At 42.6% G+C, this 72089-nt stretch overlaps 1 protein-coding gene across 3 annotated transcripts; it reads right to left on the minus strand.

Moving 5' to 3' along the window:
* Positions 1–5129: 5129 nt before the first annotated feature.
* On the minus strand, positions 5130–24214 carry LOC122934027 (cytochrome P450 3A29-like). Of its 3 annotated transcripts, XM_044289201.1 has the most exons (13): positions 24068–24214; positions 22941–23034; positions 18193–18245; positions 17595–17694; positions 16922–17035; positions 13562–13650; positions 12267–12415; positions 11739–11866; positions 9961–10039; positions 9290–9450; positions 7832–8058; positions 6761–6923; positions 5130–5408 (listed from the first exon to the last, which is right to left on the minus strand). In XM_044289201.1, exons 1-13 carry the CDS (start codon positions 24136–24138, stop codon positions 5313–5315), a joined length of 1524 nt encoding a protein of 507 aa, XP_044145136.1. In that variant the 5' UTR covers positions 24139–24214; the 3' UTR covers positions 5130–5312. The 3 variants fall into 3 exon arrangements, with proteins under 3 accessions (XP_044145136.1, XP_044145220.1, XP_044145301.1); XM_044289285.1 differs by lacking the exons at positions 17595–17694; positions 18193–18245 and having other exon boundaries at positions 5136–5408; positions 24068–24213; XM_044289366.1 differs by lacking the exons at positions 17595–17694; positions 22941–23034; positions 24068–24214 and having other exon boundaries at positions 5146–5408; positions 18193–18213.
* Positions 24215–72089: the final 47875 nt, after the last annotated feature.

Below are 72089 nucleotides of genomic sequence, written 5' to 3' on the forward strand. Positions count from 1 at the left end.
CATTACTGGGCGGCTTATACTTCTTCCTGGAGTGTGTGTGCATGCTGATCCTATTTCCCAGTCTTCTACTAAGTTAAGTGCTGTACATTTATCTGTTATTTTCTGTTTGCTGGATCCCAGGTGACCCTGACTCCCTCCGTGTCTGGTGTAGGGAGCCGGTGGTCGTGTCCCCTCACTATTGTAGGGTGTTCAGGTGTTATATAGTCGAGGTACTTGGATATGCAACCATCCACCTTTGGGATTTTTGCATAGGCTGAGCAGCCAGGGAAAGTGCCAGGTCTTGTGCAGGGGTCTCCCTTTTGGTTCCTTAGCTTTGGATCCAGTGAGTCATATATGCATGTTGCATTGTCTTGTTTCCTGTACACCGTCCTTGACATTATATGCATGTTGCATTGTCTTGTTTTCTGTACACCGTCCGTGACAGCTAACTTACGATTTGCAAGTTCAGAGTTCGGGTTAAGAATTCCATAATGGATTCCGTTACTACGGACCATAGCGGAATTCTATGACGGCATGCACCACGGAAGCCTATAGGAGGCATTCCGTTTATAATAGAAGTATTTGCTAGCCATATACTTCTATTATGATAGAATGCAATACAGAATTTTTGTTATAGGCTTCTGTGGTGCATGCCGTCATTGAATTTCGTTATGGTCCTTGGTAACAGAATCCATTACAGAATTCTTAGATAACCCAAACCTGAAGGCTGAACTGGAAAATCGCAAGTTTGCTTAGCACTAGTCTCAAATTACTTAGGTTACCTGAACCGATTCTGGTATCTAAGGTGGATACTACTCCTTTTGGCTGGAGGATTTATTGAGTATAAGACTCCACATTTGGTCATGAAGGTTGGTTCCATTCATTCTAAGAGGTTTACCTTAAACTCAGAGGAGCCTACAACTTGATTAGAATCCTGAAGGGGGACGAATGCAATTAAGCATTCAATACCCCGGAAGGGCATTTTGAATATCTTGTAATGCCTTTTGGGTTGTGTAAGGCCCCAGCAGTGTCTCAAAACCTCAATAATGACATTCTTCGTGAATTTCTGGGTCTCTTTTTGTTGTCTATCTTGACTATATTGACTGATTGGGCCTCACATGTTGTGCATGTAAGAAAGGTTTTGCAAAATTCAGTAAATTTGTCTTTGGTGTTAGAGAAGTCTCTTTACTGGGTTATATACGAACAACTCAAAATTTTTATATGGACCCTGTCAAGGTGCAAGCCGTTGTTGATTGGCCTAGTCCCACTTCCCTCAAGGTCCTACAGAGATTCCAGGGGTTTGCAATTTATTATAGAAAATGTATTAGAAACCAAACCATTGACAGATTTAACTAGGAAAGGGGCGGATCTATTGAACTGGTGCTCTGATGCATTGTCTGCTTTTGAAACTCCGAAAGAAAAATTATGACATTGGCAATCAGGACTTGCTGGCTATAAAATGGGCCTTCAAGGAATGGCGGCATTTCTTAGAAGGGACCTAACACCAGGTCATTGTACTTCCAGATCACAAGAACCTAGAGGCACATTTATTAAGACCGGCATCTAAAACTAATAAAGCCCTGCACTGGCGGTGGATCTGCTGAAGTTATGAATAGGAGCCGGCCTCTTCAAAACTTCGCCGGATCCACTGCTGCTTCTACATGTAGACAGCTTCCTTGCTTTCTTACATTTAGGGTCCATTTACACATCCATAGAATGGGTCCGCATCCGTTCAGCAATTTTGTAGAACAGATGTAGACCCATTAATTTCCAATGGGGACAGAAAAGATGCGGACAGCATAGAGTGTGCTGTCCGCATGCACATTTCCGGTCCGCGGCTCCGTACTTCCGGTCTGCCACTCCGGGAAAAAATAGAACATGTCCTATTCTTGTCCGCAGCTGTGGAAAAGAATAGGCATTCTCTATTGGGGCGCCAGCAATGTGCGGCGTCAGTGTTTTGCAATTTGCGGACCGTAAAACACTATGGACGTCTGAATGGAGCCTTAGACCATTTTTACGCCTAAAAAAGGCGTACAAAATGCTTAATGAGACGTGCCCACCGACACGTCCCCTTCCCTGTCCACGCAATGCCCTCTTTTTTAGACCTGGCGTCAGTGGGGAGAGGTCCTTTGTGTAGCAATCTGCACCAGAAATACACCTAATTTAAGCATATTTATGTTTAATAAATGACCTCCCTAGTGTAACTTGACACTGCTAGGAGCTTGAACCCCAAACAAGCACGCTGGGCCTTTTTCTTCACTCTTCACTTTAACTTTATTGTTATGTATCATTCTGGGTCTGATAATGTAAATGTGGATGCCTTGTCAGTTTTGGGACCTGTGAGTCTATTGATACTTAACCTGTTAACATTCTTCCTCCTGTTATTGTCATTGCTGTCGTTAATCCTGATCTTGCCTCTGAATATGACAGTGAAGGAATGGCTCCCCTGCTCGCTGCATGGTGGAGCCGTTCCTGACCTGGAAGTGTGTGCTTCTGGTTTTCAAGTATTTAGATGCCTTGGTCAAATTTTACCACGGCATCCAAAGGGTTTAATATTTGCAATTGGTGTTATCGCCAGTCGCAGACATTAGACCCAGGCATTTTCTGTTTCAAACAGAAGAGGCCGATGATTATGGAGTCCACTGCGGTTATTAGTAGGCACCATATTTAAAACCCCTCCTTCCGCCATATATGTACGCTGCTGGCACAGAAGGGATTAAAGTGCTTCTGTACTTTGGGAAATCTTTTGATATCACAGTGTGATTGGTGGAGGTACAAGCACTGAGACCCCACTGATCACTAGAACGAGGAGAGAGAAGCATTCATATATTGCACTCTCTCTCTTCACTGCAAGATATCCTTGTTTTAGTAATGGGCAGGGGTCTCATGGACCCCACGACTATGTTGCATAGTTTTCAGTTGTTTTACTAGGCATTAAAATAAATTATTGGGACTTGCATTGTTTTCATGTTTGTCTAGATATCTGCAATGGTTTTCTAGTTGAGCTTCCCAGCAGGTAAAACGCAGAACTTCTTATGCTAGAGTTGCTATGTCCATACAGTATAATTAGATGTCTTGTCCATACTATGTCCATACAGTATAATTAGATGTCTCTTTAAATACTATTTTTATTATGGGTGTCTTGTCTATAGCAGTGATTGTCTTTGTCACTGCCTATAAGGTTTAATTTGTACAACCTGTAGTGACTGTGACATCACAAGTGGGTTATATTCAGGTTAGTGGCTGTGACATCACAAGTGGGTTTCATTCTGGTGAATGACTGTGACATCACAAGTAGGTTATATTCAGGTTGGTGACTGTGACATCACAAGTGGGTTTCATTCTGGTGAATGACTGTGACATCACAAGTAGGTTATATTCAGGTTGGTGACTGTGACATCACAAGTGGGTTTCATTCTGGTGAGCAGCTGTGACATCACAACCATGTTTTAGTCATGTGAGCTGTTGTGACAAAACAAGTGTCTCTCTCTCTCAGGTATGCTACTGTGACATCACAGCTGTGATTCCTGATATATAAGTGTAAGGACGTCACAACATACATGTGACATCACAGCTGTTTCAGTGAATTACATTACTGTGACATCGCAATTGCGCCTCTGTCAGGCAAGCTGCTGTGATGTCACAAGTTCCTGTCAGATAATCGTCACTGACATCACAAGTTGGTTTCTGTCAGGTAAGATGCTGTGATATCACACCTGTATTTCGGTGAGGTAAGCTGCTGGGACATCACAAGTGGATTTCAGACATGTGAGCTTCTGTGTTATCACAGCTTGTTTCCTCAGATAAGATAGGGTGATGTCATATTGTAAGTGTTTCAGTCAAGTAACTAGGTGTGACATCACAGCTCACCTTCTGTCAGCTAAGCAGTTGTCAGACTATGGGGAGGGTCAGTAAGGTTATCTGCTGCTACATGACAACTAGTCTCCATCAGATAAGCTCAGGGGTGGACATGACATCAGATTACCACATGAACATCAAGGAGCCCGTATACTCTTGCACAGAGCCCCTCTGCTATATGTGTCTACTCCTGGCATGTGTGACTATATACATCCTCCTGATAGAAATCCTGCAAAAGGCAGTAGTAGAAACTGCCATATAGTCTGCATTTTAGGAAAAGTCTACCAAAAGGCTTGAAATGAGATGGGGCAACATATGACTGGTTGTTTTGGAAGGTCCTTTATAACGTGTCCTGAATATGTTTTCCATCAACATCACCATTTATTCAAGTGCAACACATTCATGTGCAGTCATCAGTCACTAAGAAAGAACCATTTCACACATGGCAGCTTGATGTTGTCTGTATTGGTTTCTTTTTGTTGCATTGTACGGCACAAGAAAACGTGTTTCCTGCCTATGCCCAGTCTCCACAGAGTATATTGACACTGTAAATGTATTGTCATCTGAGGGCAGTTAGTAGTATGTAGCTGGATAAGTACTAGAGGTCGGTGGCTGCAAAAAGCTATCCACAGACTGAACATACATTCTGCAGTTAGACATCTTGATCTTCTGGACAGTGGTAATGAAATAAATTTTCTGTGCAGTTTCCTTTGGTGCCATACAGAGACGGTGTATGCCCCAGACACTGCAGATATGGTTCAGATATCTGTCAGCAAAGAACCCCATGCTGAAGAAGACTACATGCAGACTTAGGGTACTTTCACACTTGCGGCAGAGGAGTCCGGCAGGCAAACGGACAATCTGGACACTAACGGATGCATTTGTGAGACGGATCCGGATGCAGATCCATCTCACAAATGCATTGCAATACCAGATCCGTCTTTCCGGTTGTCATTCGGAAAACGGATCCGGTATTTATTTATTTTCACTGATTTTATGGTCTGTGCATGCGCGAACGGAAAGAACGGATCTGTTTTGCCAGAACATTAATGCATTTCAATGGAACCTAATGCCGGAACCGGCATTCCGGCAAGTGTTCAGGATTTTGGGCTGGAGAGAAAACTGCAGCATGCTGCGGTATTTTCTCCTGCCAAAAAACGTAAGAGGGACTGAACTGATGCATCCTGAACGGAATGCTCTCCAATCAGAATGCATTAGGATAAAACTGATCAGTTTTTCCCGTATTGAGCCCCTAGGACGGAACTCAATACCGGAAAACAAAAACGCTAGTGTGAAAGTACCCTTACATCATTTTTACATGTAAACATCAGTTATTCTTTGGCATTTGAAGCATTTACATGAATGTTTCTAAAGTTTCGGCATACAGACTTTCAGAGTACAGTGTATGTACTGATGTCGTTCATACTCCATTTACGACAGAAATCATGGTGACCATCCACAGTGGTCTCAAGGATCTATTTTTCTGTCTTCTGAGCTTCTCTAGGCACAAGGTTCAGTATCACAGGTTTTGTTGTCTTTAGGAATCCTCGGGTGTCAATTTCCACTGGGATCTGTAACATTAGATTGAACAGATTAGGACTTGCATAAAATAGTCTGTACATTAAAGGTGGTATCCGGTGTCATGTTATTACAAGTTAACCTTTTTGCGACATATATGTTTGGTTGATGTTGAGTCTTTAAAGATGAAGTCCACTTAGCTCCATAGCTAGCAGGTATCTGCTGTTTTAAAGTGTGACCACAGCATCTGAGTGGTCCCAGGGTAAGATGCTTCTGGTGACTGAGTACCCACCAACCTTGCAACAAGATCGCAAGAGCGGTTCGTTTGATATGGCAGCCTTGAGCCTTCTGAAGGCTGCTAGACCTGTCATATTAAAGTCCCTATTGAGTCCCAACCTGTCCAGCAAACAGGACCTGCTGTCTTCCGCTCTGCTCACATTACAGGGCTCCCAGGCTGTCTGTACTAGACTTCTGGATCTCATCTGTCAACTTCTGCACGGACCAGTTCACATGTCTCTCTGCATCCCAAGCAACACATCCCTTGGTTATGTGCCACTTAGGAGCCATAGAGTCAGAAAATAGCGGCAGGTAAGCATAGATTTCTCCACAGGTCCCGCTTTCTGGGAAGGGGTGTGTGATTTCAATTTAGTTTTTTTAAACACAGAAAACTTCTTAAATAAAAATATATAGATTTTTACTATAGACTGCGATGGTAAACATATAGACTGCAATGAAAACAAAAACCATGAAACAATGGCAGAACTGTGTATTTTTTTCCATTTCCATCTTGTTGGAAGTGAATGGAAAAAAAAATGCTATGTCGGGAAAGGGTTAAAGGGTATGGCCCATCTCACATATTGTGAGGATATGCTAGGATATGCCACCATTGTCTGATATCTCTAGAACAGAGTCTGCAAAGTGAAGGAGAGTAGACTGCGCATGCGCGGCCCCCTCCCTCCCTACATTTCGAGGATGCCACTCAACTCTTTTTGGCAGTCACATAGAGATGAATGGAGCGTGGCCATGCATTCTCTGTCTGCTCTCCTTCACTTTGCAGATTCTGTTCTAGAGATAGGTGCGGGTCCCAGAGTTGGGTTCGGCACCTATTAGAAATTGGTGGGCTATTTTAGCGATATGCCACCAATGTGTGAGATGGGCCAGCCCCTTTAATGGTTCTATGATGAAAAATTACTTATATTCTTTATGTTCCAGTTTCTCACCATTTTATAGAATCAGGCATCTGTCATTCAGATGAAAGATGCTAATCAGCCGATGAATGTTTGATCGTTCATTGGCTGATCTCTTATAGGAGCCTATTATCGGGAACAAGTGTTCGTATTCCTGATAACTGGCCTGAAATCATGCAGTGTAATAGGGCCTTAAGAATCCATTAAATGTGACTTACTGGAGTATCTTTGCACGTTCGAAAAGAAAAGTTCTGCAGTAGCAGGGTGATCGCTGATTTCATATTGAGCAATGCAAATCTCATTCCTATGCAGTTCCTTGGTCCAGCTCCAAAGGGTAGGAAGGTGTAAGGGTCTTGTGTTTCTCTGTTCTCTTTACTAAATCTGTGCATGAAGAAGAAACAAAATTGTACAAAATGTAAGTGAATCAATAGTGTAAGTGAGGATAGTGGGGGTAAGTGGGTCCCTCTATGGATTCAAGATAAAATGTATCCAATTCTGAATTGATTTGTGCTACCACCAGATATAGTGTGTGTGTGTGTGTATGTGTATGTATGTATGTATATGTGTGCGTATATATATATATATATATATATATATATATATATATATGAAAGATGAGACTGCAACTCATTTGTCAGTGCATATTTTACATAGGACTTATCTGAATTTATATAATAAATATTGATTATATGCAACATTTCTGTTTTAACAGTCAACATAAATATGTAATAAAATACATATTTTAAACTTTCATAATTGGGGCAAATATCCTGCCAATTTCTTTGAAAAAAAATCAATTTTTTTTTTTATAACCAAGAGAAGTCTTAGTATTAAAATGTACAGGAGTTTACCAGAGCAATTCAAAGGGGTATTTTGGTTATTTTGAATTATGACCTATCCACAGGATAGGGTATAAGTATTTAATCAGTGGGGGTCCTACTGCTAGGATCCCCAAAAATCACAAGAACGAGGGTTAATCAGTGGGGGTCCTACTGCTAGGATGCCCAAAAATCACGAGAACAAGGGCCCTAAACACCACAGGGCCTCTCAAAATAAATGGAATGGCAGGTTAGGTGTGCATATTGGCTCACTATTCATCTCTATAGAAGTGGTACTCAGCTATCTCCAACAGTCCCACAGAGATGAACGTAGCGGCAGTGAGTACGCCTGACCTCCCAGAATACCCCTTTAATAAAGTGATGTTTTTCAGATGTAAATTCTTCCTATGAACAGGTAATTTGTCTTTATACTATTTTGTACTAATATACTAAATACTCCCATATGTATACCTTTCAGGTCTGAATTCGTCTGGTTCAGGCCAGAGCTCTGGGTCACGGTGCAGCACAAAGGCTGGGATCACAGTCACAACGCCCTTGGGGATAGTTACTCCATTGATCTCAGTTGTTGCCTTACATACACGTTCAATTCTGCCGGCTGCAGGGTAGAGCCGCAGGTTTTCGTAAAGCACCATATCAAGGTATTCCATCTGCATCAGAGCTTCGTATGTAGGAGGAGCCTGCAGACAATGAATGCATCGCTTGTTTATTGCCTGGGATTACCTTGTAATGTAAAGGCCTTCATACATTTCACCAAAAGTCCCCCATACCCACGTTAAAAGTGTCTTATTTAGCCAAACCAGTACCCTGTTCTACATTGATGAGGGGCAAAAACCCTAAAACAGCAGTCTGGACATGGGTCTTTTTTCTTCTGGAAAAGATTTAGCTCTTGACTTCATTGTTCCAAGGCCTATCGAAAGAGCCAGACACTGACATATAGGATAGTCATCCAATAGGTGGGGCCAGATTTTTGCTCCACTAGATACGAGCTAAGAGCTTATTTACATTTCCTTTTTCCCAAGGAGCTTTTCCTGGCCCATAAGACTCCGATGCCAACTTGGAGGTCTCCACAAGGAGAAACTTAATTCTTCCAGACCCAAGTCAAAGGCCTCTTAACGAGTACCCTCATCTGCACTGATGAAGGGCAACAACTCTGAACAGCTGTCTGTAAAGGGAGGTCTTTTTCTTATAGAAAAGATTCTGGTTTTATTTTTTATACAAAGTCATTGTTCTAAGGCCTATTTAAAGGGCCAGACATTGACCTATTATGTAGACAGCTTTTTGCCCTCCTAGATAAGAGTTTATTGAAATTCCATGTTCCCCAATGACATCACTTTTTAATTGTCAAAATTATATTCTGAGAGAGCTGTGGTAATCATTATGGAAGAATGGCAAATCTGCTTACTTCCATCTGAATATGGGAGCAGGGCATACATGTATTATAACCGCATATAACTAAGAATGTTTGATGGAAGACTAATACTTTGATTTTAAGTACGAAATACTACTTGCTGCTTGTACCTACAGTGCTACTGTTACAAGAGAACAGAGACGTGTTCCATCCTAAAGCATCAAACTGAAGGTGCTGTAAATATGTTTTTGCGTCATTCATAAGAACTTATTTTATAGAACATGCTCAACATTACTTCTCCATTCCGCGCTATTAGACTTTTTTATTTGTTGGGTAGGTATCTTTTACCTGAACTGTAAGTATAATGGTTGGTGCTGTATATTTGCTCCCATCGCACCTTTTTAGCTTTTCCATTTCATACTTTAACCTCGTACACCCAGGACAGTGTGCTGGATATGATATATCACCTGATATGATATACATACAATACCATGTACCGAGATACAGAATTAACAGGAGAGCACTAGTTACTGACAATTTATTTTACCTATTGGTGTTACCTTATTGGGGAGTAAGGTGTCAATCTCCTCTTGGAGTTTGGTTTGGACATCAGGGTGAATTGCCAAATGGTAAGCCAGAAACATAAGTGTAGTACTGGTGGTCTCATAACCAGCCATAATGAAGATAAGCCCCTGAGCCATGATTTCAGTGTCTGTCAGTTCTGTGAAATACATACAAGACAGAGTTGGTTCCAATCATCTTGAATTGCGCTGGGCATACAATGTGATATGAGAGGAAGTATTTATTTTTACATTTCATTTTTACATTTTTCACAAAAATTTATATTTGTTAACGTCATGCTTTAAGTTTAGAATAGATAGAATGCAATGGGAAAGAGTAGGTTATAATCACAGAAATGTAAATTCTGATTTCTTGTTAAAAAAGTCTTACTTTTATAAATTCTGGGATTCTGCTTCTTCAATCTCTGAAGAAGTGGTGTGCAAGAAGCCAAAGAGCAATGGTAGGGGCACAACAACGCAACTTCAATCAATACTCTTCTGAGGTAGTGAGCATCTACCCAATACTGATTTTCTAATACTTTTGCATTAAGTTGCAATGACATAATAATACTGCATATTCTTTCACTAACAATTTTCTAGTTTTCTGCACATCTGCTCAGTGTTTGGAGGCCTACAGACAGGATACAGATGCAGACAATGAGAGTTCATACCTTTATAGCCATGATTCGCTTCTCCATTGCTTTCATTAGCCTGAGCATCTACCATAAGTTGTAGGAAATCTACTCGATCCTAAAAGGTCAAAGAAACAATCAGAAAATGAAAGCCATATTGAAAATGATGCCCTCGTTCAAGGATTTCAGTATTTCTAATCCCTTCTATATTTGGACTACATTCCAGATACATAGCTTAGGGACCACCTTCACTGCTTCATTTATTAAACCCACCCTTTGTTTTTTTAACCCGTCCCTTTCTCGGTTGTCAGATAATTTAAAATCTCGGACAAGCCCCTGAACAGTCTAAAATAAAGAATGATGGTATAGTTACCGCTTTCTTTGCTGCCATTATTGAGCCAATGGTACTGTCCTCCTGCCAGTAAACACTCACCTAAAGAATTATTAGGAACACCATACTAATACGGTGTTGGACCCCCTTTTGCCTTCAGAACTGCCTTAATTCTACGTGGCATTGATTCAACAAGGTGCTGATAGCATTCTTTAGAAATGTTAGCCCATATTGATAGTAAGCATCTTGCAGTTGATGGAGATTTGAGGGATGCACATCCAGGGCACGAAGCTCCTGATCCACCACATCCCAAAGACATTTTAGTACAGTGAACTCATTGTCATGTTCAAGAAACCAATTTGAAATGATTCGAGCTTTGTGACATGGTGCATTATCCTGCTGGAAGTAGCCATCAGAGGATGGGTACATGGTGGTCATGAAGGGATGGACATGGTCAGAAACAATGCTCAGGTAGCCCATGGCATTTAAACGATGGTCAATTGGCACTAAGGGGCCTAAAGTGTGCCAAGAAAACATCCCCCACACCATTACACCACCACCACCAGCCTGCACAGTGGTAACAAGGCATGATGGATACATGTTCTCATTCTGTTTACGCCAAATTGGGACTCTACCATTTGAATGTCTCAACAGAAATCGAGACTCATCAGACCAGGCAACATTTTTCCAGTCTATAACAGTCCAATTTTGGTGAGCTCGTGCAAATTGTAGCCTCTTTTTCCTATTTGTAGTGGAGATGAGTGGTACCCGGTGGGGTCTTCTGCTGTTGTAGCCCATCCGCCTCAAGATTGTGCGTGTTGTGGCTTCACAAATGCTTTGCTGCATACCTCGGTTGTAACGAGTGGTTATTTCAGTCAACTTTGCTCTTGTATCAGCTTGAATCAGTCGGCCCATTCTCCTCTGACCTCTAGCATCAACAAGGCATTTTCGCCCACAGGACTGCCGCATACTGGATGTTTTTCCCTTTTCACACCATTCTTTGTAAACCCTAGAAATGGTTGTGCGTGAAAATCCCAGTAACTGAGCAGATTGTAAAATACTCAGACCGGCCCGTCTGGCACCAACAACCATGCCACGCTCAAAATTGCTTAAATCACATTTCTTTCCCATTCTGACATTCAGTTTGGAGTTCAGGAGATTGTCTTGACAAGGACCACAACCCTACATGCATCGAAGCAACTGCCATGTGATTGGTTGACTAGATAATCGCATTATTGAGACATAGAAGAGGTGTTCCTAATAATTCTTTAGGTGAGTGTACATGGCATATACTTGCATGTCACCACTGCAGTCCATAAACAAGCAGCGACAGGAGAACCGGACTGGTGGCTCAGAGAACACTACTGGCAAAAGAGTACATCATTTATTTATTTTTATTTTTTTTTTTTTTAGACCATTCGGGGGCTTGTCCAAGATTTAATTTTCCCGGACAACCACCACATATTAGAGTTAAACATTCACTTACTGTGTGGATTCCTTTCTGCCTGTTTTTTTTAATGCTCTTTATGGCATCTTGAAAAAAGTTGAGGACACTTATTGGAAGGAAGCAGAAGTTGAATTTGTCCAAAATAGGAATCAGGAATGGACACAGCACTGTAAGAAAAGTGAGGAGCATACAAACAAAAGATAAATCATGTCATAAGCACAGTGGTTATTATTTCCCTATTGTTTAGAAGCTACAAGCCGTCTCTGACTACTATGGGGACCGTAGTGGACAGGTTATGGCTGTACGTGCTCTAATGTCTACATTAGAGATGAGTGAATCAATTCATCTCATCAGCAAGGACGTTTCCACCTGTGAGGGGGTGCCCACCTGTTGCAAGATTGACAGGACTAGACATTTTGCCTCCTGGCCCTGACAATTTCCTGCCTGCACCAATTAGCAGAGCAAGGGCAAAGGCTGCTCCACTATATTGTGAGTTTGCACTACTGTTACTTACTGCTATTTATTGAAAAGCTCTTAATTGATCTCAGTAGATAGTCTCTAACTTACGTGTTGTTAAGAACAGAGGGTTTAAAAAGGAGAAGTTGAAAAGGTTTCTTCCGTTAATCACAAATGGATCATTGGGATTGTTCAGTGAATCGACATTCACACTGAAGGATGTACTCAGAACAATGTCCATGCTGTAGCTTCCAAAGATGCTGCAATTACAAAATAGGGATGTACTGTACTCATACCATAGCTAAAATATAATGATTGTGTCCTGTGTATGTATAATGAATTAGGGCTCTGTCATAAGTTTTTAGTTTGGTCAATAATATGATACAATATACTACCAATCAATAATATATTGCTTGGACAATTTCACCCGCTTGAAGGGCATCTGTCAGCAGATTTGTACCTATGAAACTGACTGACCTGTTACATGTGCGCTTGGCAGCTGAAGGCATCTGTGTTGGTCTCATATTCATATGTCTCACCCAAAACACAGAGCAAAAAGTCGCCCGGTATAGTGTGTACCCCAAACAACTAAAGAATAGGACAGCAGTTGTATGACAAAGTTGCAAATTTTATTAAACAAATAGTTTTTTTCTAAATTGAAATCACATGTTTATCAGCAGCATTACATTTCACAGAAAAAATATCCACAGGACTACCATTAGGGTCAATTCACACGTCCGTGTGTGTTTTGCAGATCAACGAATCCGTGGATCCGCAAAACATGGACATCGGCGATGTGCGTTCCGCATTTTGCAGACCACACATTGCCGGCACTTTTAAAAAAATGCCTATTCTTGTCCGCATTTTTTTTTAAAACAGTCTATTTAATAAAATTTGGAATTTTGTGTCATACAACTGCTGTCCTATTCTTTAGTCATGTTCATATGTGCCCACATTGCTGAGATTGAGGTTTATATATATGCAAATAAGCCTCTAGGAGCAATGTAGGCGCTGCCGTTACACCTGGAGGCTCTGCTCTTTCTGTAACTACTGTGCCATCTCCACTGTTTATTGACAGGGGCAGGCAGTGTAAACATCATCAGGCCTGGCCATGTCAATCAAAGTGGAGAGGGCACTGCAGTTGCAGAGAGAGATTAGCCTCTAGGAGTAACAGTAACGTCCCTAACGTTTCTCCTAGAGGTTGATTTGCATATATTAAAACTTAATTTTTCTCTGCAATGTGGGCACATATGAACATGGCCTTTAAGGATAGTAAAAAGAGCACCACGTATGCCAATGAATTTATGTGGCAGATCCCTCTTGTTTGTCCATCAGGAATCTGTCCTGAAAACATGCCAAGAGCCATGCTCTAGTTTATATAAACTGTAACAAAGATATGTACTTACTTCTTCATATCTATGAATTCTTTGTTATCTACTTTCTTCTGAATATTCTTCACTAAAAGGTCTCCATACTGTTTAACTATCGGGAACATCTGTAAGAGTGGCACCATTTAGTATTTCATATAATTTAGCAGGGAGCTGGAAAAAAATTCCAAATGGGGTGGAATAAATGAAAAAATGCAATTCCACTACAGTTTTATGTTTTGTTTAGTTTTTTTACAACATTCTGTATGCGGTAAAACTGACCTTCTTTCTCTGGGTCAGTACGATTACAACAATACCACATTTTTAAAGGTTTTTCTTTATATGTTACCATATTCTAACCTCTAACTTTTTTTTATATTTATGTCTATAGAGCTGTGTGAAGCCTCATTTTTTGCAGGGCGAACTGTACTTTTCACTGAATTTGGGGTGTGTGAGACTCTTTGATAACTTTTTTTTCAAATTTTTTGAGGAGGTGAAGTGATGAAAAAATGGCAATTTTTTATTGTTTTTCTGTTACACCATTTGTCGTATGGGATACATATTTTTATATTTTATTAGTACAAGCGTTTTCGGACGCGGTGAAGGCTTTTATTAATTATCTATTTTCTTTTTTGGGGAAGGGAGGGTGATTTGAACTTTTATTTTTTTTAGATTTTTAAAAACTTTTATTTGCTTTTAAGTTTATATCTAAGTCATCCTAGGTGACTATAACAGGCACTAGATTGCATCACAGTATTCAGTATATTCCAATACAGTGCTGCCTGTGTTAGAATATACCAGTGAGAGCCCGATCCCATCACAGGAACATAACAGCTTCCCCCATCTTGGCCGGCAGTATCAAGGACATTAGCCCAGGCCTCTGCTGTTTGAAACAGCAGCTACCCAGCGGCTATGCCACCTGCTGCGCTTGTGCGGGGGTGCCATCTTTAAAGTGACAATTACCACTGTACATGTAAGGTGGAGGTCGTCAAGGGGTTATCCGCTTGGTGCTACAAAAGAATTTTCATTTTTTTTGTTTTCATTTTTTACTCCCTGCCTTCCAAGACTCACTTAGGGTACTTTCACACTTGCGTTTTTCTTTTCCGGCATAGAGTTCCGTCACAGGGGCTCTATACCGGAAAATAACTGATCAGGCATATCCCCATGCATCCTGAATGGAGAGTAATCCGTTCAGTTTGCATCAGGATGTCTTCAGTTCAGTCGTTTTGACTGATCAGGCAAAAGAGAAAACCGTAGCATGCTACGGTTTTATCTCCGGCGAAAAAAACTGAAGACTTGACTGAATGCCGGATCCGGCATTTTTTTCCATAGGAATGTATTAGTGCCGGATCCGGCATTCAAAATACCGGAATGCCGGATCCGTCATTCCGGTCTGCGCATGCGCAGACCTTTAAAAATGAAAAAAAAAAAAAAAACGGATCCGTTTTGCCTGATGACACCGGAAAAACGGATCCGGTATTGCAATGCAATTTTCTGACTGATCAGGCATTTTTCTGACTGATCAGGATCCTGATCAGTCTGAAAAATGCCTGATCAGTCAGAAAAAATGACATCCGTTTGCATACAATTTGCCTGATCAGGCAGTCAGTTCAGGCAACGGAACTGCCTGCCGGAATCAAGCAACGCAAGTGTGAAAGTACCCTTAGCCGTATGAGGGCTTTTTTTTGTAGAACAAGTTGTACTTTCTCATAGCTCCATTTAAATTTCTATACAACGTGTTGGAAAGCTGTGCAAAGATTATTAATGGGTTGGAATTGGGGGGGGGGGGGGGGGGGAAGCATCACCTTTTTACATGTTTTTACAATATTTACTGTGCACTAAAAATGTATAAATGGCTAACCTGCTCGGTCCTGATAAAGGTTGAGCACAGCCAACAGGAGCGGAAGGGGCTTTGGAGAGCACCACAACCACTTTTTTATATTTTATTTTTGATGATTATGGGGTCCCATATTTTAGATCATAGTTTATAACAAGTTTAATGATCAAAATATAATATTATCTCATACCTTTTTATGACATATATATATATATATATATATATATATATAAAAAGAAAGACGTATATGTGTGTGTATGTATGTATATTCCGCGATCACTCAAAAATGCAACCATCGATTTCAACGAAACTTAGTATACACATCCCTTGCTACCTGGAAAGAAATCTTGTGGTGGTCACAGCTCTCTAGGACGTACCGTTCCTGAGATATTCCCAAAAAATGACCTGCATTAGCAAATACAAGCCTGCAAGTCTTTCTCTTCATATCACAACTGCCATACACTCTGTCACATGTCCCTTATCAGCCAATAGAAGCTCGCAGGCCCTTAGTCTCCACATACACACAGTTTTACTCCAGGTTTCCATAACAAACCAGACATTTTTCTTCACTGCTGTAGGTCAAATTTAGGCTAGGGCTACACGACAATATGAGTCGCGCAACAATAAGTTGCACGACACATAGGGCACAACCACACTGCTACATGTGTCACGCAATAGTGATGTCGCACAACAATCTTTATAATGATAGTCTATGGCAGGCATGGACAACCCGCGGCTCTCCAGCTGTTGTAAAACTACAACTCCCGCCATGCCCTGCCGTAGGCTGATAGCTGTAGGAATTGTAGTTTTGCCACAGCTGGAGAGCTTCAGGTTGTCCATCCCTGGTCTATGGTGTTGCACTGCGACATGTGACATACTGCGACAGTCGCAGAAAAATCCATGTTAGATGTATTTTTTGCGACAGTCGTGTCGCAGTATGTCACATGTCGCAGTGCGACACTATAGCCTATCATTCAAAAAATTGTTGACACAAAATGTCACGCAACACACGACGTTGTGTAGCCCTAGCATTAAAGGGGCAGGGCACTGTGAAGGTCACTGTTGAAGGGGCGGGCACTGTGGAGGTCACTGTTAAGGGGGCAGGCCGCTGTAGAGGTCACTGTCAAAGGGGCAGACACTGTGGAGGTCACTGTTAAGGGGGCAGGGGCCACCATTAAAGGGGCAACTACTGTTGAGGTCACTGTTAAGGCAGCGGGGTACTGTGGAGGTCACTGTTAAGGGGGAGAGCCCCTGAGGAGGTCACTGTCAAAGGAGTGGGGTGCTGTGAAACTCGCTGTTAAAGGGGCGGGCTGCTGTGAAGGTCAAAGTTAAGTGGATGGGCTGCTGTGAAGGTCCCATTTTAAAGTGGCGAGGCACTGTGGGGGGGTCAGTATTAAGGGGTGGGGGACTGTGTAGTTCACTGTTAAAGGGGCGGGGTGCTGTAGAGGTCACTGTTATGGGGATACTGTCTATCTTTTAACGACACACACAAAGATTAAATTAAATAGATGAAATATACCAGTGCGAAGCCAGGTCCTTCTGCTAGTGTCTATATAATTTACCTGCTTAAGTTTACCACTGGTGAATGTTGGTGACAACACTGCTCTTATCCTCTTCCACTGGTCATCTGCAGCAGTTGACACTGCAGACCTTAGAGGGCCATTAAGGCCAAAATTCTAAAAAAAAAGAAGCAAACATATTATTAATAAAAGTTTAGAGAAATAAAATCACCATAAGGCCTCATGCACACGACCGTTGTGTGCATCCGTGGCCGTTGTGCCGTTTTCCGTTTTTTTTCACGGACCCATTGACTTTCAATGGGTCCGTGGAAAAATCGGAAAATGCACCGTTTGGCAGCCGCATCAGTGATCCGTGTTTCCTGGCCGTGAAAAAAATATGACCTGTCCTATTTTTTTCACGGCCAACGGTTCACGGACCCATTCAAGTCAATGGGTCCGTGAAAAAAAACACGGATGCACACAAGATTGGCATCCGTGTCCGTGATCCGTGTCCGTTTTTTCCTATCATTTCAATGGCAAACTTGACTTAGATTTTTTTTTCATTTTACATGTCCGTGGATCCTCCAAAAAACAAGGAAGACCCACGGACGAAAAAACTGTCACGGATCACGGACCTACGGACCCCGTTTTTGCGGACCTTAAAAAAAAACGGTCATGTGCATGAGGCCTAAATAGCCAAAAGTAAATCAAAACTGGATTTGGTTGGAGGACTTACTCTTCTGTTTGTAAAAATAGTATAGCATTCCTTAACTAGAATGGCTTTAATGATAACTGGGTCCATAATGGCAAGTACCGGCTGTCTCCCATCATAGAACCTGGTAAAGAAAATATTGACGTTCATATGTGGCGATGACCACCACTATGGCACATGGTAAATGCTTTTATTCACCTAGTAAAAGTTGAACTGTCTGTGCCACATAAAAAAGTGTACCCTGCGAGTGCACACAGCACAGTACCTCAGTGAAGAAATGGTATTGTTAATTACCATATTTGTAATAGCAATTCATTCTAAAAGATTTTGGGGGTCACTTTCTAATCTTAAATACGCCTAAATTAGGCGTATTTCAGGCGCAGATGGCGGCGCAATGGTTAGTTGCACCACTATCTGCAACTTTTCCCAGCCCATGCCGCCCCCAAAAGTTTAGACCTGGCGTGAGCAGGCAAAAGTCGCAGGCACATCTAATTAATCATTTTCTACGCCTGTTTCAGGAATATTGGGCAGTGTAAATCCACTTAAATCAGGAAATGGAATGACTGCTACCATCTTATAGAAAATAGCGGTTTCATTAACACACATAATATTTTTTACTTACCCCCATATTTTTCCAAACTTTTTGAAACATTTCATGTCAAATTCAAAAATTCCCTGAAAAAAAGTATGCTTTACTAACAGTAATCCCAGATATAAGGAAGTTAGTAGATGTACGGTTTGGACATGAACATGGTTGGATGAAGCAAATTCTTACGAAACATAAAAAAAAAAAATATTAGGGAAGGCCATTCATTTATTAAAATTCATCTAAGGGTCCATTCACACATCCGTAATTTGGGTCCGCATTCGTTCCGCAATTTGCGGACCCATTCACTTTCAATGGGGCTGGAACGGATGCAAATCCACATTTCCTGGATCCGCATCCGCATTTTCGGGATCCCCATCCGTTTTTTCAGGATCCGTTTTTTCGGGATCCGCAATTTCATTCCTGAAAAAAATAGAACATGTCCTATTCTTGTCCGCAATTGCGGACCAGAAAAGGCATTTTCTATTATAGTGTCTGTGATGTGCGGTCTGCAAATTGTGGATCGCACATTGCAGGTGTCCGCGTTTTGCGGATCTGCAAAACACGTATGGACGTGTGAATGGACCCTTAAAATGATAACTTTTCTCAGCCTGTTTATTGTGGGTGATGACATAATTCTTCTACTCTATACAGATTCTCTAGGAATCAAAATTGCTGCAATGTTTCCGCATTGAAAGTTTAAGCTCCTTGTGCTGAGCATATCTAATTATCTATAGATCTGATATGAATGTAGACATACGTGAAAGCAACAGACCCATTAATAGATACATTCACACCATGCAGGTTCAGCGTCAGCACCAGGGCAGGTGCCAAAGCTCATGGGGCTGGGAAGTCCATGATAATTTGGACAAGCTTTTCATACTTATTGCATAAGGGACCACAGACGGCTTTATTGCTCTGCAACATGCTGCAAGCTCCCCAGGGCTGTAAATTAGATGGTTTCACAACAGGTAGTAGCAATTCCAGAATCCTGATAAACTACAGTTTTACAGGAATTCAAAACAGTGGTAATCAATATAATCTACTGCTGCTATACCGCCATGACCAGCTTTACCCTCACCTACTGTGTCCTTCCTCCATACCTTGTAGATTGTACCAGTCTGTAACTCGTCTTGTTCATGCTTATTGCACTTGTCTGTATTATGAATGTATATCACTTTTCATTTGTGGTCACGGCTACCTGTGTGAAGAAGGTAACTAGAGACGTGACCATCAACCTGCCTAACTAACTAGATCTAAGCAGCTTGAATTGTGCCATAACCGCTGCGTAGGAGGGACGCCTAAAAGAGGGCATACCCTGTAGGATGTAACATGAAAAAGAAGGGCGGGTTGGGAGGATACACGGCACCGACGTTGAGCCCGGAGAGGAACATCTGTGAGGTTAATGAAGGCTGCTGCCGCCCCTCCCACAAATACAGGCCAATAAATCGGCCTTCATACATGCACAGCTCCATGGAGTGAATGGCGCTTTAATAATGATACTGAGGCACAGAGCCTGATTTAAGGTCAAATCATGTATATGCTTTATTATATTCAGTGATGCTATATTCCTATATGGTGTCACCCAATAATACTACAATACAAGCATTGTGATGTAAATATACTCTGTTACTTCACTATATATATATATATATATATATATACAGACGTGGACAAAATTGTTGGTACCCTTTGGTCAATGAAAGAAAAAGTCACAATGGTCACAGAAATAACTTTAATCTGACAAAAGTAATAATAAATTAAAATTCTATAAATGTTAACCAATGAAAGTCAGACATTGTTTTTCAACCATGCTTCAACAGAATTATGTAAAAAAATAAACTCATGAAACAGGCATGGACAAAAATGATGGTACCCCTAGAAAACACAGAACATAATGTGACCAAAGGGACATGTTAATTCAAGGTGTGTCCACTAATTAGCATCACAGGTGTCTACAACCTTGTAATCAGCCATTGGGCCTATATATATGGCTCCAGGTAATCACTGTGTTGTTTGGTGATATGGTGTGTACCACACTCGACATGGACCAGAGGAAGCAAAGGAAAGAGCTGTCTCAAGAGATCAGAAAGAAAATTATAGACAAGCATGTTAAAGGTAAAGGCTATAAGACCATCTCCAAGCAACTAGATGTTCCTGTGAGTACAGTTGCACATATTATTCATAAGTTTAAGATCCATGGGACTGTAGCCAACCTCCCTGGACGTGGCCGCAGGAGGAAAATTGATGACAAATCTAAGAGACGGATAATCCGAATGGTAACAAAAGAGCCTAGAAAGACTTCTAAAGAGATTCAAGGTGAACTTCATGCTCAAGGAACATCAGTGTCAGATCGCACCATCCGTCGTTGTTTGAGCCAAAGTGGACTACATGGGAGACGACCAAGGAGGACACCATTGTTGAAAACGAATCATAAAAAAGCAAGACTGGAATATGCCAAACTACATGTTGACAAGCCACAAAGCTTCTGGGAGAATGTCCTGTGGACAGATGAGACAAAAATCGAAGTTTTTGCCAAGGCACATCAGCTGTATGTTCACAGACGAAAAAATGAAGCATATCAAGAAAAGAACACTGTCCCTACTGTGAAACATGGAGGAGGCTCTGTTATGTTCTGGGGCTGCTTTGCTGCGTCTGGCACAGGGTGTCTTGAATCTGTGCAGGGTACAATGAAATCTCAAGACTATCAAGGAATTCTAGAGAGAAATGTACTAGCCAGTGTCAGAAAGCTTGGTCTCAGTCGCAGGTCATGGGTCTTGCAACAGGACAATGACCCAAAACACACCGCTAAAAACACCCAAGAATGGCTAAGAGGAAAAAATTGGACTATTCTAAAGTGGCCTTCTATGAGCCCTGACCTCAATCCTATTGAGCATCTTTGGAAGGAGCTGAAACATGCAGTCTGGAAAAGGCACCCTTCAAACCGGACACAACTGGAGCAGTTTGCTCATGAGGAGTGGGCCAAAATACCTGCTGAGAGGTGCAGATGTCTCATTGACAGTTACAGGAAGCGTTTGATTGCAGTGATTGCCTCAAAAGGTTGCGCAACAAAATATTAAGTTAGGGGTACCATCATTTTTGTCCATGCCTGTTTCATGAGTTTATTTTTTTACATAATTCTGTTGAAGCATGGTTGAAAAACAATGTCTGACTTTCATTGGTTAACATTTATAGAATTTTAATTTATTATTACTTTTGTCAGATTAAAGTTATTTCTGTGACCATTGTGACTTTTTCTTTCATTGACCAAAGGGTACCAACAATTTTGTCCACGTCTGTATATATATATATATACACACACAGTCCTGATCAAAAGTTTAAAACCACTTTAAAAATGGCCAAAAATCATATTTAGCATGGCTGGATCTTAACAAGGTTCCAAGTAGAGCTTCAACATGCAACAAGAAGAAATGGGAGTGAGAAATTATTTTTTTTGAGCATTCAATTTAATGAAAACAGCAAATAATCTGAAACAGGCTGTTTTTCAGCTGATCAAAAGTTTAGGACAACACCTCCAAAAAAAAACGAACCCCCCCCCCAAAACAGAAATCCAACTTCCAAACATGAACTCAGTAATGAGTAGCTCCACCGTTATTGTTTATCACTTCCAAAATTCGTTTCGGCATGCTTGATGCAAGCGTTTCCATGAGGTGAGTGGGAACATTTCTCCAAGTGGTGAAGACGGCCGCATGAAGGCCATCGTCTGGAACTGTTGTCCATTTTTGTAAACTCCCCTTGCCATCCATCCCAAAAGGTTCTCAATTGGATTTAGATCAGGGGAACACGCAGGATGGGCCAAAAGAGTGATGTTATTCTCCTGGAAGAAGTTCCTTGTCTTGCGGGCATTGTGTTCTGTAGCGTTGCCCTGTTGAAAAACCCAGTCGTTACCACACAGACGAGGACCCTCAGTCATGAGGAATGCTCTCTAAAACATCTGGACATAGCCAGCGGCCGTTTGACGCCCCTGCACTTCCTGAAGCTCCATTGTTCCACTGAAGGAAAAAGCACCCCAGACCATTATGGCGCCCCCTCCACTGTGGCGCGTAGAAAACATCTCAGTTGGGATCTGCTTGTCATGCCAGTAACGTTGGAAACCATCAGGACCATCAAGGTTAAATTTTTTCTCATCAGAGAATAAAACTTCCTTCCACCTTTTGAATGTCACAACGTGTGACTACCTGACAGAAAATGATAATGAATCCACATCTTTGCACAGATTTGGCTTTTTAAAGGCATGTGGTCCTAAAATTTGGATCAGCTGAAAAACAGCCTGTTTCAGTTTAATCGTTATTTTCAATTAATTGAATGCTCCAAAAATGTTTTGTCTCACTCCCATTTCTTCTTGTTGCATGTTGAAGCTCTACTTGGAACCTTGTTAAGATCCAGCCATGCTAAATATGATTTTTTACCATTTTTCAAGTGGTCTTAAACTTTTGATCAGGACTGTGTGTATATATATATATATATATATATATATACACCGCCCCTAGTTTACCTATAGTAGCAGTGTTATATATTCCTTTTTCTTATTTGTTCCCAGTGCCTGATATGTGCTTTATTGCGCTGTTCAGCCTTCTCTGTCTGCTGGTTCAGCATTCAGCTACAGTCCAACGCCGCTACCTTTCTAGTAAAAAATGTTTACGCTGCTTATTACCAGATTTTATTAAAAAAAAACTATAAATGAATTGTGTATTTTTAATGCAGCATAAGGTTATATAAGTTGTATTTGAAATAAAACGTGAATAGTGTGTCTTTTTACTCACATTTCTGTTTTCAAGGAAAGTACCAAAGAATGGTAGTGGCTTAGGGCCAGGTATTCCATATTTATTAAAAAGTCTGTATGGCGAGATCCCATAACTGGAAAAGAATAAAAAAATGTGTCATTTATTATCATATTTTCTCCAATATTCAGGATACAGTCACATTGTACAAACCTTTTGGACATGGTAACAAATAAGTACAATCCTGTGCATGAACAGTAATCCTAGAGGGAGGATCCATTACCAGGGAAGCAGAAGCATACAGTACAGATACCAGAGAGCTGGCCGTTCCTGGTTACGAGTGTTAGGGAGAAGATGTCAGCCATTCCTGGGGGGCAGCTCTTTCCTAGAAATGCTCTCAGGCCCCGTGGAAAATATCTGGGAAGTTTAGATGATTGCAGAAACTGCCTGTCAGCTGTATACAACCTTCATATAAAAACTACAGAGTATATACAGCCTACAAGCACAGAAAAGCTGCCAATCGGTGTGAGTTCACTTACAGACTGGGTTCATGCACCCGGTATCTCTTAGTATATAACTTTTTAAAGTGAAGAGATCCATGATGATCAATTGATCATTTAAAGTGGTTCTCCGGGAAACTAAACTAAATAAAAAAAATATATATATGATGTCATAGTAAAAACATTTATAAGTACCTTTATTTATCAAAAGAAGCTCCTTTTCCCTAGGGAGTTATCATTGTGGGACCCTTAAATGGCTGCCATCAAGTCATTGCGTCAGAAACACGTCCTAGACTGTCCAGTACACTCACTAGGACTTGATGGCAGCCATTTTTGGATCCCACAATGATAACTCCCTAGGCAAAACAAGCTTCTCTTGTTAAGTAACGGTACTTATGAATGTTTTTACTATGACATAATATTTCTTTTTTTAGTTTTGTTCCGGAGAACCCCTTTAATACAGTACAAGATGTGCAGTAACTTTAGTATGTTTAGGTTTAGTACCCTACAGCTGACCTCAGGGGCCTCAGCTAGGGGACAGGGCTTACATGTCTCATCCAGGGACGAGAAATGCATACATACAGGTTCACTAATATAAAGTTACAACCCTTCGCTTATTATTTGGCAGAAAGGACAAAAATACTTTAGATTAAGAGAGAATGATCTTACTAAGCGAGAAGTGCCAGCAGGATGATGAGCAGGATCCATGTTTCCTTGGAGAAATCTGGGATGAGATACATGCTTAATCTTCCTAGATGTTGACCCCTCTTGTATATACTTTCCCTGCTTCTTGATGGTGTTCCTCCACTTCTTACTCTCTGCACTTGGCTAGCTGTTAATATACTGCTTCCTTCCCAAACCCTATGACGCTGCTCTGGAGGAGGGATCACTTATCTGAGAACATTGCTGGCAACAGGCCAAGGACTTATGTATATACAGGGAGAGGCGACATCCACAGTTTTTTTTCTGCCACACAATGTAAACTGCTGTAAATGTACAGAAAAGCCCACAGTGCTAGTCGGCATTGATATTATTACTTAATAAAGAGGAACACTACAGCCATAAGGGATACACTGTGTTGCGCCTAGTGCAGGGCCACATGCAATTCTTAGACAATCTTTATAGCACTATAATTTCTGCAGTATATTATTTGGGGGCATTGGGAAGCACAGTAGGCATAGTATTGGGGGTAACAGCAGGGTAACACTTTTGGGGCAGCAGGGTGAGATGTTTGTTTGGGGTACAAAACACTATTTTTTTGTAAACTAATTGTGGCTTTTTTTATGGTGTTCACATATGGGATAAATTATGTGATAATTGTGTAGTGCAGGTAATTACGGATACAGCAATGTCAAATATGTGAAGGGCATTTTATTTTTGCAATTTATTGTGTTGAAAAGCTTTTTTCAGTTCAACACCTTTTTATTAGTTTTTTTTTTCAAAGTATTGTGAAAAGAACATCCAATGCAAAACAAAAAACAAAACGTACCTGTGTTCAGAGATTTACTGCAAAAAATTACACTGTATATAGTGACAGTGATAGAGCGCTTAGACTTTGTCTCATTAAAGCAAGCAAGGTATAAGGCTATATGTGAAGGTAGGGGTGTCACAGAGGAACCATTTAATTCTAAAGCTTCACTTTTAATATTTATATTTAAAATTAACGACCCATAGTGTATAAGAAATATATAAACAAAAAGAAAATAAAGCAAACATAAATCTATCTCACTTGACTTCTTGGATGTAGGAGATCAAGTGATTGATGAATGTGGGGCAATATCCCTAATGGATTCCCCTACAATTAAGGCCCTGCCTGAAAACGGAATGGCCGCCCCGATAGGGGCGATCCCGTATCTCGTACCTCCTGTAATGCCCTGGAGGACCCTGATACAGGTGACCGAAAAAATGATCCTATGGGGAGACCAGTACTAGTCTACAGGTGTGCCAAAAATAAGAAATGCTTTATTTATACAAATAACACCCCAACCCCCATATAGTAGAGGTAAAATATGACAAAGACAAAGTGCAATTGTGATGTGTTTGTATAAAGCGTCCCTACGCGTTTCGCCCTGTTGATATTGGGCTCCTCAGGGGACAAAAACCAGAATAGCACACGGGGTGTGTCACATAGAATTACAATTACAAGGACAGCAAAGCAGCCACCAAAAATAATACTAATCAAGTGACTGAATATAGTATGATAGACTAGTCACTTAATTATGAATAATTATTAGAGAATAAGATACATATAACTCCAGTAGTGCAGTGAGGCAAGAGGTATGCCAGACAACACAACTGGAGGGTGATGATATATCCCTGATCACAAAATAATGGAAAAACAATCACAGTAGTGACATATGTCCTATCTTTTGTTAATAATATGGATGGACAATTGTGTAGATATAACAAGTGATCGCGGTTAATTCCAACTATAGTTATAGCTGAGAAATTGAGTATAATGATATTATTATTAGTAGAAGGTCTGTTAGTATATCACAATGGTCTATACTGAATGTATATAGAGCTATTGATATATAGGGATTATATATCCCCTTTAGCTGTATCGACAGTCAGACCCCAATATTTGCATTATGGCGGCATGTTAAGACTAAAACAGACCGATCAGCTATTATGTAGTGGCAATGCACATGGAAACTTGCGTGTCCGGGAGATGATAAAGATTATTCCATTGATGTCTGGCCCACACCGGTAAGTAAAGATGTCCTGATGGTGGAGGGCTGCAAGGAATGGTGTCACGGAGTCTCGGCGTGACCGCTCGCCCAGATGAAGACGCGGCCGCGACTGGAGAGCGGCGTCTGTGCTTAAATCAGCGCCACTTCCGGGTATGACGCGCGGACATGTGATCGCAAGGCAGCGGTCACGTGACTTATCAGTGACGTCATGAGGACAAGGCCCGCATACTGCAACGGCAGCTAGGTGAAGACGACTCTTGCGATGCGAAAAATCGATCGCTGAGCTGTTAAAGCTTGTAGTCTATAGAATGTTGAGTGTTAGTATGCGGAGGCCCCATGTACAGATATAATTACATAAGGTCGCAGAGGGGACATCAGTATCTATATCTATATCAGTTTATATTAACAAATATATATGATTTTGATCCAAACACAATCTGGTATCTGATCTTATTTATTTAATATTAAGCAAAATATTATATCAAATCCTGTAAGGGACATATATATACTGTGATTTAGATACAAAATATATAATGTAATGCAGTAATTAATCTGATAAATGCCGGTAAATACAAGGCAGATAGATGAGGTTATCAGATTATAGTGTCGTATATGATAATCATCACCTACGTCCTACTCATGTTATATAGTCGGCTAGTGCTCCATAATATAATTGGAGACTGTCGTTTAAATTAATGGGTCCAAAATAATAAATAAACAGTATTTGGATAAAAATGGAGAAAATTATCCTCTATTTGATATGTTGGTATAATACCACTGGTCTCCAGATTACCAGTATTAAGATCTCTATATGTTTGACTTGTGACCTCTTTATAAAAAGCACGCATAATCGATGTGTTCGTTTAGTCCAGCCGGTGTAGTGGTATTGAGTCTAAAGATCCATTTAGATTCTTTTTGTTTTAGGAGTTTATCTATGTCTCCTTTTCTGGTTGTGAGTTTCAGTACCTCAATCACTGAGAATCGAACACCTTCAGGATTCCCGGCGTGATTAGACCAAACATGGCGGGAAATTGGTTTATCACGTCTTTTACGGATATCTCCAATATGTTCCAAGACTCTTACTTTAAATGATCTCTTTGTTTTCCCTATATACTTAAGGTTACAGGGACATGTGGCCATATAGATCACACCCATAGTGTTGCAGTTGGCAAAGCTGCGGACGTGAAATGTTTTCTCGTTCGAGCTATTCTGAAATGTATTGCCTGGAGACAGAAAACTACAGGCCTTACATTTCCCACACCTGAAGGTGCCCACTTGTCTATTTGTAAGCCATGTATTTAATACTGGGGGGTCAAAATGACTATGTACCAGAGTGTCCCCTATACTGCGTCCTCGTCTGAATGTAATAGACGGATTCTCTGGCAGGACATGTGTCAAATCTGGGTCCGTTTTGATTAAAGACCAATAGCGACTCAGAATGTTCCGGACCTGTTGGGACTCGGAGTCGAACGTACCAATGATTCTGATCGGTCCTGGAGTGTTCGTCATTTCTTTTTTTGTTGTTGGAGTTTGTAAGAGGGAGGGGCGATCCCTCGATTTGGCCCAGTTCCAGGCCTCATAAAGGCAATGGTCGGGGTACCCCCTTTCTTTAAAACGGTGGAATAGTTTTGAGGATTCCCTCACAAAGGTTTCCGGGTCCGAACAATTACGTCGCACCCTCAGGAATTGACCTTTGGGGATGCCCTTTTTGAGGGACCTTGGGTGGAAGCTCTCCCACCGGAGAAGACTATTGGTGGAAGTCTTTTTTCTGAACAACGTTGTTTTAATATAATTATTTATGTCCCGTTCGAGGGTCACATCTAAAAACGTAATTCGACTATGATGTATTTCTGACGTGAAAAATAGTCCTATCTGATTAGAGTTCAATGTATCCATAAATAGATGAAATTCCTGTTCTGTTCCAGACCATAGAAGCAGGATGTCATCTATGAATCTGGACCAAAGAGATATATGTTTGGTCCATTGATTCATAGTTTCAGAGAAGACTATCACGTCTTCCCACCAGCCCAGGAGCAAATTTGCATATGTCGGTGCACACGGGCTACCCATAGCGGTGCCCCTGAGCTGGTGGTAGAGGCGACCATCAAAAACAAAATAATTATGTGTTAAAACAAACTTAAGTAGTTCGAGAACAAAGTTATTGTGATGAACCATGTTATTGGATCGAGTCTCCAAAAAATATTTTGCTGATAGCAGACCTTTATCGTGGGGGATCGAAGTGTAGAGTGCCTCTACATCAATCGAGGCGAACCAGGTGTGCGGTTCCAGAGAGATGCCTTCTAGTCTTTTGAGCAAATCCGTGGTGTCGCGAAGATAGGAGGGTAGAGCGGATACAAATGGTCGTAGGATGTAATCAATGTAGGTCCCTACATGTTGGGTGAGGCTATCAATACCAGAGACAATAGGACGTCCCTTCAATGGAACTGTTCCCTTATGGATTTTTGGAAGTCCATAAAAGGTCGCTATTTTTGGATTAGTTGGTAGCAAAAATTCGGATTCTTTTTGTCTATACATTTGTTGAGAAGGCCCCATTGTATGATTTCAGTCAGTTCAGCTAGATAGGTTGGTGTAGGGTCATTTTTCAAGCGTTCATAACTTTTTGTGTCTGATACAAGGGTATAGCACATGTCCCTATATTGTTGGAGGGAAAGAATAACAATGTTTCCCCCCTTATCTGACGGTTTCACAACAATGTTACTATTTTTATTAAGATTTTGTAATGCTGTCATTTCAGAATAAGTATAGTTTTTATGTATATTCTGTTCTTCAAGCTTGTGTTGATCACGTGTTACTGATCTCAAAAAAGTTTCAATGTTGGCATCATTAAGGGTTTTCGGTGGCATTTTAGTGCTTCTGTTTTTAAGAGACGTGAACGGGCCTTGTCCACTGGGGCGTTCATTTTCATCTAGTAACTCAGTAAGATTGTTCAAACTGTCTAGATCTTCCCTATTGATCCCCAGTTCTAGGCATCTTTTTTGATCTGTTGTGGCAAAAATTTTATGCCAACGAAGTTTTCTAGTGAAGAGATTTAGATCCTTGATCCAATTGAAACAATTGTAACGTGTAGTTGGAACAAAGGTCAGGCCCCTTCTTAAAATGGACAATTCGTCTTTGGATAATGTAATATCTGAGAGGTTAATAATAGACATGTCAGATGAAGTACAGCTTATTTCTTGTTTAGTTGATGAGGTAGAGGGCGATCCCTCAGTCCATAGATGTTTCCCTGTGGTGGGCCTAAAAAAGGCAAGGAGTTGGAAGTTGATGTACCAGAGTGTGTAGAGGGCCCCAATGTACAGCCATCTGAAGTGTATTCCTGCCTTCTGTCGTCTCGTGTTCTGTCTCCTCTCTCCTCCATATTTTGTGACTCCCATTGTCTCTGATATTGAAAGCCTGTTGATTGTTCCCCCCTACCGGTGGGTCTGGGTCCCAAATATCTGCTCCGTCCCCTCCTGCGACCTCTCCCTCTCCAATTAGTTTTTGGGTGGGTGTAAGTCTGACGGTATGTAGTGGACTCTGGATCAGAACTCTCTGCCTCAGAGGCAGATGTGTCAGTGACGAAACCCCTTTGGTCTGTTCTTATATTCGTGTAGGCTGTGTTGCTTCTAAATTCTGTCAGGTCTTTGGTAAATTGGCGGTGTTTCCTTTCTACCAAATTATTCCTAAATTTTTCGATGTTGTTTTGAAGTTCAAGTTCTTTTTTGGGGAATTCAGTATGGTCTTTGAATTTAAGGGCTTGCTCGGTTAGGTTTTGTTTACGTTTCTCTAGTTGTTCAATATTGTTTTTTTCTTGATCTAGTAATAAACGCATAAACCTGACCGAGCTCGCTGTGGCCTCAGCCTCCCATTTCATCAGTAGTTCAGCGTTACTGATGCGTGCGGCTGGGCGTATGAAAATTCGAAGGCCCCTTGGTACAATTGAATTTTTAATATAGTTGTCTAGTGATTGAATCTCCCACCAAGTTTTGATGTATTCTTTATGAGTCTCGTATAGATCTTTAAATGCAGTTTTTATAGATGGAGTCGCTATTGAAGGTAAACTGAGTTCCTTCTCTGAAAAAATCTCTGTCGCTTCTAATAGCCATCTATCCTCATTGCTTTGCGTACTAAGAAAACCGGCCATATCAAGTCAAATAATTGATAATAGATATAGGTTTAAGTTAAAATTCGTTCTAAAGACGGGATTCACAGACTGAACATACAACCCTGTTCACGGGATTATAGTAGAATTAGGTCAAATTTACAAACGGGTGTCACAGAGGAACCATTTAATTCTAAAGCTTCACTTTTAATATTTATATTTAAAATTAACGACCCATAGTGTATAAGAAATATATAAACAAAAAGAAAATAAAGCAAACATAAATCTATCTCACTTGACTTCTTGGATGTAGGAGATCAAGTGATTGATGAATGTGGGGCAATATCCCTAATGGATTCCCCTACAATTAAGGCCCTGCCTGAAAACGGAATGGCCGCCCCGATAGGGGCGATCCCGTATCTCGTACCTCCTGTAATGCCCTGGAGGACCCTGATACAAACACATCACAATTGCACTTTGTCTTTGTCATATTTTACCTCTACTATATGGGGGTTGGGGTGTTATTTGTATAAATAAAGCATTTCTTATTTTTGGCACACCTGTAGACTAGTACTGGTCTCCCCATAGGATCATTTTTTCGGTCACCTGTATCAGGGTCCTCCAGGGCATTACAGGAGGTACGAGATACGGGATCGCCCCTATCGGGGCGGCCATTCCGTTTTCAGGCAGGGCCTTAATTGTAGGGGAATCCATTAGGGATATTGCCCCACATTCATCAATCACTTGATCTCCTACATCCAAGAAGTCAAGTGAGATAGATTTATGTTTGCTTTATTTTCTTTTTGTTTATATATTTCTTATACACTATGGGTCGTTAATTTTAAATATAAATATTAAAAGTGAAGCTTTAGAATTAAATGGTTCCTCTGTGACACCCGTTTGTAAATTTGACCTAATTCTACTATAATCCCGTGAACAGGGTTGTATGTTCAGTCTGTGAATCCCGTCTTTAGAACGAATTTTAACTTAAACCTATATCTATTATCAATTATTTGACTTGATATGGCCGGTTTTTTTAGTACGCAAAGCAATGAGGATAGATGGCTATTAGAAGCGACAGAGATTTTTTCAGAGAAGGAACTCAGTTTACCTTCAATAGCGACTCCATCTATAAAAACTGCATTTAAAGATCTATACGAGACTCATAAAGAATACATCAAAACTTGGTGGGAGATTCAATCACTAGACAACTATATTAAAAATTCAATTGTACCAAGGGGCCTTCGAATTTTCATACGCCCAGCCGCACGCATCAGTAACGCTGAACTACTGATGAAATGGGAGGCTGAGGCCACAGCGAGCTCGGTCAGGTTTATGCGTTTATTACTAGATCAAGAAAAAAACAATATTGAACAACTAGAGAAACGTAAACAAAACCTAACCGAGCAAGCCCTTAAATTCAAAGACCATACTGAATTCCCCAAAAAAGAACTTGAACTTCAAAACAACATCGAAAAATTTAGGAATAATTTGGTAGAAAGGAAACACCGCCAATTTACCAAAGACCTGACAGAATTTAGAAGCAACACAGCCTACACGAATATAAGAACAGACCAAAGGGGTTTCGTCACTGACACATCTGCCTCTGAGGCAGAGAGTTCTGATCCAGAGTCCACTACATACCGTCAGACTTACACCCACCCAAAAACTAATTGGAGAGGGAGAGGTCGCAGGAGGGGACGGAGCAGATATTTGGGACCCAGACCCACCGGTAGGGGGGAACAATCAACAGGCTTTCAATATCAGAGACAATGGGAGTCACAAAATATGGAGGAGAGAGGAGACAGAACACGAGACGACAGAAGGCAGGAATACACTTCAGATGGCTGTACATTGGGGCCCTCTACACACTCTGGTACATCAACTTCCAACTCCTTGCCTTTTTTAGGCCCACCACAGGGAAACATCTATGGACTGAGGGATCGCCCTCTACCTCATCAACTAAACAAGAAATAAGCTGTACTTCATCTGACATGTCTATTATTAACCTCTCAGATATTACATTATCCAAAGACGAATTGTCCATTTTAAGAAGGGGCCTGACCTTTGTTCCAACTACACGTTACAATTGTTTCAATTGGATCAAGGATCTAAATCTCTTCACTAGAAAACTTCGTTGGCATAAAATTTTTGCCACAACAGATCAAAAAAGATGCCTAGAACTGGGGATCAATAGGGAAGATCTAGACAGTTTGAACAATCTTACTGAGTTACTAGATGAAAATGAACGCCCCAGTGGACAAGGCCCGTTCACGTCTCTTAAAAACAGAAGCACTAAAATGCCACCGAAAACCCTTAATGATGCCAACATTGAAACTTTTTTGAGATCAGTAACACGTGATCAACACAAGCTTGAAGAACAGAATATACATAAAAACTATACTTATTCTGAAATGACAGCATTACAAAATCTTAATAAAAATAGTAACATTGTTGTGAAACCGTCAGATAAGGGGGGAAACATTGTTATTCTTTCCCTCCAACAATATAGGGACATGTGCTATACCCTTGTATCAGACACAAAAAGTTATGAACGCTTGAAAAATGACCCTACACCAACCTATCTAGCTGAACTGACTGAAATCATACAATGGGGCCTTCTCAACAAATGTATAGACAAAAAAGAATCCGAATTTTTGCTACCAACTAATCCAAAAATAGCGACCTTTTATGGACTTCCAAAAATCCATAAGGGAACAGTTCCATTGAAGGGACGTCCTATTGTCTCTGGTATTGATAGCCTCACCCAACATGTAGGGACCTACATTGATTACATCCTACGACCATTTGTATCCGCTCTACCCTCCTATCTTCGCGACACCACGGATTTGCTCAAAAGACTAGAAGGCATCTCTCTGGAACCGCACACCTGGTTCGCCTCGATTGATGTAGAGGCACTCTACACTTCGATCCCCCACGATAAAGGTCTGCTATCAGCAAAATATTTTTTGGAGACTCGATCCAATAACATGGTTCATCACAATAACTTTGTTCTCGAACTACTTAAGTTTGTTTTAACACATAATTATTTTGTTTTTGATGGTCGCCTCTACCACCAGCTCAGGGGCACCGCTATGGGTAGCCCGTGTGCACCGACATATGCAAATTTGCTCCTGGGCTGGTGGGAAGACGTGATAGTCTTCTCTGAAACTATGAATCAATGGACCAAACATATATCTCTTTGGTCCAGATTCATAGATGACATCCTGCTTCTATGGTCTGGAACAGAACAGGAATTTCATCTATTTATGGATACATTGAACTCTAATCAGATAGGACTATTTTTCACGTCAGAAATACATCATAGTCGAATTACGTTTTTAGATGTGACCCTCGAACGGGACATAAATAATTATATTAAAACAACGTTGTTCAGAAAAAAGACTTCCACCAATAGTCTTCTCCGGTGGGAGAGCTTCCACCCAAGGTCCCTCAAAAAGGGCATCCCCAAAGGTCAATTCCTGAGGGTGCGACGTAATTGTTCGGACCCGGAAACCTTTGTGAGGGAATCCTCAAAACTATTCCACCGTTTTAAAGAAAGGGGGTACCCCGACCATTGCCTTTATGAGGCCTGGAACTGGGCCAAATCGAGGGATCGCCCCTCCCTCTTACAAACTCCAACAACAAAAAAAGAAATGACGAACACTCCAGGACCGATCAGAATCATTGGTACGTTCGACTCCGAGTCCCAACAGGTCCGGAACATTCTGAGTCGCTATTGGTCTTTAATCAAAACGGACCCAGATTTGACACATGTCCTGCCAGAGAATCCGTCTATTACATTCAGACGAGGACGCAGTATAGGGGACACTCTGGTACATAGTCATTTTGACCCCCCAGTATTAAATACATGGCTTACAAATAGACAAGTGGGCACCTTCAGGTGTGGGAAATGTAAGGCCTGTAGTTTTCTGTCTCCAGGCAATACATTTCAGAATAGCTCGAACGAGAAAACATTTCACGTCCGCAGCTTTGCCAACTGCAACACTATGGGTGTGATCTATATGGCCACATGTCCCTGTAACCTTAAGTATATAGGGAAAACAAAGAGATCATTTAAAGTAAGAGTCTTGGAACATATTGGAGATATCCGTAAAAGACGTGATAAACCAATTTCCCGCCATGTTTGGTCTAATCACGCCGGGAATCCTGAAGGTGTTCGATTCTCAGTGATTGAGGTACTGAAACTCACAACCAGAAAAGGAGACATAGATAAACTCCTAAAACAAAAAGAATCTAAATGGATCTTTAGACTCAATACCACTACACCGGCTGGACTAAACGAACACATCGATTATGCGTGCTTTTTATAAAGAGGTCACAAGTCAAACATATAGAGATCTTAATACTGGTAATCTGGAGACCAGTGGTATTATACCAACATATCAAATAGAGGATAATTTTCTCCATTTTTATCCAAATACTGTTTATTTATTATTTTGGACCCATTAATTTAAACGACAGTCTCCAATTATATTATGGAGCACTAGCCGACTATATAACATGAGTAGGACGTAGGTGATGATTATCATATATGACACTATAATCTGATAACCTCATCTATCTGCCTTGTATTTACCGGCATTTATCAGATTAATTACTGCATTACATTATATATTTTGTATCTAAATCACAGTATATATATGTCCCTTACAGGATTTGATATAATATTTTGCTTAATATTAAATAAATAAGATCAGATACCAGATTGTGTTTGGATCAAAATCATATATATTTGTTAATATAAACTGATATAGATATAGATACTGATGTCCCCTCTGCGACCTTATGTAATTATATCTGTACATGGGGCCTCCGCATACTAACACTCAACATTCTATAGACTACAAGCTTTAACAGCTCAGCGATCGATTTTTCGCATCGCAAGAGTCGTCTTCACCTAGCTGCCGTTGCAGTATGCGGGCCTTGTCCTCATGACGTCACTGATAAGTCACGTGACCGCTGCCTTGCGATCACATGTCCGCGCGTCATACCCGGAAGTGGCGCTGATTTAAGCACAGACGCCGCTCTCCAGTCGCGGCCGCGTCTTCATCTGGGCGAGCGGTCACGCCGAGACTCCGTGACACCATTCCTTGCAGCCCTCCACCATCAGGACATCTTTACTTACCGGTGTGGGCCAGACATCAATGGAATAATCTTTATCATCTCCCGGACACGCAAGTTTCCATGTGCATTGCCACTACATAATAGCTGATCGGTCTGTTTTAGTCTTAACATGCCGCCATAATGCAAATATTGGGGTCTGACTGTCGATACAGCTAAAGGGGATATATAATCCCTATATATCAATAGCTCTATATACATTCAGTATAGACCATTGTGATATACTAACAGACCTTCTACTAATAATAATATCATTATACTCAATTTCTCAGCTATAACTATAGTTGGAATTAACCGCGATCACTTGTTATATCTACACAATTGTCCATCCATATTATTAACAAAAGATAGGACATATGTCACTACTGTGATTGTTTTTCCATTATTTTGTGATCAGGGATATATCATCACCCTCCAGTTGTGTTGTCTGGCATACCTCTTGCCTCACTGCACTACTGGAGTTATATGTATCTTATTCTCTAATAATTATTCATAATTAAGTGACTAGTCTATCATACTATATTCAGTCACTTGATTAGTATTATTTTTGGTGGCTGCTTTGCTGTCCTTGTAATTGTAATTCTATGTGACACACCCCGTGTGCTATTCTGGTTTTTGTCCCCTGAGGAGCCCAATATCAACAGGGCGAAACGCGTAGGGACGCTTTATACAAACACATCACAATTGCACTTTGTCTTTGTCATATTTTACCTCTACTATATGGGGGTTGGGGTGTTATTTGTATAAATAAAGCATTTCTTATTTTTGGCACACCTGTAGACTAGTACTGGTCTCCCCATAGGATCATTTTTTCGGTCACCTGTATCAGGGTCCTCCAGGGCATTACAGGAGGTACGAGATACGGGATCGCCCCTATCGGGGCGGCCATTCCGTTTTCAGGCAGGGCCTTAATTGTAGGGGAATCCATTAGGGATATTGCCCCACATTCATCAATCACTTGATCTCCTACATCCAAGAAGTCAAGTGAGATAGATTTATGTTTGCTTTATTTTCTTTTTGTTTATATATTTCTTATACACTATGGGTCGTTAATTTTAAATATAAATATTAAAAGTGAAGCTTTAGAATTAAATGGTTCCTCTGTGACACCCGTTTGTAAATTTGACCTAATTCTACTATAATCCCGTGAACAGGGTTGTATGTTCAGTCTGTGAATCCCCCCTATATGTGAAGGTAATCATACATTGTCAATGGTTGGTGGCTGGGTCCAGCAGTCTCCACGTGGCCCAATCTCTGTCAAATTTCCTCATATTATGATGCTTCAAAGCCATCTTTCCCTCACCAAACTGTAGTGTTTACTGAGCGTAGATGGGATTACTGTCGCTAAGTGATGGGATTGAGGAACTCTTTCAGTTTCTAGCTATTTATATTTTAGTAGCCAAATGAGCCGCGATAGTGTGTGCACAGGCATGGGAGTCAGCCAGTTCCCTCCAGTTCTCCAGATTCAGTTGTTAAAATAACCACAGGAAATGCAATAATTCCCGCTTTCCGCCACACTGTCTCCAGCAAAAATGAGAAGTCCCTGGGTATAGGATGCTAAGTCATATGGGAGTGTAATACTATCTCAGCACCGTTTTCATATATGCTTCATAATGAGTGACCTCAAATCTTATCTAAAACTCAATGATCTATGGCAATATCACCCTGCTGAGCTTCCTATCCCACACCAGATATGGAGCAGATTTAACAAAGGATTATTTTAAGCTTAACATGGAATATAGAGGTCTAATGCCCTTTAACCCATTCGCTACTAGCGCCGTACATGTACGGCACTGGAGCAATGTGTAAACATGGCGGCCACTTGAACTTGCAGCGGGCGTCATGGCCGTCAGGTCTCTGCTGTTTCATACAGCAGAGACCTGCGGCTAATTACCGTGACTGGCAATTATGCCGATAGCAGTAATGAAAGGCTTTAGATGCCGTGATTAAGCGAGATCACGGCATCTAAATGCGCAAAATACAAAGCTTCCTACCGATGCCCCTTGCGGCCAATGTCGGCATCGGTAGTTGCGCTGAACACTGTAAGCCTCGCTGAAGAGGCAGATATTGTTCATGCTGCAATTCTTATTTTGGCCACCAGATAGCCAGGATAAGAAATTAGCAACTACTAGTTTATATGTCATTTAAAAAATCCCTTCAAAATCATCACAAAAAAAGTAAAAAAAATAAATAAAAAAGAATAAAGGTTTAAATCACCCCCCTTTCCGTATAATAAAAAAATAAATACCTAAATAACAATAAATATAAACATCATGGGTATCATTACGACCGAAAAGGTCCATACTTTTAAAATAAAATAAAAAATTCCAATACGGCGAATGGCGTAACAGAAAAAAGGGTCAAAATGGCCAATTTGCCAATTATTCATTGCTTCTCTTACCCAAAAAAATGTAATAAAATTTAATCAAAAGTCACACACACTCCAAAATGGTATCCCGGAAAACTACAGATTATTCAGCCAAAAATTAGCCCTTAAACAGCTCAGTAGACACAAGTATAAATAAGTTATGGGGTCAGAATATGGTGATAGCAAAAAAAATATATTTTTATCAAAGTTTAAATTTATTTTTACACTATTTAGACATTAAAAAAACTGCACATATGGGGTATTGTTGTAATCGTACTGACCCAGAGAATGAAGGGCATGGGTCAGTTTTTCCATAAACCAAACGCTGTGGGAACAAACCCCCGTAAAAGGTGGAGGAATAGCTTTTTTTTCCAATTCCAACCCATTTGGAATTTTTTTTTACCGTTACCGCTTCCCACTACATTTTATGCCATAATTAATGGTGACATTAGAAAGTACAACTTGTCCTGCAAAAAATAAGCCCTCATACAGCTATGCAACCGGAAATATAAAAAAGTTATGGCTTAAGGAAAATAGGGCAAAAAAATGAAAATGCAAAAACAAAACAAAAAAAGTAACCTAAGGGTTTATCTCTTGGCTATTGTCGGCCATAGATCAAAAAGAGACTTTGAAGCTTTAACTAATAAGGGTTTATCTACCTGCAATAAATGGCGTATGCAAAGGTATTGATAGAAGTCTTTGTGTGGAACCTGATAGGTATTATGGAGGGCAGAAAAAGGGTGAAAAGTATTCTTCTGTATACCTTTTGAGCAGAGGCGTACATAGAGAGGTAAGGGCCCCATAGCAAGGATCAAACCAGGCCCCAACACAGGACAGAAGGGTTTCCGCCTAAACCCCTTTCAATGACCCTTGTGCCATTTTTTTCCACTGCTTTTTTTTCTAAAAGTTCTTTCTTTAGAGCAGGCATCCTCAAACTGCGGCCCTCCAGCTGTTGTAAAACTACAACTCCCACAATGCCCTGTTGTAGGCTGATACCTGTAGGCTGTTCAGGCATGCTGGGGGTTGTAGTTTTGCAACAGCTGGAGGGCCGCAGTTTGAGGATGCCTGCTTTAGAGGGTACAGTCCTGACCAAGTTTTGACTCCCAGTAGAAGAGGAGATGATCCCAACTGGGCCCCCTCTTTCCCTGGGCCCCATAGCAGTCGCATGGTCTACCGCTATGGTAGTTACGCCCCTGCCCTTGAAATACCACAACTCCATCAATGTGTTGGAAAAAAAGTATTTGAACGTTTGTATAGGAGCAATAAGGCAATAGACAAAGAAGTAGTGCTTTGGAAATTTTTAGTTGAGAAGTTATCAATTAAAGACGCTATGAGAAGCGCTCTCAGATTATGCAAAGGGAGGAGAGATAACTCAATGTGTACCCAATGTTTTGAAGAATCTCCACTCCACCACTCCTTAAACTGTCCTACACACGTAGACAAATATTAATCTGGAATATTGGTTAGGCACTAGAGAGTGCTCATTAGTGATGAGCGGGAGGTGCCATATTCGATTTCGCAATATTTCGCGAATATTCTATTGAATATTCGTGATATATTAGTTGAAATCGAATATTCGTAATTATTCCAACTATCGCGAATAATATGCGATTTAATTAATCGCGTATTGCGATTTTTCTTTTAATAGTATAAGGCAACGTCCTTATGACTAATTGACTATGTCTAGGCTAATATGTGTATTTTACGAAATTTTGTAATATTGCTCTAACTTCGTCTTTTAGAATATTCGTTATATTGCTATAACTTCGTCTTTTAGAATATTACTAATATTCTAAAAGACGAAGTTAGAGCAATATTAAGAATATACGTAAAAAGTTGAAATCGCAATTTGATTATTATAACTTGAATGAATCGAATTGCGATTTCAACTTAGCACTGCTATATTCCATAGGCTAGAATTAACGAATATGGAATATAGCAGTACTAAGTTGAAATCGCACTTCGATTAATTCAAGTTATAATAATCGAATTGCGATTTCAACTTAAGCACTGCTATATTCCATATTCGTTAATTCTAGCCTAGTATGGAATATAGCAATGCTAAGTTGAAATCGCCATGCGATTACTTCGAGTTATATTGATCGCATGGCGATTTCAACTTGGACCTGGTTTACTATGGTTGGCTTCAATGGCTTGGTAGAATTAGCGAATATGACGAATGTATTCGTCATATTCCACAAAACGAATATACGAATGTATTCGTCATATTCCACAAAACGAAGATATTCTCCATCTTCGTTTTAGCTACCTATTCATCAACTTCGCGAATTCTAGCAATCATATAGGAAAGTTTACTATAGAGACAGCTAAGTTTAATTCGCTATGCGATTATATTACTCAGCTTTTTTTTTAATAAATAGAATAATTATAATACCTGATAATTATTATAATTATTCTATTTATAAAAAAAAAGCTAAGCTTAGCTGTCTCTATAGTCAACTTTCCTATATGATTGCTAGAATTCGCGAAGTTGATGAATAGGTAGCTAAAACGAAGATAGAGAATATCTTTGTTTTGTGGAATATGACGAATATATTCGTCATATTCGCTAATTCTACCAAGCCATTGAAGCCAACCATAGTAAACCAGGTCCAAGTTGAAATCGCCATGCAATTAAAGGGGTTGTCCCATTTCATTAATTGCTGTTAATCAGTTTTCCCAAGTGTCCTTGAATAATCTTCTAAATAACTTCCATTTCCTAACTTGCACGGTTCTCCTGAAAAATGTCTTCATCTGCGCCTCTGTTGTCTACCTGTATCCCATGGATACGGCCAGATACTTGCGGGGCTTGTATGTGCCGCGCCTGCGCACAATGTCCTACCTTCTCCCCAGCCGGCCGCTCGAGAACGCGCACGCATGGCTGTTTTACAAGCTGGGGAGGCGTGTCCTGCATGCTGGAGATAGTGCCGGGGAGAGAAACAGTCTGCCTGCTACGCTGCTGTCCTGCAGATTCTAGAGGAGGAAGGAGGGCCCTGGAAGATCACGGTGGCAGAGGTTAGTGATTGATATGCTCCCCTGGGCCCTATTAGTCCCGGGCTGACTCCTTCTGGGCGCCGGAGCACACGGCGTCCTCGGTTGCTATGACGCCGTGCGCTCCCTCCTGCCACCGGAATACAGTGATACATCTTATAGATCATAGCAGTGTATTACTGTTTTCCGGCAGCAGGAGGGAGCGCATGGCGTCATAGCAACCGAGGACGCCGTGTGCTCCGGCGCCCAGAAGGAGTCCAGGCAGCAATCCACAGATGCCCCCACCCCATAAGTGCCCTCCACAGATGCCCCCCCCCACCCCATAAGTGCACTCCACAGATGCCCCCACTCCATAAGTGCCCTTCACAGATGCCCCCCCCCACCCCATAAGTGTCCTCCACAGATGCCCCCACCCCATAAGTGCCCTCCACAGATGCCCCCCCCCCCCCCATATAAGCTGGGTAATAGGTCAGTGATAATATCAGACACCGGGAAAGCTGGGTAATAAGTCTATAAGAACAATATTATCACTGACTTATTACCCAGCTTTCCCGGTGAACAATATTATCACTGACTTATTACCCAGCTTTCCCGGTATCAGATATTATCACTGACTTATTACCCAGCTTTACCGGGAAAGCTGGGTAATAAGTCAGTGATAATATTGTACACCGGGAAAGCTGGGTAATAAGTCTGTAATATTATTGTACACCGGGAAAGCTGGGTAATAAGTCAGTGATAATATTGTTCACCGGGAAAGCTGGGTAATAAGTCAGTGATAATATTGTACACCGGGAAAGCTGGGTAATAAGTCAGTGATAATATTGTACACCGGGAAAGCTGGGTAATAAGTCAGTGATAATATTGTTCACCGGGAAAGCTGGGTAATAAGTCAGTGATAATATTGTTCACCGGGAAAGCTGGGTAATAAGTCAGTGATAATATCTGATACCGGGAAAGCTGGGTAATAAGTCAGTGATAATATCTGATACCGGGAAAGCTGGGTAATAAGTCAGTGATAATATTGTTCACCAGGAAAGCTGGGTAATAAGTCAGTGATAATATTGTACACCGGGAAAGCTGGGTAATAAGTCTGTAATATTATTGTACACCGGGAAAGCTGGGTAATAAGTCTGTAATATTATTGTACACCGGGAAAGCTGGGTAACAAGTCAGTGATAATATTGTACACCAGGAAAGCTGGGTAATAAGTCAGTGATAATATCTGATACCGGGAAAGCTGGGTAATAAGTCAGTGATAATATTGTTAACCAGGAAAGCTGGGTAATAAGTCAGTGATAATATCTGATACCGGGAAAGCTGGGTAATAAGTCAGTGATAATATTGTACACCGGGAAAGCTGGGTAATAAGTCTGTAATATTATTGTACACCGGGAAAGCTGGGTAATAAGTCTGTAATATTATTGTACACCGGGAAAGCTGGGTAATAAGTCAGTGATAATATTGTACATCGGGAAAGCTGGGTAATAAGTCAGTGATAATATTGTACACCGGGAAAGCTGGGTAATAAGTCTGTAATATTATTGTACACCGGGAAAGCTGGGTAATAAGTCTGTAATATTATTGTACACCGGGAAAGCTGGGTAATAAGTCAGTGATAATATTGTACACCAGGAAAGCTGGGTAATAAGTCAGTGATAATATCTGATACTGGGAAAGCTGGGTAATAAGTCAGTGATAATATTGTACATCGGGAAAGCTGGGTAATAAGTCAGTGATAATATTGTACACCGGGAAAGCTGGGTAATAAGTCTGTAATATTATTGTACACCGGGAAAGCTGGGTAATAAGTCTGTAATATTATTGTACACCGGGAAAGCTGGGTAATAAGTCAGTGATAATATTGTACACCAGGAAAGCTGGGTAATAAGTCAGTGATAATATCTGATACTGGGAAAGCTGGGTAATAAGTCAGTGATAATAGTGTACATCGGGAAAGCTGGGTAATAAGTCAGTGATAATATTGTACACCGGGAAAGCTGGGTAATAAGTCTGTAATATTATTGTACACCGGGAAAGCTGGGTAATAAGTCTGTAATATTATTGTACACCGGGAAAGCTGGGTAATAAGTCAGTGATAATATTGTACACCGGGAAAGCTGGGTAATAAGTCAGTGATAATATCTGATACTGGGAAAGCTGGGTAATAAGTCAGTGATAATATTGTTAACCAGGAAAGCTGGGTAATAAGTCAGTGATAATATTGTACATCGGGAAAGCTGGGTAATAAGTCAGTGATAATATTGTACACCGGGAAAGCTGGGTAATAAGTCAGTGATAATATCTGATACCGGGAAAGCTGGGTAATAAGTCAGTGATAATATCTGATACCGGGAAAGCTGCGTAATAAGTCAGTGATAATATTGTACACCGGGAAAGCTGGGTAATAAGTCAGTGATAATATTGTACACCGGGAAAGCTGGGTAATAAGTCGGTGATAATATTGTACACCGGGAAAGCTGGGTAATAAGTCAGTGATAATATCTGATACCGGGAAAGCTGGGTAATAAGTCAGTGATAATATCTGATACCGGGAAAGCTGGGTAATAAGTCAGTGATAATATCTGATACCGGGAAAGCTGGGTAATAAGTCTGTAATATTATTGTACACCGGGAAAGCTGGGTAATAAGTCTGTAATATTATTGTACACCGGGAAAGCTGGGTAATAAGTCAGTGATAATATTGTACACCAGGAAAGCTGGGTAATAAGTCAGTGATAATATCTGATACCGGGAAAGCTGGGTAATAAGTCAGTGATAATATTGTTAACCAGGAAAGCTGGGTAATAAGTCAGTAATAATATCTGATACCGGGAAAGCTGGGTAATAAGTCAGTGATAATATTGTACACCGGGAAAGCTGGGTAATAAGTCAGTGATAATATCTGATACCGGGAAAGCTGGGTAATAAGTCAGTGATAATATTGTACACCGGGAAAGCTGGGTAATAAGTCTGTAATATTATTGTACACCGGGAAAGCTGGGTAATAAGTCTGTAATATTATTGTACACCGGGAAAGCTGGGTAATAAGTCAGTGATAATATTGTACATCGGGAAAGCTGGGTAATAAGTCAGTGATAATATTGTACACCGGGAAAGCTGGGTAATAAGTCTGTAATATTATTGTACACCGGGAAAGCTGGGTAATAAGTCTGTAATATTATTGTACACCGGGAAAGCTGGGTAATAAGTCAGTGATAATATTGTACACCAGGAAAGCTGGGTAATAAGTCAGTGATAATATCTGATACTGGGAAAGCTGGGTAATAAGTCAGTGATAATATTGTACATCGGGAAAGCTGGGTAATAAGTCAGTGATAATATTGTACACCGGGAAAGCTGGGTAATAAGTCTGTAATATTATTGTACACCGGGAAAGCTGGGTAATAAGTCTGTAATATTATTGTACACCGGGAAAGCTGGGTAATAAGTCAGTGATAATATTGTACACCAGGAAAGCTGGGTAATAAGTCAGTGATAATATCTGATACTGGGAAAGCTGGGTAATAAGTCAGTGATAATAGTGTACATCGGGAAAGCTGGGTAATAAGTCAGTGATAATATTGTACACCGGGAAAGCTGGGTAATAAGTCTGTAATATTATTGTACACCGGGAAAGCTGGGTAATAAGTCAGTGATAATATTGTACACCGGGAAAGCTGGGTAATAAGTCAGTGATAATATCTGATACTGGGAAAGCTGGGTAATAAGTCAGTGATAATATTGTTAACCAGGAAAGCTGGGTAATAAGTCAGTGATAATATTGTACATCGGGAAAGCTGGGTAATAAGTCAGTGATAATATTGTACACCGGGAAAGCTGGGTAATAAGTCAGTGATAATATCTGATACCGGGAAAGCTGGGTAATAAGTCAGTGATAATATCTGATACCGGGAAAGCTGGGTAATAAGTCAGTGATAATATTGTACACCGGGAAAGCTGGGTAATAAGTCAGTGATAATATTGTACACCGGGAAAGCTGGGTAATAAGTCGGTGATAATATTGTACACCGGGAAAGCTGGGTAATAAGTCAGTGATAATATCTGATACCGGGAAAGCTGGGTAATAAGTCAGTGATAATATCTGATACCGGGAAAGCTGGGTAATAAGTCAGTGATAATATCTGATACCGGGAAAGCTGGGTAATAAGTCAGTGATAATATCTGATACCGGGAAAGCTGGGTAATAAGTCAGTGATAATATTGTACACCGGGAAAGCTGGGTAATAAGTCGGTGATAATATTGTACACCGGGAAAGCTGGGTAATAAGTCGGTGATAATATTGTACACCGGGAAAGCTGGGTAATAAGTCAGTGATAATATTGTACACCGGGAAAGCTGGGTAATAAGTCAGTGATAATATCTGATACCGGGAAAGCTGGGTAATAAGTCAGTGATAATATCTGATACCGGGAAAGGTGGGTACTAAGTCAGTGATAATATCAGACATCGGGAAAGCTGGGTAATAAGTCAGTGAATATATCTATCTATATCTAGCACAGATCATATGGCTACTAGCTAACATGCATTTGGGCTGTAGTGATTTATTGTTTTTGCTGCACAGAAGGGGTTTGTAACACAGGTTTTATGTGTAAGTGTATTAGAATGCAGGACAGCCACAAGTTACTCCATTAGTTCACTAGCATTGGTCAGTGGTCACTGAGTGATTCCCCAGCAGGGGGATGGGCTTTACATACTCTGCAGGCTCCATGTGGATGACTCATCCACATGAACGAGCACGGACTGAGCTCTGAGGGTGAGTCATGAGGAGGCGTGGCCTTCACTCAACTGCCTGAGAACCAGGAAGTTATCAGGACATTTACTGCTGGTAAGATTGAAACAGCAAAGTGGGACAACCCCTTTAATATAACTCGAAGTAATCGCATGGCGATTTCAACTTAGCACTGCTATATTCCATAGTAGGCTAGAATTAACGAATATGGAATATAGCAGTGCTTAAGTTGAAATCGCAATTCGATTATTATAACTTGAATTAATCAAATTGCGATTTCAACGTAATTCTCAAATCCGACAGTACATTCTAGTATATGGAGACGTTCCCATGGTGATGGGGACGCTCCATGAGCACGGAAGCAACGGGCACTGACTGGAGCATTAACAATAAAAAAAAAAAGAATATTCGATTTCGCGAATATATAGCACTATATTCTAAATATTCGCGAAATCTCGAAATCGCGATATCCGAGAGAAAAAATTGCAATTCGAATATTCGCGCTCAACACTAGTGCTCATTGCAATACGAGGCCTGCTTTTATGCCAGACAAAGTTTCTTAACAAATGGTTTATCTTGGTGAAGAAGGAGCTCAGCAGTTCGGGTAAAGAGTGCTGTTGAAAAGCTGCAATGCGACTCACCCAGAACAAGTCAGCTTTATCCATCTTTTGGAGATCAGTAGTTAAGGTTGCTATCAGAGGAGGGAAATTAGCCTCATATAAGGCATTGTAGGAAGCTGTGACTTGAACACCCAAATATGTAATGTATGTGGTTTGTCAGTCTAAGGCTACCTCCACACTAGCAGCAAGGAACTCCAGCAGGCTGTTCCGACGGGTGAACAGCCTGTCGGATCCGTGCTGCCGCTAGTGCACGAGTGCCCCTGGACTACCGCTCTGGCCCCATTGACTATAATGGGGGTGGTATGGAGATCTGGCGGCAGCACAGCAGCGCATGCCGAGAGGCTGCCGGAATAAAACTACGACATAAAACTACTACGTTTTATTCCGGCCGCCTCTCGGCATGCCTTGCCACCGGAACTCTGGCCTGCCCCCATTATAGTCAATGGGGCCGAAGCGGTAGTCAGGAGGCACATGTGCACTAGCGGCAGCGCGGATCCGACAGGCTGTTCACCCGCCTGAACAACCTGCCGGGGTTCCTTGCCGCTAGTGTGAAACTAGCCTAATAAGAATGTTTCCTGTAGACAAAGTAGGGTATCAACAGAAAAGTGGGAAGGCAAAGCCTGTGACTTTCCTCGTTCACTTTTTAGTACGAAAGAGATCCATATTCACGAATCAATGCCATAACTGTAGCCAAAGACGTACACTAAGGCCCCTTTCACACGGGCGAGATTTCCGTGCGGGTGCGATGCGTGAGTTGAACGCACTACACCCGCACTGAATCCTGACCCATTCATTTCTATGGGGCTGTTCACATGAGCGGTGATTTTCACGCATCACTTATGCGTTGCGTGAAAATCGCAGCATGTTCTATATTCTGCGTTTTTCACGTAACGCAGGCCCCATAGAAATGAATGGGGTTGCGTGAAAATCGCAAGCATCCGCAAGCAAGTGCGGATGCGGTGCGATTTTCACGCATGGGTTCTAGGTGACAGTCTATTCACTGTATTATTTTCCCTTATAACATGGTTATAAGGGAAAATAATAGCATTCCGACTACAGAATGCTTAGTATAATGGTGCTGGGAGGGTTAAAAAAAATAAAAAAGTTAACTCACCTTATCCCCATGATCGCCTAGTTCCCGGTCGGTCTCTTCTTTAGCTGTGGCTAAAGGACCTTTGGTGATGTCAGATCACATGCTCCATCACCATGGTGATGGACCATGTGATTGGAGCATGTGATCTGACATCACCAAAGGTCATTCAGCCCAAGCCCACAGCTAGAGAAGAGACCGACCGGGAACTACACGATCTTGGGGATAAGGTGAGTTAACGTTTTTATTTTTTTTTAACCCTTCCAGCACTATTATACTAAGCATTCTGTATTCAGAATGCTATTATTTTCCCTTATAACCATGTTATAAGGGAAAATAATAGAATCTTCAGAACATCAATCCCAAGCCCGAACTGCTGTGAAGAAGTTCGGGTTTGGGTACCAAACATGCGCGATTTTTCTCACGCGAGTGCAAAACGCATGACAATGTTTTGCACTCGCGCGGAAAAATCGCGGGTGTTTCCGCAACGCACCCGCACATTTTTCCGCAACGCCCGTGTGAAACCAGCCTAAGAGATGAAGGGGGAAATTTTTAATCTCCCTTGTGCCAGAAAAGTGGCTTTAAAAAGTCGCAAGCTGTATGTTTGTGACTTTTAAAAATGACTTTTTGGAAAATAAACTTGCAAGTGCCTTTTTTTACACCGATGTCGCCACTTTTACAAAAGGGGAGCGTGGCAAGGGTAGGAGAGAGACATGTCCAACAGCCGAGACAAATTTATCTTCATTTACATCAGTTTTCTGGTGCAAATGAAGCCAGAAACTTACAGCAGCTCGGAGCCGTCATATATTTCTGTTTAGGCACACAGACTGCCAGAGGATGTGCCTAATTTATGACCAGGTGTGTGCTTCATAATAAATTAGGCTTATCCTCCATCGGCGCAGGGGATATCAAGACCGATGCAGAAAGCACTGGTCTTGATAAATCTCCCCCACCGTTTGTTTTTATCAAAATCTTAGTGCTGCACTACTCTTTCCAAAAACTGTAAAAGTGCTGCCAATGAGACCCCAAACAACCCAGTAAATAAACCATGAAGATATCTTGCAAATAGACTTAATTAGAAAAATCTTGCTGTTTTGTGTCTGCAGCCACAATTTAGATTTTTCAAGTCTACATATTTACTAGAAACCCAGTCATATTCCTCAAACATGCACCTTTCTTTTTACTTGGCTATATGTGCCATTTGAGAAAACAAGCCACACACATCATGCTAGATATACACTTCCCTCTTAACTAATCTCTAAAACCTATCAATATGATTTAATGTGAAAGGGGTTTTCCTCGGGATACTCAGTACAGCACTGTGCTTGGTATGCACCGAAAAGGACATGGTGCTCACAGAAGTGCCTGTGCCTTCTCAAACAGCTGATCGGCGGGGGTCCTGGGTGTAGGACCCCATCGATCAGATACTGATGACCTATCCTAGGGATAGGTCACAAGTATCAAAATCCCATAAAAAACCCTTTAATGTGTCCCAGATTATTATATAGTATAAAGAGCATTGACACATACTAAGGGCAGTATAATTTGTATGCTAATATACAATACATATAGTATTGTAGAACAAGCCCTGACATGTTTCTTTAGGCTACTTTCACACTTGCGCTTGATCGGATCCGTTCTGAACGGATCCGATCATATTAATGCAGACGGAGGCTCCGTTCAGTACGGATCCGTTTGCATTAATAACTTTAAAAAATTTCGCAAGTGCGCAAGTAGCCTGCGCGGATCCGTTCAGACTTTCAATGTAAAGTCAATGGGGGACGGATCCGCTTGAAGATTGAGCCATATGGTGACATCTTCAAGCGGATCCGTTCCCATTGACTTACATTGTAAGTCTGAACGGATCCGCACGGCCAGGCGGACAGCTGAACGCTGCAAGCAGCGTTCAGCTGTCCGCCTGTCCGTGCGGAGGCGAGCGGAGGCTGAACGCCGCCAGACTGATGCAGTCTGAGCGGATCCGCATCCATTCAGACTGCATCAGGGCTGGACGGAGGCGTTCGGGTCCGCTCGTGAGCCCCTTCAAACGGAGCTCACGAGCGGACCAACGAACGCTAGTGTGAAAGCAGCCTTAGTGAGTCACAGAGACTTTGCTTACAGCTTGTGCATCTCAGTGTGACAGGTGCATACCTTATGGGAATAAAAGGGTCAGGAACAAGATAAAGGAAAGTGGATGAATAGAAATGTAAAGGGAGCAATAAATGTCAAAAAGAAAGCATTTAAATCACTGAAACAGGAAGGTAGTGAAGAAGCATTGAAAAACTATAAAGAAAAAAATATTATGTGTAAAAGATAGATAAAGCGAGCCAAGTGGGAGGAAGAGAGGCACGTTGCCAAAGAGAGTAAAACTAACTTTAAAATGGTCTTCAAGTATATAAATGGTAAAAAGTTTAAACCTGAAAGTTTTGGCCCTTTGAAGAGTGATGAGGGAGGAGTTGTAAAGAGTGATGAGTAAATAGCAGTTATTAAAGGGGTTCTGCACTTTCATTTAACTGATGATCTATCCTCTGGATAGATCATCAGCTTCTGATCGGCAGGGGTCCGACACCCGGGACCCCCGCCGATCAGCTGTTTAAGAAGGCAGCGGCGCTCCAGTAGCGCCGCGGCCTTCTCACTGTTTACCGCCGGGCCGCTGGCCCATTGACGTCACGACTAGTATCAACTAGTGTGGGCGCGGCTAAGCTCCATTCAAGTGAACAGAGCTTAGCCGCGCCCACGCTAGTTGATACTAGTCGTGACGTCAGTGGGCCGGCAGCCCGGCGGTAAACAGTGAGAAGGCTGCTGGTGCGCCGCTGCCTTCTCAAACTCAAAAAAACAACATACTCTTGGGGGGGAAGGGGGTTTGCGAGAAAAGGATGAGAAAAAAATGATCTTTTAAAGGAGTTGTCTCTTCTCCTCCAAACCAGGATAAGTCTGAGTCCGCACTTCAGTTATTTGATCAGTTATTTCCATCAGTGATTGTGAGCCAAAAACAGTAGTGAAGCCTCAACAGGCATAAGGTATAATAAAAAGATTTTATATCTGTTTTTAGCTCCCAATAACTGATGGAAATAACTGACCAAATAACTGAAGTGCAGACTCAGCCTTAGGCCCCTTGCACACGAACGCGTGCACCCCGTGGTGGCGCTGCGGCCCGCAAAATGAGGGCCGTAATGCACGAAAACAGTCCCTGGGGAATGGGTCCGTGATCCGGCTGTTCCACAAAAAGATAGGACATGTTCTATCTTTTTGCGAAACGGAAGTACGGGGCGAAACCCCACAGAAGCACTCCGTAGTGCTTCCGTAGGGTTCCATTCCGTGCTTCCATTCCGCATCTCTGGATTTGCGGACGCATTCAAGTGAACGGAACGGCACCCATGTATTGCGGGTCCGTAAATGCGGTCCGCAATACGGCAACAGGAAGCACACGTTCGTGTGCAGGGGGCCTTATCCTGGTTTAGAGGAGAAGAGATAACTCCTTTAAAGGACATCTGTCACCAGGTACTCCTTATCCAACTGTTTGCATGGACACATAGTTGTGACTCACCTAATTAACCCTTTCAACCCCAGGAGATTTTCCGTTTTCCACTCCCTGCCTTCCCAGAGCCATAACTTTTTTATTTTTCATTTTTTTCGTGGGACAATTTGTACTTATAATAGCACCATTTAATATTGCATATGATGTAGTAGGAGGCCAGGAAAAAACTCCAAATAGGGAGGAATTGGGAAAAAGCGCAATTCTGCCACAATTTTTTAAGTCTAGTTTTTTTGGTGTTCCCTACACAGTAAAAACTGGCCTGTGCCTTTCATTCTATGGGTCAGCACGATTACAACAATACTACATATGTATACTATTTCTTGTGGGGATTTTTTTTTTCATCACTATATTCTGATCCCCATAACTTTTTTTAAAATTGAAATCTACAGAGCTGAGTTAGGGCTTCTTGTTTGTGGCACAGTAGCTTTTAATGATACTGTTTTGTGGTGTGCATGACTTTTTGATACATGTTTATTCAGTTTTTGGGGGGAGATGGCGAATCGGCCAATTAGATTTTTTTTCCGTTCCGTGTTTATCGTATGAGATAAATGCATTTATATTTTAATAGTACAGGCATTTTGGGATGTGATGTTGCAAATTATATTTTTTTCATTGTTAATTTTTATTATGGGGAAAGGGGGGTGATTTGAATTTTTATATATATATATATATATATATATATATTTTTTTTTAAAGCCTTTCCCATCCCACCCTAGGAGACCTGAACATGCTATCTTTAGATCGCTTCTCCCATACACAACTGTGATTTAATAAAGTAGTGTATGGGAAATTCATTATATTCCTATGGAACACTTCCACCTGCAGCGCTCAATAGAAACTACCACTCTATTACCACTCAGAGGGATCTAGGCTATTGGAGAGAACAAACGTCTTCCCCGATCTCTGAGGAGGAGCCAATCTGGCCCCGGAAACGCAGTGCTCCTGGAGAAAGCCCCCTCAGATGCTGTGGTCACAATTGACCATGGCATCTGAGGGGTTAAATGTAAGCCCCAGGTGTCTGCTGTTTAAAACTGCATTAAACCCAGCAGCTATGGCACCCGCTGCGCTTGTGAGCAGGTGTAATCTTTAAAGACCTAACCAGCGCCGAACAAGTACAGCTCTGGTCATATAGGGGTTAAAAGACAATTTTTCTTTTGTTGATCTGAGGCCCTATTCCTGAGTTATGAAACGTTGTCTTTGGTGCAATGAGGGCTTCATTATTGCTCTTGTTGCACCCAAGCTCCACTCATCTCTATGGCCAGCTCCTCCCTTGCTGCTTTGATTGACCCCAGAAAGGAGGATTGGCCACAGAAAGTACTAGAGCTTGGGTGCAACAGGAGCACCAAAGGCCTAATTTGCATATTAGGAAAAGTATCAGATCTCAGGAACAGAGCCTCAGATCAGGAAAAGAAAAACTGTGTTTTAATCAGATGAACCACAGCTATGTGTCTATGCAAACGGCTGGATAGGAAGGTCGCTGGTGTCAGGTTCCTTTTAAGGGTACATTTACACAGCCCTATGTATTTGGGGTTCCACAAAATATGGATGCAGTCCATGTGGCATCTGCATTTTTTTTTTTGTTGCAGACCCCTTAACATTAGTGGGTCCGGGGTCCACATTTGCAGCCAAGAATAAGACATATTCTAGCTTTTAAGGTACTGGATGCATACGGATGCAGAAAGCACACAGATGTCATCCGTATATCTGGTCCACAAATGATATAACAAGTCCTATTCTTGGCTGCAAATGTAGACCACGGACCCATTGACGTTAATGCGTCCGCCAAAAATGCGGTTACCAGAAAGACTGTATCCATATTTTGCGGACTGGAAAATACATATGATTGTGTGCATGCACCCTAGGCAGCATAATTTTAGGTGCAACTGTTCAATAAACAAGTACCACATGATAAATGTTTTACATGTGATCGTGATATACGTGTAACCTACACTAACCTCTACTATCTTTCACTTCCCTTTATGGATGTAATTTACTCCATGTTACCCTTATCAGTGTTCTGTGCACTTTAACGAGAATACTGACTGATAATAAATGTGTGTTATGTAACTGTGACTTGGCATATTCCTCATCTAACCTCAAAACGAGGTCACCATGCTGAGGGATCGAATACAGGGAAAGCCAACCTAAACAGCAGGGCAGGACACTTGTCCATGAGTCCATGAGTGGGATTTACAGATGAACAGAGAAGAATTCTCTACCTATAGTCAAATCTGTGTGTTTATGACCACATTCAGAAAATATATCGGAAGACATAAAAACTAGGTGAAAAGAAAGACAGAAAAATAAAGGTTGGTCAATGACATCCAAAAAATGCAATTTCCAGAACAATTTTGTAACTAAAGTGCTATGGGCCCCAGATAAAATGTTAGGCTGCCCCTCCCCCACGCTGCATTATGCCCCCCCTTCACTCTTTTCAATATCCCTTTAACAGTCACATTCAAAATGGGATACCCTCCTAAAAATGTCACTTTTTTTTATTGTAGATTTAGAATTTGACTGAAGTAAATCTAGTTGGTGCACAAGTCAGGGGACGCAAGTGCATTTTTAACCCCTTAGAGAAAATTCATTTTAACCTTAAGTACCTGTAACAATGGCCCCCTCTGTGTTCCAGCAGTCTTACCTATTTTGTATTTTTTTTAGGAACCATTTTGGGATTCATATACTGTATTATATATTTTTTCTTATTTTATTTTTAGGGGAAAAAAGATTTAAAAAAACATTATTTCAACATTATTTTGTGGTATTCATCTTTGCGATGTTCATTCTGTGATTATAAATAACATGATAACTTTATTCTGTGGGACATTGTGTTTAGGATGTTGCCAAATTTATATATATTTTTTTCTCTTCTCCCTGTAGCCTGTCAACTCCCTTACTGCCCTCTCTTGCTCCTTCAGGCTGGCTGAGATACCTTTACTGTAACTCTACATATCTTATAGCAGCTAGAGCTATTGGCCTGGTCTTGTTTTAAAGCAGTATCTCCACTACAAAAAACAAAATGGCTGCACACCATTATATATACAAACAATAGAGCTATAAAATGGGGGCCATTCTAGATAAAAGTGGTACAATACCGACTTTAAATAAGTCATGGAAGCTCTTAGCGCACATACGTGTCGGGCCCATCTACCAGGCGTCAAGGTGGCTTCCGCAGATGGGTCCCTAACACTAAATATACTGCCTCACTTTGGACTTACTTAATTAAGCCTACAATATTCAGGGCAGTGTAGGAACCAGCTACAAACGTACTCTGCTCAGAAGTCCCAGGTAGATGGGCGTGTTCAGTCTAAAAGAGGTGCTACCCTCAATATATTGCAAGAAAGTTTAGACTAGAACCTTCAGAATCACAGGTGCATATCCATGAAGCAAACATAAAAAAACTAAATGGCTGCACACAGTTATATATACAAACAATAGGGCTAAGAAATGGGGGTCATTCTAGATAAAAGTGGTACAATACCAACTATAAATAAGTAATGGAAGCTCTTATCGCACATACCGTTGACGCGCTTATCCTCATGGATGAAGAAACCTTTGTTCAACGGTCCCCATCCCATCCCTCCCGATGGTCGAGTTCTCCTAGTTAATAACTTTTTTGGGGCAGTTGCTGTTCTGGTTGTTAGGTGTAGGATTTGCCATGTGCTTTTCCACCCAGATTCTTTTATTCTGATCTTGTTCTGGTTTAGCGAGTATTCTGGAATCTGTAGTTCTACAGAGTTGAGAGTGTTTTCAGGGTATTTGGAAGCTGAAGTTCCACAGAGTTTAGTGTGTTTGATGAGCGTGGAATTTGTTTGTAGCTTTATGGTATTATCCTGCCTGGGTAGAATTCAGATAAGGTAGGTTCACTATTGCTCTGTTTTTAAGTGTCTTATTGGTGGGTTGAGACCCAGCCTTAGACCTTGTTTATACCTCAATGAATCACTTACATGTGCTGTACGTGTTCTCCCCTTGTAATGTGTCTGTTCACAGATCAGTGATTTTCCACTGTCACATCACAGGCATCGCCAAATATAAAAATATTTATCCCATAAAGCAAACGGCGAAACTGAAAAAAAATTCAAAATGGCTGATTCGCTGTTTTTGGTTGTTTCACCTCCCACAACATTTTTTTAATAAAAAGTGATCAAAAAGTCTGACACACTCCAAAATGTAATCAATGTTCAGATTGCCCTGCAAAAAATATGCCCTGACACAGCTCTGTACATAACAAAAAAAAGTCATAGAGATCAGAATATACAGATGAAAAGAGAAAAAAATTCTAAGTTTTAATTTTTTCAGTATTAAAATACAAGAAAAACTACATATACACTGTTTCCCCGAAAATAAGACATCCCCCGAAAATAAGACCTACCTCTAGTTTTATTAAAAAATAAATGGATAGGTTGGACTGGCACTCTGTATGCGTGATATAATATGAATAAAAATAGTAATACGATAACAGTGATCACACAATTTAATTCACCAAAAAACTAAAAACATGTTAAAAGTACATACTGGTGTGTATATGTAAAAAACACAATCCAAAAATAGGTATAAAATGACTAAATAATTACAGCAGCAGTATTATTTCATAAAATGGTCCAGACTTGTAGAATTCCAGTAATCAATAAACCCAAGAAAAAGTTCTTCCTGTGTATAGTTCTTTGATTGTGAAACAAAACCAAGAGAAAATATGTCCTTTCATTCAATAATGTCTATATGAAGAGACACGAATATCACTTAAAGGGAACCTGTCACCGGGATTTTGTGTATAGAGCTGAGGACATGGGTTGCTAGATGGCCGCTAGCACATCCGCAATATCCAGTCCCCATAGCTCTGTGTGCTTTTATTGTGTAAAAAACCCGATTTGATACACATGCAAATTAACCTGAGATGAGTCCTGTCCCTGACTCATCTCACGTACAGGACTCATCTCACGTACAGGACTCATCTCAGGTTAATTTGCATATGTATCAAATCATTTTTTTTCCACAGTAAAAGCACACAGAGCTATGGGGACTGGATATTGCAGATGTGCTACCGGCCATCTAGCAACCCATGTCCTCAGCTCTATACACAAAATCCCGGTGACAGGTTCCCTTTAATTCAGTTATTGTAGATGTTATCCACAGTTAGAAAGCACTATGAATAAAGTTAGTTCCCAAAAAATATCCTTGGTCGCAGCTTGATTAAATACGTAGATAAAGTGCTGTGTGCTCAGAGGTAGAGGAAAAAAATATATCTTACCTCGGCCTGGATGATGGTTCAAAGTCAGGGTAGATGCCGCTTACCTGACAACTAAATTGAGCGTAGTCCCGTACTGTTGAGGCCAGACGCTGAAGTCGCGTGGTCTATGGCAAACTTTCAGCTTACGGCAGGTTGCTTGTATCCCAGGGCGCCCGCGTCTCACGTGATCTGTGACGTACCTCTGGTTTGAAACTGTAGCGAGGTATCGCGGGAACTGACGTGCTCCTGGTCCGTAGCTATAGTCGAATCTCGCGGGAACTTCGCTCTGCGATGTCTGTGTGTGAAGTTTTTTTCTTTGGAGCGCTCCAAATTTTGAAACAGAGTGTTCACAAGTTTTGTATCATCTGTGTCCTCTATACAAAGGCCTTGGTAGAAATAGGAGTTATCAGCTTAGTCATTTAAAATGACAAAGGGGGATCAGAGGGGGGAATCAAAATGACACAGGAGGATAAGAAAGGGGTACTAAAATGGTAATCCCCACTCAGATTCTCCTGTGTCATTTTAATTTCCCCCACTAATCCCCCTGTGTCATGGAAAAATAAGACATCCCTGAAAATAAGACCTAGCGCATCTTTGAAGGAAAAATTTATATAAGACACTGTCTTATTTTCGGGGAAACAGGGTACACTACTCACAATAAGTTAGGGATATTTGGCTTTCGGGCAAAATTTATGGAATTGTAAAAGTTCACGCTACAGTGATATTATTATTATATCATGAAAGTAGGGCATTTAAGTAGAAGCAGCAATAGTGATTTCCCCATCACAAACAATTTATTGAAACAAAGCAAACAACAGTCGTGGGTATACCCCTACAAAAAATGTCAATGTCTCAATAACTTGTCATGTGGCCTTGAGTATCAAATACAGCTTGACAACAATGTCTCATGATGTTCACAAGTCAACTTATTGTATGCTGAGGCATGGCATCCCATTCTTCTTTAAGGGGCGTCCCTCAGGTCATTGAGGTTCTGGGGTACAGAATTACAAGCCTCTACACAGCGACTCAGCTGATCCCATAGGTTTTCAATGGGATTCAGGTCTGGAGAAAGTGCAGGCCACTCCATTTGAGGTACACCAGTCTCCAGCAGCTGATCCCTAATGATGCGACCTCGATGAACTGGCACATTGTCGTCCATGAAAATTAAATTAAGCCTGTGGTGTTCATGGAGAGGCACAATGACTAGATTAATGATGTTATTCAAGTAGTATGGGCTTGTCACTGTACCATTCACAAAGTGTAGGGCAGTTCTGTATTGACTAGACACACCTGCCAACACTGTAACACCACCACCACTAAAGGCTTGTCTGGTGACAACAGTGCATAGGGGCATAGGGCTCTCCGTGATGTCTCCAACATCGTTGGCGTCCATGTATTTTTCTCAGCGTGAATCGACCTTCATCAGTGAACAGCAATGAAGCCCACTGGTCCCTCGTCCAGCGTAGATGCTCCCTGGCCCATTCAAGACAATGACGCTTGTGCCTGGCCAGGTACCCTTGCTTGTTCCTCTGACCCTGGCTTGTCTTCTGACAACTCTCTGCCTCTCATTTGGTACTGCATTGTCTGTCTGGTTGTCATATTGGCTTGTCTTCTGACCACTCTCTGTTTCTCATTTAGTACTGCATAGCTTGTCTGGTTCTAACCCATCTGTGTATGACTCTAGTATTGTGTTTGTCTGTCTTTGTTGTTTGTCCATCTCTGCACTTAAACAGAGTAGAGACCGTTGACCAGTTGCGGTCTAACTATCTAGGGCTTGTACTGCAAGTAGGTAGGGAAAGCAGGCTAGGTTCTCGCCTTAGGGCTCACAGTCCTTGTCTATCCCTACCTACAGTCTTAACATTAACACTGGTCCAAAACAAGACTTGGTACCTACACTACAATGGATGCAATGGCAGCTTTAGCCTCACAGATGAAGGCCATTGCTTAGTTGGTGCAGGATTTAATTGAGAGGGTCCAAAAGCAGGAGTCCCATCAGACCAGTCCCGGTGCTTGCACAAACCCATCACCAATGGTGACTAAGATTAAGATCCCTGACCACTTCTCTAGTGACCAAAAGGGTTTTGCAACTTTTAGCGAAAGTTGCAAACGTAATTTTCGGGAACCGGGGCACAAAGAGTCAGTATCATCATGTTACTGTTGCAAGTTGACCCCCAGGAGTGGGCTGTTGCATTCCGCCTAAGTCCCCTGAGCGGTATTTTGCAGGCAGTTTTTTGTTTGCCCTCTGTCTTTTGTATGATGAGCCTGACAGGGCAGAGTATGCTGAAAGTCAGCTCCTCTCTTTGCATCAAGTCAGGCAGCCTGTTGAGTAGTATTGTTCCAAGTTTTGTAGGTGTGTACTGCGTCTAGCCGGAGCGATTTGGCCCTTAGAACACAGTTCAGATTGGGTCTCTCAGATACTCTGAAGGATCTGTTAGTTAGTCATCCAACCCCAGGGTCCTTAGATGAGGAAATGTCTCTATTCGACTAGGTTGACATTTAAGGAAACGTAAGCGTGAATATTCTGTCTCTGTCCATCCTTCTCCCTTCCCTTCTATCTCTCAGTCTAATGTGGTGAAGGCGCCAGTGGAGTCTGAAGAACCCATGAAAATTAGGTTACCTGGACTGATTCTGGTATCTGGGGTGGATACTACTCCTCTGGCTGAAGGATTTATTGAGTATAAGACTCCACATTTGGTAATGAAGGTCGTTCCATTCATTCTAAGAGGTGTGCCTTGACCTCAGAGGAGCCTACAACTTGATTAGAATCCTGAAAGGGGGACGAATGGAATTAGGCATTCAATACCTCTGAAGGGCATTCTAAATACCTTGTGATGCCTTTTGGGCTGTGTAAGGCCCCAGCAGTGTTTCAAAACCTCATTAATGACATTCTTCGTGAATTAATTTCTGGGTCTCTTTTTGTTGTCTTTCTTGATGATATTGACTGATTGGGCCTCACATGTTGTGCATGTAAGAAAGGTTTTACAAACATTGAGAGAAAACCAACTGTTTGCAAAATTCAGTAAATGTGTCTTTGGTGTTAGAGAAGTCTTTTTCCTGGGTTATATACTAACAACTCTAAATTTTTATATGGACCCCGCCATGGTGCAAGCCGTTGTGCATTGGGCTACTCCCACTTCCCTCAAGTTCCTACAGAGATTTATTATAGAAAATGTATTAGACTTTTTCAGTCATTGCCAAACCATTGACAGATGTAACTAGAAAAGGGGCGGATCTACTTAACTGGTGCTCTGATGCATTGTCTGCTTTTAAAACCCCGAAAGAAGGGGCCTAACACCAGGTCATTGTACTCCCGGATCGCAAGAACCTAGGGGCACACTTATTAAGACTGGCATTTTAGACGCCGGTCTTAATACAGCCCTGCACTGGTGGTGGATCTCCACCGCCGCTTCTACATGTAAGACAGCTTCCTTGCTTTCTTACATTTAGGGTCCATTTACACATCCATAGAATGGGTCCGCATCCGTTCTGGAATTATTGAGGAACGGGTGTGGACCCGTTCATTTCCAATGGGGACAGAAAAGATGCGTACATCCGCATTTTCAGTCCGCGGCTCCAGAAATAAATAGAACGCCGATGTGCGGCGTGAGTGTTTTGCGGTCCGCAATTTGCGGATGCCTGAATGGAACCTTAGACCATTTTTTACGCGTACTAAATGCTTAATGAGATGGGCCCACTGACCAGTCCCCTTCCCCACCCACGCAATGCCCTCTTTTTTAGACCTGGCTTCTGTAGGGAGAGGTCCTTTGCGTCACAATCTGCACCATAAATATGCCTAATTTAAGCATATTTATAGAGATGAGCGGACATCTAGATGTTCGGGTTCGACGGATTCAGCAGAACTACACAAAAAAGTTTGATTTCGGGACCGAACTTGACCCCGAACCCGAACCCGAACCCCATTGCAGTCAATGGGGACCCGAACTTTGGAGCACTAAAATGCCTCTAAAAAGTCATTGAAAGGGCTAGAGGGCTGCAAAATGTAGTTAAGAGCATGGCAAGTGATCTGCAAACAAATGTGGCTAGGGAAATGACTTCAAATAACATAAAATACGTAAAAATAAAAAATAATAATTTCGATCTAAGAGGAGGAGGTCCATATGGAGTAGGAGGTTGAGGAGGCGGTGTAGGTGGAAGCGGTGGTGGAGGAGGTAGCCAACACTGGTTTTCTATTTTATTTTTTATTTTTTTATTCAAATTTAGGTAGACCCAAAAACATTGGTAAATATAAAAAATAAAACAAAGAGAAAGTGTGCTGGAGTATAACAATGGCTGGGTGAGGCCGGTATACGTGTCTATTCTGCACAAGGTATGGACAAGTCCTGTGGGATCCCTGCCTGTTCATTGGCTGTGGACAGGCGGCTGCACTTCTCTTTGATAACCCCCTCCTGCCGTACTAAACAAAAGTTTAGACAATACACTGGCTGCAGGGCAGGCCAGCACCTCCAAGGCGTAAAGGGCAAGCTCAGGCCATGTGCCCAATTTGGAGACCCAGAAGTTGAAGGGTGCAGACCCATCAGTTAGTACGTGTAGGCGTGTGCACACATACTGTTCCACCATGTCGCACATCCCCGTGATGTCCACGATCCAATTGGATATCTTCCCTATCAACTTTCGATGTTCTTTTATGCGCCTACCATGGTGATCACGGGTAACGGGGAATCAGGGTTCCATGCCGGAGAGGGAGCCTGAGAAAGGGATACCACATCCATCCAAGGGAGGTCAATGGCTGAAATGTGATCGAGCGGAAATGTGGGACAAGTTGTTAAAGCGGAAGCATCCAATTAACGGAGGGGGCGCGCAGCAATTACCCACCCCCGACTCGGAAAGGTAGTGACGATAAATAACAATACAGGACTCTTAAGATGCCCTGTTATTGGAATGATTAATTAAAAATTACAGGGAATGTCACTGCAGTGTTTTGGATTAGGAAACGTTAGACAGGAGAGGACCTGCTGCCGCTTTGTTGACTCTAGATAACTTCTGCCTGATTGCATGTCCCCGTGACGTCCTCCACCCAATTGGATATCTTCTCTATCATCTTTTGATGTTCTTTTCTGCGCCTACCATGGTGATCATGGGTAACGGGGAATCAGGGTTCCACGCCAGAGGGAAAGCGTGAGAAAGGGATACCACATCTAAAGGAGGTCAATGGCTGAAATGTGATTGAGTGGAAATGTGGGACAAGTTATTAAAGTGGAAGGATCGAATGAAAGGAGGGAGCGCGCGTCTAGAACAGACGATTTTTTTAAATTTCGGTCCCTGTCAACTATGCAGAGCAGGGGTTTATTCATGGCAAAACTGGGTTCATGTCACCCACCAATTGAAGAGACGATTTTACAAAAATTAGGTCCCTGTCACCTATGCAGAGCAGGGGTTTATTCACGGTAAAATTTCACCCAAGAATGTAACAGACGCTTTTGCACCCTGCTCCCTTTTTTGCTGTGCTGGTGTTGAGGTGGCAGTGTAGGTGGAAGCAGCGGTGGAGGAGGAGGAGGTAGCCAACACTGGTTTTTGGTTTTTATTTTTTTATTTTTATTTTTTAAATTAGGGTACACCCCAAAACATTGGGAAACGTAAAAAATAAAACAATGAGAAAGTGCGCTGAAGTATAACAATGGCTGGGTGAGGCTGGTATACATGTCTATTCTGCACAAGGTACGGACAAGTCCTGTGGGATCCATGTCTGGTTCATTTTAATGAATGGGAGCTTGTCCACATTGGCTGTGGACAGGAGGCTGCGTTTGTCTGTGATAACGCCGCCTGTTGTGCTAAACACACGTTCAGACAATACACTGGCTGCAGGGCAGGCCAGCAACTCCAAGGCCTAAAGGGCAAGCTCAGGCCATGTGCTCAATTTGGAGACCCAGAAGTTGAAGGGGGCAGACCCATCATTCAGTATGTATAGGCATGTGCACACATACTGCTTCACCATGTTGCTGAAATGCTGCCTCCTGCTAAGACGTTCCATATCAGCTGGTGGTGCTGGTTGTTGTGGCGTGCTGACAAAGCTTTTCCACATTTCGGCCATGCTAACCCTGCCTTCTGAGGTGCTGGCGGTGCCACAGCTGTGTTGGCAACCTCTTCCTCCTCCTCTGCCTTTTCCTTGTGCCCCCGCTGTCAGGTGGGAATGCCATCAGCAGAGCGTCTACCAGTTTGTGCTTGTACTCGCGCATCTTAAGATCACGCTCTAGTGACTGAATTAAGGACGGTACGTTGTCCTTGTAACGGGGATCCAGCAGCTTGGCCACCCAGTAATCAGCACAAGTTATAATGTGGCCAACTCGGCGGTCATTGCGGAGACACTGCAGCATGTAATCGCTCATGTGTGCCAGGCTGCCCAGAGGCAACAACAACTTGTCCTCTGTGGGAGGTGTATTGTCTGTGTCCTCTGTATCCCCCCAGCCACGCACCAGTGATGGCCATGAGCTGGTTTGGGTGCAACCCTGCTGTGAACACGGTTCCATCTCCTCCTCCTCATCCTTCACCTCGTCATCCTCCAGAACTGTGCCCTGGACAATTGTGTACCAGGCATATGTTGGTGCAGGAACCCACCCTCAGAGCCACTTGTGAATGACTGGCCTGAAACCCTTGTAAATGATCCCTCTTCCTCCTCCTCCTGTGCCACATCCTCTTCCATCATCGCCCGAAGCATTTTTTCAAGAAGGCATAGAAGTGGGATAGTAACGCTGAGAACGGCATCATCGGCACTGGCCATGTTGGTGGAGTACTCGAAACGTCGCAACAAGGAACACAGGTCTCGCATGGAGACCGAGTTATTGGTGGTGAAGTGGTGCTGTTCCGCAGAGTGACTCACCCGTGCGTACTGCAGCTGAAACTCCACTATTGCCTGCTGCTGCTCGCACAGTCTGGCCAGCATGTGCAAGGTGGAGTTCCACCTTGTGTGCACGTCACATATGAGGCGGTGAGAGGGAACAATGACGTTACTCTACAGCGCTGACAGGCGAGCAGCAGCAGGGTTAGAATGCCAAAAGCACGCACAGACGGCCCACACTTTCTGCAGCAGCTCTGACATATTGGGGTAATTTTTCAGGAATTTCTGCACCACCAAATTCAGCACATGCGCCAGGCAAGGGATGTGCGTCAAACCAGCTAGGCCCAGAGCTGCTACGAGATTTTGACCATTATCGCACACCACTAGGCTGGGCTTGAGGCTCACTGGCACCAACCACTCATCGGTCTGTTGTTCCATGCCCCTCCACAGCTCCTGCGTGCTGTGGGGTTTGGTTCCCAAACAGATAAGTTTTAAAACTGCCTACTGTCGTTTACCCCTGGCTGTGCTTACTGGTCCACGTATCTGTAGTTAGATGGCGTTGCACAGTGCACACCTGATTTTTTCCCCCACTTGGTTGTGCAGGGAAGGGATGGCTCGCCTGGAAAAGTACTGGGAACGACGTACTGTGGGACAACCACCGCCATAAGGCTTTTAAAACTCTCTGTCTCCACCAGATGGAATGACAGCATTTCAAAGGCCAGGAATTTTGAAATGCTGGCATTCAGGGCCAGGGATCACAGGTGGGTAGGGGGGTACTTCCTTTTTCACTCCAGTGTTTGGGAGATACACAGTTGATTGCTTCCATGGGACATTGTGGAGATGCTTAGTGACCCAGGTGGTGGTGTTGCTGGCACATCCTCTATTAGCGGGGTGGCAGGTGCCACTATCACTCGAGAGGGGGATGAAGAGGCAGAGACTGCAGCAGAAGAGGAAGCAGGAAGAGCCAGAGACCTTTCTTGGTTTTGAGGTGTCTACTCCACTGCAGCTCGTGCTTTGCACGTAGATGCCTGGTCATGCAGGTTGTGCTCAGGTTTAGAACATTTATGCCTCGCTTCAGGCTCTGATTGCACAGCGTGCAAACCACTCGTGTCTCGTCGTCAGCACATTGTCTGAAGAACTGCCACGCCAGGGAACTCCTTGGAGCTGGCTTTGGTGTGCTTGGTCCCTTGGTGCAGTGGGCAGTAGCAGGTGTACTGTCTAGGGAACGGCCGCTCTGCTTTTTCACCCTGGTCCCTCTTTTGGGACCTGTGAGTCTATTGATACTTAACCTGTTAACATTCTTCATCCTGGTATTGTCATTGCTATCGTTAATCCTGATCTTGCCTCTGAAATTGAGAGTGAAGGAATGGCTCTCCTGCTCGCTGCATAGCAGAGCCGTTCCTGACCTAGAAGTGTGTGCTTCTGTTTTTCAAGTATTTAGATGCCTTGGTCAAATTTTACCATGGCATCCAAAGGGTTTAATATTTGCAATTGGTGTTATCACCAGTCGCAGACATTAGACCCGGGCATTTGCTGTTTCAAACAGAAGAGGCCGATGATTATGGTGCCCACTGCGGTTATTAGTAGGCACCATATTTAAAACCCCTCCTTCTGCCATACATGTACACCGCTGGGACAAACTGGATTAAAGTGCTTCTGTACTTTGGGAAAACTTTTGATATGACAGTGTGATTGGTGGAGGTACAAGCACTGAGACCCCACTGATCACTAGAAAGAGGAGAGAGAAGCATTCATATATTGCACTCTCTCTCTTCACTGCAAGATATGGAAACAAGATGGACTCAATAGAAAGTCTATGGGCCTGTCTCAATTCCATCTCCTGGTGCAAGAAGAGAGAGTGCGCTATGTGAGCACTTCTCTCTCCTTGTTTTAGTAATGGGCGGGGGTCTCATTGCTCGGACCCCCACCGAGACTTTGGTATGTCACATAGTTTTCAGTAGTTTTACTAGGCATTAAAATCAATCATTGGGACTTGCATTGTTTTCATGTTTGTGTAGATATCTGCATAACTTCTTATGCTAGAGTTGCTATGTCCATACAGTATAATTAGATGTCTTATATAAATACAATTTTTTATGATGGGTGGGTACCTGTATCTATATCTAAGTGGCAATTCACATAAATTCTGTGGCGTCACATTGAAACATGGCCAAGCAGCTGACGTTCCCAAGCTTGCTCTGCACAAACATGGATTTACTGTACCTTTCCTACACCTGGAACCATTTTTTATGCTTACTTGAACCGGTTCCAGATAAGATTTACTGAAAATAAACTTGGCCGTGTATAGAAGGAATGATATGCTCACAGGCTTAGCTACATCAGGTACAAAATGAACAGCCACCCCCAGGCCCCATGTCTGAGGGGACCCAAAATTCCATCTGCCATGTAACGGACATTAGCATTATAAATGGCATCTGTAAGGGGGTATATCACTATGTATGCCCAATAGGGATAATTACGGTAAATACTTTTTGTGTGCATGGTGATTTTGTGTTATGGTGATATTATTGAGGTGAGTGTGTACAGTGTGTAAATACTGTATATTTGAGACATTTCCATTTTGTGATAAGGGTGAGACTGTAGGTCATTTTTCCAAATGTGGTCTTTGACCTTGTGCTTTAAATAAGAGACTCAGGTACTCACTATGGGACACATTTATTTAGACTGGCCTTTTAGATACCGGTCTTAATAACCCCTATATCTGGTGGTGGATCCACCGGAGTTATAAAAAAATTTGGCTCATCCACTGCCGCTCCTAAGTGTTAGCTAGCTTCTTAGCTGTCTTACATTTAGACCATTGCCTATGCCATGCCCACTTTTTTAGATCTGGCGTTAGTGGGGAGAAGTCGCAGATTACAGCGCAAGGGACCCTATTAGGCGTATTTATGTTTAATTAATGACCCCCTGTATGCTTTAATTATACTGAATTAAAGTAGAACTCTAGTAATTTTTTGCATATATAGTACAGCATAGACTATTATTGATCAACAATGTAGAGGCTCTTGTTAATGCCTTATGTATACCTGTTTTAGTTGCTGTGCCTTATATATAGCAGAAAGAACTATAATATTTCCCCCTTGCCATCTAGTATGGTTCTACACGTCTCATTAGACCTCTAAATTGCCAGAGGCAGATAGGGTGCAGTCTCATCAAACAGGGAGTGGAGTCTCACTACACCACACAGGGGTGCACCTAGTCTTTCTGCTACCTTAGGTGAAAAGTAAATAGCCCATCCACCCACCCATCACCCAAGGTTTTAGATTTCTAGTGTCCATGTCAGAATATCTAGAACAAATACTCTATATGTTATAGAATGTTGCTAAAGATCTGGCCGTAAACTTCAGACTTTGCAATGCAAAGCCCGATGGCCACGATGTGTATTGCGGTGAGGAAATGTAACGAAAACCCAGCAAGCGCAAAATGTTTCCAGTTCATATGCTTTTTTATTTCAACAGGTACACATCAGTAGGATGCGTTTCAGTCCATCCAGCTTTTGCTGGGATTTGCCGTCCAGCTCGTGCCAGGATTTCAGTACATTGTGTTACTGGAGATTCTTCCTTCCCGCTGCGGCTTGCACGAAGATTGTGTGCTGACCAGATTTATCTATATTGCAATGAGGACACAGGCGGTGCTGCGATGTCATCAGAACTTAAAAATGTGTGCAGTGAGGGCGCTTTATTTGAAAGTCCTAGTAGATTGGGTTAAAGTAGAAAATAGTCCAGCATCTCAGAATCCATAAATCGGGACTTTATTCAAGAAAATTCATACATAACAAGTTGTTGCAAAAAGATCCAAAGAAGATCTGAAAATGGTTGTGCACCAACAGTCCCAATCCAACCTCACAAAGCTTGAGAGGATCTGTAGAGAAGAGTGGTAGGAAATTGCCAGATCCAGGTGTGGAAACCTTGTGCCAAAAAGGCTGAAGGCTGTAATCGCTGCCAAAGGTGCTTCAACTAAGCACTGAGTAAAGGGTCTGAATATTTAGGCCCCCTGCACACGGCCGTGTTTCACAGCCGTGTGCGGGCCGTGGAACCGCGGCCTGGATCCCTCCTGAGAGCTGGAGCGCACGGCGTCACTGGTTGCTATGACGCCGTGCGCTCCCTGCTGCCGCTGCAATACAGTAATACACTGGTATGATCTATGCCAGTGTATTACTGTACTGTGCCGGCAGCAGGGAGCGCACGGCGTCATAGCAACCAGTGACGCCGTGCGCTCCAGCTCTCAGGAGGGATCCAGGCCGCGGTTCCACGGCCCGCACACGGCTGTGAAACACGGCCGTGTGCAGGGGGCCTTATGCTACTACAAGGTTTTAGTTTTACCTTTTCAATAAATTAGCAAAGATTGAGTGATGAGAGAAGCAACAGCCAGGCCCGCACGCAGATCTTTGTAACGTTAGTGCAGGCACCGTCCAGAAATCGCCATCAAGTGTAGCCAGCTTTACTAGTAGTGTGGACCCTTGGCAGAGGACAGATGATGATGGATATTATATAAGGTTATTCTATATGATGACAGATGTTAGTTTTGTGTGGGCTGCTTGAGAATACCTGCAAGTGAGACTTTTTATTCACCATATTTGTGACTCCACTATTTATTCTATTGGAGCAATGTGGACCCTTCCTGTTTATTCATGTGTCCATTCAGCCTCCCCTCTTACTTCACCCTATGGACCTCTGCATTTACATATGACATTGCTCAGCCCCATACAGACTTTTTGCCAGCAGCAGAAGCTGTTTAGACGGCACGATCACCTGTCGGCAAACAAAGATTTTTGTGTCTGCACAAATTATCTATTATCCGATGAACAAGCGTTTTGCTAACGAATGCTTCTTATGAACACTCATTAACGATTATCTGGCAGATTCTCGGCCCATGTAAAGGGCCCTTAAAGGGGTTCTGCACTTTGTTTAAACTGATGATCTATCCTCTGGATAGATCATCAACATCTGATCGGCAGGGTTCCGACACCCGGGACCCCCGCGATCAGATGTTTGAGAAGGCAGCGGTGCTCCAGCAGCTCCGTGGCCTTCTCACTGTTTACTGCTGGCCGAGTGACGTCACGACTTGTATGAACTGGCCTGGGCGGGGCTGAGCTCCATTCAAGTGAACGGAGCTTAGCCCCGCCCAGGCCAGTTCATGCAAGTCGTGACGTCACTCGGCCAGCGGTAAACAGTGAGAAGGCCACGGAGCTGCTGGAGCACCGCTGCCTTCTCAAACAGCTGATCGGCGGGGGTCCCGGGTGTCGGACCCCTGCCGGTCAGATGCTGATGATCTATCCAGAGGATAGATCATCAGTTAAACAAAGTGCAGAACCCCTTTAAGACACAGGTTATGTTTTTTTTCTTTTTTAATTAGATCATTTTAATTTTAACAGACAGTACACAAGTACAAAACATATACCGCAATAAACCCCTCAAAAACCCCTCTCTCCCTTTCCCACCCTCCCCCATGCAGTGTCCTCCGTACCTTCAATGAGTTCTATACTCGGTTCCTCTCAACAGTTAACCACTCCATAATCAGCTGCATCATCCAATGATCATCTATGGGCAGTCCTACTTCTCTGATCTAGGTTGACCATTCTCATGGTATCTACCAACACCTCCTCGCTCTGAAGCCTAATGCAGGTATGCAGTGTGAAGGACTGCCCCTCCGTCTTCCTAGCCGGAGTCAGATGAGCAGTGGAAAGGGACAGGAGACATTAATGAAAGCTGTTATTATAAGGTAATTACAGATATTTTGGCAATCATTGACAGACTAACTCAGGTATACATGTCTAGCTCTAATAAACTAGCAAATAAATAAAAAATGACAGTTATACTTTAAGTGCACTTCTTTTCAGGTAGATTCCCCTTTCCAACCGAACCAGATGATTTACAGCCCCTTTCAATTCTTACTTATTGTCATGGAACCATGAACCAGACGTACAACAAGAGATAAGTGGAAATAAGAAGGCTTTATTGAAAATCAAGCTGTAAGCAAAAGTCCAAACGGATGGCTAAACCGAAGCAGGGTCTTGCGTAGCCAGAGGTCAGGAACCAGAGGGGTAGTCAGACGAAGCCTGGATCAGGAACCAGCAGGGTAGTCAGACGAAGCCAGGATCAGGAACCAGCGGGGTAGTCAGACGAGGCCAGGATCAGGAACCAGAAGCAGCAGCAGTCTTAGAAGCATGTGAACACAGGAGGACCAAGCAAGGAACTGAAGCCACAGACCTCCTATATATATGAGCTAGGCATCCAGCTCCTCCCAGTGGGAAGGAGAAGCCGCAGGGTGGGAGGCTACAAGAAACCCAGAAACCAAGATGGCCGCCAGCACATGTCAAACGAAGGAGAACGGCAAGAAGGTAAGACCATGACAGTACCTCCCCCTCAAGCGCCCCTCCTCCGCGGAGTAAGGAACGGTTTCTGAGGGAAGCGTGCGTGGAAGGCTCGGAGCAAAGCAGGAGCATGGACATCTGCGGAGGGAACCCAGGAACGCTCCTCTGGACCATAACCACGCCAATGGACCAAAAACTGCAACCGACCGCGGACCAGGCGTGAGTCCAGGATATTGCTCACCTCATACTCCTCACGATTGCCCACTTGGACCGGACGAGGCCGAGGAACCGAGGAAGTGAAACGATTACACACCAATGGCTTCAACAGGGAGACATGAAACACGTTGGAGATCCGCATGCCAGGAGGAAGCGCAAGGGCATAGGCTACCGGGTTTACCCTGCGAAGCACTCGGAAGGGACCAACAAAGCGAGGCGCCAGCTTGGGAGTGGGCACTCGAAGGTTGAGGTTGCGGGTGGACAACCATACACGGTCTCCGACCTGGTAGGAAGGAGCGGGCGCTCGTCTGCGATCAGCCTGGAGTCTCTGGCGCTGCGCAGAGACCTCAAGGGACCTCTGGATCTGTACCCAAAAAGCACGTAGGACGGAAAGGTGATCCTCCACAGCCGGAATATCCTGGGGAGAGAATACCTCCGGTAACACGGCAGGTTGGAACCCATAATTGGCCATGAAGGGAGACGTCCCAGAGGAAGAGTTCACCGCCGTGTTCCTGGCAAACTCAGCCCAAGGCAGGAGGTCAACCCAATTGTCTTGGTGATCGGAGACATAGCAACGAAGGAATTGCTCCAAGGCCTGATTGGATCGTTCTGCGGCCCCATTGGACTGAGGGTGGTAGGCCGAGGAGAAAGAGAGATGAATCCCCAACTGGGAACAAAAGGCGCGCCAGAACCTGGACACAAACTGACTCCCCCGATCCGACACAATCTCCTTGGGCAAACCGTGCAACCGGAAGACCTCCCTGGCGAAAATCGTGGCCAACTCTTGTGCAGAGGGTAACTTCTTGAGAGGAACACAGTGGCACATTTTGGAAAACCGATCCACAATCATGAGAATGACCGTATGGCCTCGGGATGCAGGGAGGTCCACAATGAAATCCATCCCCAGGTGTGACCATGGGCGCTCCTCGGTGGCTATGGGTTGCAAAAGGCCCAACGGAAGGTGCCGAGGGGACTTACTCTGGGCACAAACGGAGCATGCCGCTACATATGCGGCGATGTCGGAACGTAGAGAAGGCCACCAGAACAGACGTGAAACAGCCCAGGACAGCTGATTCTTTCCAGGATGCCCCGCGGCCTTGGAGTTATGGTAGGTTCGCAACAACCGAGTGCGCAACTCCTCAGGCACAAAACATCTGCCGTTGGGTCTCCCAGAGGGAGCACCAGATTGAGCCGCCAAAATCTGCTCACCCAGGGGAGAGGTCAGGCTGGTGCGAATGGCGGCCAGGATCTGATTCGGAGGTATGACCGAAGTCGGAATCGACTCCTCCCCGGACAGCTCAGAGTACTGCCGTGATAAGGCATCCGCTCTGATGTTCTTGGAACCGGGTAGGTAGGAGACCACGTAATTAAAACGTGACAAGAACAGAGCCCATCTGGCCTGACGTGGTGTCAATCTCTTGGCCTCAGAAAGGTAGGTCAGATTCTTGTGGTCCGTCAGGATGAGAACCGGAACCACCGAACCCTCGAGCAAGTGCCTCCATTCTTTAAGGGCCTGCACGATGGCCAATAACTCCCTGTCACCAATCTGATAGTTGCACTCCGCGGAAGACAGTTTCCGGGAGTAAAACCCACAAGGAAGCAGAGGACCCTCTGGTGTTCTACGCTGAGACAGAAGGGCGCCTACTCCCGTCTCAGACGCGTCCACCTCGAGGACAAAGGGCAACCCAGGGTTGGGATGCGACAGAATCGGAGCCGACACAAAGGCGGACTTTAGAGCCTCAAAAGCTCGGATGGCCTCGAGCGGCCAGACCTGGAAATTACTGCCCTTCCTGGTCAGATCCGTGAGAGGCTTGGCTAGCATAGAAAAGTCCCTGATGAACTTCCGATAATAATTGGCGAAGCCCAAAAAGCGCTGCAGGGCACGGAGACCACTGGGCTGGGGCCACTGTAAGACAGCCGAAACCTTCTCAGGATCCATGGAGAACCACTCAGCGGAAATGATGTAACCTAAGAAGGTTACCTGGGATCGGTGAAATTTGCATTTCTCAAGCTTACCGAACAGCCTGTTCTCTCGTAACCGTTGCAACACTCGTCTGACATCCATAATGTGGGCCTCCATGGATTCAGAATATACCAAGATGTCATCCAAATAGACCACCACACACTGCTGCAACAGGTCACGGAAAACATCGTTGATGAATTCCTGGAAGACTGCGGGCGCATTGCACAACCCAAAGGGCATAACCAAGGATTCATAATGACCGGTCCTGGTGTTAAACGCGGTCTTCCACTCATCGCCCGCCTTGATCCTTACCAGGTTATATGCCGCCCTCAGGTCGAGTTTGGTAAAGACCGTGGCCCCTTTGAGGCGATTGAACAGCTCGGAAATCAAGGGTATCGGGTAAGCGTTCTTGATCGTGATGCGATTGAGACCCCTGTAATCGATGCAAGGCCTCAACTCACCGCCCTTCTTTTTCACAAAACAAAAACTCGTCCTGCCGGGGACGAGGATTTGCGAATGTGTCCGCGTGAAAGCGCCTCCCTCACGTACTCCTCCATGGCCTCATTCTCCGCTACCGACAGTGGATAGACTTTGCCACGAGGAGGAACGGCACCAGATTGTAACTCTATGGCACAATCGTATGGGCGGTGCGGAGGTAGGGCAACCGCGCGCACCTTATCGAATACATCCCGGTACTCTTCATATTCAGGAGGCAACAGAGAGTCCGAGGAAGTACACAGCAACTTGACAGGCCCATGGATGCAACTAGCCCCACACTGCGGTGACCACGAGAGGATCTCGGCCGATCTCCAATCGAAAGTCGGATTATGCTTCTGGAGCCAGGGGTACCCCAAGACCACCGAGTA

The sequence above is a fragment of the Bufo gargarizans genome, chromosome 1, assembly GCF_014858855.1.
Source record: "Bufo gargarizans isolate SCDJY-AF-19 chromosome 1, ASM1485885v1, whole genome shotgun sequence".
Classification (NCBI taxonomy): domain Eukaryota; kingdom Metazoa; phylum Chordata; class Amphibia; order Anura; family Bufonidae; genus Bufo; species Bufo gargarizans.

Coding starts and splice junctions, on each gene's coding strand:
- LOC122934027 (XM_044289201.1), bottom strand. CDS start 24,138: ATGTATCTCATCCCAGATTTCTCCAAGGAAACATGGATCCTGCTCATC. Junction 23,035..24,067: donor CTGCTGGCACTTCTCGCTTA/GTAAGATCATTC, acceptor ATTCTTTTCCAG/TTATGGGATCTCGCCATACA. Junction 17,036..17,594: donor CTATTTTTACAAACAGAAGA/GTAAGTCCTCCA, acceptor CTTTTTTTTTAG/AATTTTGGCCTTAATGGCCC.